Source organism: Thermobia domestica, chromosome 8 (assembly GCF_964235325.1).
Source record: "Thermobia domestica chromosome 8, izTheDome1.hap1.1, whole genome shotgun sequence".
Classification (NCBI taxonomy): Eukaryota; Metazoa; Arthropoda; class Insecta; order Zygentoma; family Lepismatidae; genus Thermobia; species Thermobia domestica.
This window is the reverse complement of record NC_137461.1, coordinates 198,613,916-198,686,004: the sequence shown is the minus strand read 5'-3', so window position 1 is coordinate 198,686,004 and position 72,089 is coordinate 198,613,916. Positions and strand designations below refer to the sequence as shown.

Genomic DNA, 72,089 nt, shown 5'->3' with positions numbered 1-72,089 from the left:
TGACATCAAGCTAGAACCCCCATTCGGTTGCAATGGTCGGATTGAAAATATTGAAACTCCAGATGTATGTGCTGTTTATGGGCAAATTAGTTGCTCTAATCCCAATTTTCGGGGTCCTTATGTTTAGCGGGATATCGGAATCAAAATGGGCGTGTCTAGCTTGACATCAAGCTAGAACCCCCATACGGTTACAATGGTCCAACAGCAGAAAGTTCAAACGCCAGAATTATGGGCTATTGATGGGCTAATTAGCTGCTCTATTCCCATTTTTGGCTCCTACTGTTTAGCGGGAAATCGGAATCAAAACGGACAAGTCTAACTTGTTATCAAACTAGAACATCCCATATGATTGCAATGGTCCGAACGAAAAAATCAAGCGCCCGAATTATGGACCATTATGGGCTAATTAACTGCTGTAATCTTAATTATTGGGCCCTACTGGTTAGTGGGGAATATGGTTCAAAGTGAGCGAGTCTAGCTTACGATAAAGTTAAAAATAACGTACGGTTACAATGCTCCGATCCTAAAAATTCAAACGCCAGAGTTATGGGCTAATCAGTTGCTCTAATCCTGATTTTTGGGGTCCTACCTTTTAGCGGAAAATCGGAATCAAAGTGGGCGAGGCTAGCTTGAGATCGTGCTAGAACCTCCTTTAAGGTTAGAAATCTCGAATCAAAGAAAATCAAACGTCAGAAATATGGCTATTTATGGGCTAATTGATGCTGTAATTCCGAGCATGGGGCTGCTACCTTTTAGCAGAAATTATATATCAAATTGTGAGATTTGGCTTAACTTTTAGCTATAAACCTAGGGCTATAATACTACGCTCGAAAGAATTCAAACGTCGGAAGTATGGGTTATTTGTGTGTTAATTTGTTGCTCTAATGTCGAGTTTTTTCTATTGTTAGCAAGAAATCTCACGCAAGACTGGTATTGATTTTTAGATAAGGTGGGATGATAATTTAAAAGTTGCAGTGCGAAAACATCGATGTTTATTAACTGAAAATTGATTTATTTGCACTCTCCGCAAATGTAAATATATTTTTCTACTTGTAAATTCACGAATTCTTTTATCACGTGTTTATGTTCATTAGATTTGGAAGTAAGTAGTGTATATATAAAATGTATATAGTGAAATTTCACTTAATTTTTAAATAAATTTTTTGTGGATGACAAATACCTTGTACTTGGGTTTTATCCTAGTTCTCTCATTTCCTCCCACTTTATTCATTCCACCATTTCATTCATTTCTCATTATCTGCCTTAGCTTATAGATCACTCAACACACAAAAATAGGAGGCATTACAATCCGAATGAGCCTCGTAATATAACTTAAATTTTGTATAACAATGGACAAATAATGATCAGAAATAATATCTTTCAAATGGTCTTGGTTTTCTCTGCACCATTTCTACAGCAAAAGGATTTCTCACTTTATTTTTCCACTTTTAATCAGCGGCGGCCGTGGATTGTGCTTTCGCGTGTTGCAGTACGAATGATCAAAAGACAGAAATTATAAAGTGGACTCATTGACTAATCAGCACAACTTTAGATGCAAATGCTACGTAACATGTGAAATTAAATAACATGCTGTTTAAAAATAATAATAATGCGGAACATTTTATCCGATTAGTCACCTTATTTAATTAGTAAGTTTATTCTCATCTCTTTGATTGGTGCAAATCTGCCTAATACATGTTGATTGAGCTCTGGTATTCTTATTGTCAGGTCTTTTTCGACGGAAAGCATAACCAATGAGGATAACCTTTCCTGGGACATTCATTTTCTTGAAAGTGTCAATTCTTTTCCATGTGGAAAAAACTTTCTTCTTTTGCTGACGTCATAGGTACAGTTATTATTCATTTCGGAGGCTTGTAGATTCACTGAATAAATTTTCTAGATTATTACGAACAGTTCATTCTAGCAAACCCAGTCCCTGATTGTGAACCGAATTACTCTGCAGCGTAGACTGAAGAAAGTTCGTGGCAGATTAGTGTTATTTTTTAAAAAAAGTGTAAATTGAACACACTTTATTCACAGTTTATCTAGAAAAATTAAAAATAAATTGTTGTAATATATCTAGTGCAAAGAAAATTACCGCCATAATATGTCCTGTGAATTTAAACCGGATTTGTTTTCGAACATTCTCCTGAATTGCCCTTTGCTTCTTTTGTCTAAGCCTTAATTGCATATTTTTCCTGAGTTGAAAGCTGGGCAAATTCTTGTCCTTTTTCTTCTTCTTCTTCTTCTTCTTCTTATTATTATTATTATTATTATTATTATTCTTATTATTATTATTATTATTATTATTATTATTATTATTATTATGAAAGTTATTTACAGAAGTCATGGTATAGAATTCGTTCAGAACTTGCAGGTTATTTACAGAATTAGAGTATACACAATATAATTAAATCTAATAACTAAAAACCAAAACAGCTGATTAAAAAAAGACTGATACAAAAGAGGTGAGGGTATATGAATTGCGGATGTTACATATACATACATTAACACACATACACACACGTACGTGAAAGAAATGCTATAATCCAAATCATCCGTGTTGGTTGTTAAGCAATGTAGGATAAACACAATATGCTTCCACATGAGGTGAAACAACGCTTATCAATGTCATACATTCTGGAAAGTAAACTTTAAACCCGCCAGATGTAGGATCAGCATGAACAGAAGCAAAAGTCAAAGAACATAAAAACAAACGCATTCCCAGTTTTACACCCTGAAGTGTTTGCTGGGAGGGATCCAAAGAATTTGAGGGGGTCCAATATCGAACCGGTCTTATTCTACACCCGAAAAGACGATAAGTAAGAAATTCTTAATTACTGTAACCTATATTTTTTTTTTAAATGATAGAACGATTGTTTTTATAAGAAAAGAAAGAGTAGATGATGAGGCGTTAATTAAATTTTTATTCTATATCAATAATTTCTCTGTTAAGGAAGTATAGTTTGATAGGAAAATCTACAAATGTTAGTCGAGTTTCGAAATTTTGGGGTGGTTCAGACCCTGGAAATCCCCCTCGTGGCTGCGAACCTGAGCATTGCTAACTAGTGCCAAATTCCATTTGGCCGTTTCCAATCAAACAGTTTTATGTGGAAATATTTAAGAATATAAAATACACTTATTTTATAAAAGAAATAAGTATATACTAAAATACTATCCACAAAGAGGGGATTCAATATATTGACTTACTAATATTTGTTTCACATATTACTGTACAAGAAGCCTTCATTATGTATATGAGGTAAGAATTAACATGTAAATGTGTTTACTTTAATTTGTTTTCTGCTCTACTACATATTTTCATTCTTATTTTGTAATTCTGCAATCACTCATTCTTTTTTCTTTCTTTCCTTGCTTTTTTAGTATTCATTATATTTTTTTCCTTTAGTATAGTACCGTAATTTTAAAATATGAATGCATAAAAGCAAATTCCATTTGTTAATTGGTAGTGAAATAAAAATAACAAATATTAATTAGCGCGAAAAACCTTCTCGTTCACTGGAAACCGTGCTGTGTTGCAGAAGCTCTGCAACGACCAGACTCTTTAACTTCTGAGATAGGGGAAAGGAAACATAACATTCGCTCCAATTCACGCGCTGAAGGAATCTGGTCGTTGTACGCTCGCTGCAACACAATATAAATTAGAGACTTTGTGACGGATTGTTTTTCGCTTTTTAAAATGGATTAACGGAGCGGACAGTTACAGAAGTAAAAATTATGTTATTTGAAGTATATATAGGAGTATTAGAAAGTATTTTTTTATGTTTTTTACTATTACTGCTTATAATTTCTTGAAGTATTTTCGTCGTTGCCCAACGCTGCAACAGTAACATTAGCCGCCACTGCTTTTAATTAATTTAATAAAAATTTTCCCAACATGCTTGTGGGGCACAATCTTTACGATACTCTTCGAGAACTACTACAAATAGAATTACGGTTTATGAGCTATCTTTATCATAGGTGAGATTATCTGTATATTTCTTGAAAAAGTAATGCTTCCACAAATGTTTAAAAAAATGGAGGTACGGGGAGGAAATGAAATATCTAGTTTAATGACCCACAATTATTAACCGAGGCTAAGGGAGACGGTGATAATAAGAAATGAATCAAATGGTGGAATGAATAAAGTGGGAGGAAACGGAGGAACCTCGATAAAACTCAAGCACATGGTGTTTGAAAACACGAAGACCACTTGGCGCAATTTGGGAACGAACTAGGGATCACACGTGTAAGAGGTAAAACACTGTGCCACTGCGGCCCCCAGCAACGGCAAAGAGGCATTTCCTTTAAACAAAAAAGATATTTAAAAAATAATGATATTTCACCTTATAAATTCTATATATATACTACTTACTTCCAAACACAATGAACATAAGCACGTAAAAAAAGAATTCATAGATTTACTAGTAGTGATATATATTTGCATTCGCAGAGAATGCAAAAGAACCAATTGTCAGTTAATAGACATCGACGTTTCTCACTGCAACTTCAAAATTATCATCGAACATTATCAAGAAATCTATACCAATCTTGCATGAGATTTCTTCCTAACAATAGAAGAACCAAATCGACATTAAAGCAACTAATTAGCACACAATTAACCCATAATTCCGGCACCTTAATTATTTGATCCGAGTATTATAACACTAGGTTTATAGCTAGAAGTTAAGCCGAATCCCACAATTTGATGAAGAATTCCTGCTAAACGGTAGCAGCTCCAAACTCGGAATTAGAGCAGTTAGTAGGCCATAAATAGCCCATAATTCCGGCCCTTGAAGTTTTCTTTTTCGATCGGAGCATTATTACCGCAAGAAGGGGGGGGGGGGTTCCAGATAACTGTGCAGCTAGATTCGACCGTTTTCTTTCGGATTTCCCGCTAAGCAGTAGGAGCACAAAAACTGGAATTACAGCAACTAATTAGCCCATAAATAACCCATAATTCTGGCGTTTGAAATTTTCCAATCGGACCATTCCAACCGTAACCGTATGGGGGGGATCTTGCTTCATGTCAAGCTAGACTCGCCCATTTTGATTCCAATTTCCCGCTAAACAGTGGGAACCCAAAAATTGGGAGTAGAGCCATAATTAGCACATAAATAGCCCATAACTCTGGCTTTTGAATTTTTTCGATCGGACCATGGTAACCGAATGGAGGGTAATAGCTTGATGTCGAGCTGGACTCGCCCAATTTAATTCCGATTTCTCGTTAAACAGTGGGAGCTCAAAAATTGGGACTAGAGCAACTAATTAGTCCATAAATAGCCCATAATTCTGGTTTTTAAATTTTTTCGATCGGACCAATTTAACGGAATTGGGGGTTTTGGCATTATATCAAGCGTAACTCGTCAATTTTGAATCATATTTCCCTCTAAGAAGTAGCAGCCCAAAAACTGTGATTAGAGCAACTAATTAGCCTATAAATAGCCCACAATTGTGAATTTGAGTTTTTTCCAACGGATCATTATAACCGAATGAGGGGTTGTAGTTTGATGTCAAGCTAGACTTGCAAATTTTGATTCTGACTTCCCGCTAAACAGTAGGAGCCGAAAAATTGGGATTAGAACAACTAATTAGCCCATAAATAGCCCATAACTCTGGCGTTTGATTTTTTCGATCGGACAATTGTAACCGAGTGGGAGGTTTAGGCTTTATATCAAGCTGGACTCGCCCATTTTGATCCTGATTTCGCGCTAAACAATAGGAGCCCAATAATTGGGATTGGCGCAACTAATTAGCCCATAAATAGCCCGTCGTTTGATTTTTTTTTTCGATATGACCATTGTAACCATATTCGGGGTTCTAGCTTGTTGTCAAGCTAGACTCGCCCATTTTGATTCCGATTTCTCGCTAAACGTTAGGAATCCAAAAATTGGGATTAGAGGAACTACAGGGTGCCCCAGAGAAAACAGGAAATTTATTGTAGATTCTGTAATATGATGTGGACACAACATATTTTCATTTATATTGTACTGACACTGTCACTTGAATGTTCATAATCGATGCAAGTGCTCAAAATGATTTCCTTTGGCTTCTACACAGCGGCGTAAACATTGTAACGAATTTCCGGTGGTATTCCGAGTAGTTTGAAGTGTAACGATGTTCCAAGCGTCTGTCAGTATAGCTTTCAGGCCATCAATGTTTGTGATGTTTCTCCTGTTTTCTTGAACCTTCTGTAGCAGTATACCCCCAAATGCAATAACCCATCATTGAGGTCTGGACTTTTAGACGGCCAGTCGTTAGGTTCGATGAAGTCAGGAGTATTAATTCTTATCCATGTCACAGTTTCGATTGCTGTATGGGCCTTCCCACCGTCTTGTTGTCATGTCCATTCGTGATCACCCATAACTGTGTTAATGTCTTGGAACATCTGGGTGCACATACGTAATATACACAATGGAACAGCACAAAACTATACAACTGTACATAACACACATTATTGGACATACAATCGCTCTTCTTGTAGAAAATCCAAATTTCCTGCTTTTTTGTGGGACATGCTGTAATTAGCTTATAAATAGCTCATGATTCTGAGATATGTTCTGGTCGTTTTAGTGTTGGTAGTTGGTCTAACTTGACACTTGTAACCATAACACCACTTTGAGAAAACTTATACTTTTAATATTAGCATTATAATTGTTCTTCTAATAGTACCCTATTGTTTATGTGCTTATGTGTTGCTACTGTAGTACACATATGAATATTAAAACAAAACCCTAAGCTTTATACATTAAGTGACCTTACTATCGACAAATTCAATGCAATGCATATCAGGATTGTTAACTGTGGCGCTAATTCTTTTGCGCTTGACTGTATATACAGACGTAGACAAATTATTAGCAATTTTTAGATTTTCCCGTGGAAACCGAATAAAATCACAAATTAAAGAAAGAATACGTGTGTAAAGGCCTTAATATCTCAATAATTTTGTATCCTATACATTCTACGTACTGTTACAATATTTCAGTACTTTGTATTTAAACCCTTAACTTGACAGTGAGTGGATTCGTTTTAGCATCTAGTTTGTTAACGTACAGCAAAAGTTCTTTATTTCTAGATCACCGTGCCATACATTATTCACTACTTTTATCAGCTGGTTTCTTGAAATTGGATGCTGCTCCGTAAGATGTTTCTTCTGGAAGGCCCACAGAGACTCTATGTGGTTCACGTCCGTGTTGCTTCGAGGCTACAAGAGGACACTGACGCCTTCCTTCTTGGTAACAACCTTAACCTCGTGAACGGCACACCATCATGCTTAAAATCGGGTCCAGATGGAAACTATTCACGCAACTGTGGCAAAAGATGTTTTGTGATGACCTTTTGATATTGCCCTGCGTTCATGTTTTCTTCTACTACATAGAGACGTCCCGTTCCTTTCACACTAATGCTGGTCCATAAAATCATTCGTGTTGGACATTTCACACTTTGTCTTACACACTCTGCCTTAAAGGTTTCGCCTCACATATTTTGAGTTCTCTTCTTTTACGGAAATTACGGTCATATCACTGAATACAATATGTGGCCAAATAGCCATGTTTAATGAGTTTAAAATTACTGAAGTCCAAATGAATCACATAAAAATTCATCCAATAACCAACAATACAGGCAAACTCTACATTTGCAATCTATCAACTACAATTAAATGATAAACTAAACGATGTATTATTACACTCAAATCTACCTTTCCCCAATCAGCTGCAGTCCAATCCTGGTGATCTCTGGCCCATTGATACCGTTTCTTCACCATTGGCGGAGTCAGTGTTTGTTTCTTACGGGGTGCCTAGCTTTTAGCCCTCTCTCAAACAATCAGCGACGAACAGTTCTCGATGAAACATGGACACCAGCACTTGCGAGTATTCCGTGTAGTAGTGTAGAATTTGTTCGACCAGTAGACTGCCTGCATAGGCTGATAGGGATGATTTTCACCCGCAATCACCTTTACGTTTTAGTGGTAGTGCATTCCCAGGGGTTAAGTTTTGCGTAAATTTTGTAACATATGATGCACTGACTCCTACGTTTATGCTAATCTCCAAATTGGATATGCTTTTCACGTTCAACACAGTCCAAATTATTTCTCGTTTCTTTGGCGAAACATTCTTTATGTTACTCATTGCTCCAAAACCATAGTTCAAAACATTCAAAGAATCCTGTTCAAGCATAAAAACGAAATCGCACTTGAACCACCTTATATGCATACAATATACTCGTAAATGAAAAAATAACTGCTCCAGCAAATCATTTTCCTATCAAAAGCATTATCAGCGATTTTTAACTCCAAAGGCGAATTTACTTACCCCTGCGCTTTTCCTCCATTAAAATATTCCACGTTTGGAAACCACGTATCTTCATGTTGCGCCAGATTACTGGATGAATCATCACTGATTTATCATGTAAGAATTCTTAAACAAGTTATAAATTTCGCTCAGTAATAACATTGCCAGGTGTTATCTCACAAATGACTAACTCTCTTCAACAAAACTTAGGAAAAACAACAAATCAACAAATCTGCATGGATTAAAAAAAATGCTAATAATTTGTCCACGTCTCTATGTGTAAGTGTGTGTGTGTCTATGTGAAGTATACATATACTAAACGGATCCAACTTAGCTTAGTAGTAGAACCTAAATATCGAATTAAGGATATTCATCAGGAGCTGCGATTTATTTACTAATGTACCAAAATTATAAAGGGTCCTCAAGCTGCTATTATTTTATATGTAAATAGAAGAAGCTCTATCTCAGAAATGTCGGAAGAAAATTTAAATATTTCGACATTTGGAAACTTATTTCGCATGAAAATTCCTTAAGTTCTATAAAAAGAAGTCGTAATTTTAGAAAAGTCCATAAACAAAAATAAAATGTTTTAAGTTTTATATGTGCAACATGATAAAATACAAAACAATAACAAAAATATCCCGTCCAAGCAAATACAGTAAAAATATAAATAAAATTTTGATTCGCTCACCAAAAGTTATTAAAATTCAAAATCCACTCTCCGACGTTGCAGAGCAAATGTATTAATAGCTTCTTGTGGTGTAATTTTCACCTTCCTATACACGTTAAGAAAAGCCAGTCCATTTAGTCTGGCTTCACTGTAGGAGTTCCGCAAATAAACTTTACTCTCCAGAGAGTGGAGAAGCTGTTTTCCGAAGTAGCGGGCAGAGTACACAGAATGCTGGAAATATTGTTGGGGAAGAAAATCTAATGACATGCATTCGGACTGTCGATAGCAGTAGAAAAGAGCCTTCCCGGTGCTGCGGATTCCCAGTTTGCTTCCCAAAATTTATATTCAGATTTCATTGTAGAAATTGGGCTTGGCAAATCACTTTTGAAGAATAACATTGTTTCTGAAATTTTTTCCATGACCCCCTCGCACAAAATTTTGGCACCAACCTTTGCAGCATGTAAATCATGTTTCTGTGTGATTTACATCTGTTAGTCAGTTAATTTAACATGAAATCTAATAAAGAAACAAACATTGGTTTCTACTATATCTGCCTAAGGGGGTATCCAATCTAATAACGTGCCTTTATGTATGTGTTTTATATTCTGCTGCTATGACGGGAGGAAGTATTGCTTATTAATAAATTATCTAACTAGTGGTACAGTTCCTTCCTTGACTTCCGGTGGGGCTGTATGATACTTTACATATAAATTGGTTTGAAGTCAATCTCACCAGTTTGAGGCTTTTTACATATTGAATTATTTTAATGCCTTAGCTGTTCGTATTATATATGAAACATGGCCGAAGGTGTAGATAAGATAAGGTAGCCTCATATACTATATCCGGATTTGATGATGGTGTAGAAACGCCACCTCTGAATATAGATAAAATTGATAGTTTGTTTTTTTGGAATTAAAAGATTAGGAGAAATGTTAGAAGACATAGCTGGAAAGGTGGGTCCGATGTCTTCTAGGGCACAGACAAAGGATATACAGACCGCAAACTTCCAATATGTGCAATTGAAATTAGTTTTTATCGTCTGCACAGCGAAAGAGCCAATCAGCGCTCGGGTGGGTGAAACGATGTGTCGTCCCGGGTGAGATGGCGCTGCCATCGGTCTGTGAACGTAACGTCATGGGTTGTCATAGTAACCAGGGGATTGTTTTCGTCTGCTTTGAATCACAAGTGTTAGATGCAGTGCAGAATGATTAGCTAGCTTGTATTCAGCTTTTCTTGTACTGCCTCTGGATTTGACATTCCTTTCCAGCTTTATATTATATATATATATATATATATATATATATATATATATATATATATATATATATATATATATATATATATATATATATAAGTCAGATTTTTCTTTTTTCCCTTTTTTTTCGAGTTCACTGAAACTGCCCAAGTTCTGCAAAATACGTCAACATAAAAAGCTGTTCCCCAAATGCAAGTAAAGGAGCCAAAGAGTAATAGTTTTAAATAAAAATATAGAAATTCCTCCTGTGGCTGCGAGTGTGTTCACACACAAAGGATATCCTTTGTCTGTGCTCGCAGCCACTCTTCCACCACGTACTAGTATCCTAACCCGCGCCCAGTAAGACAAAGCCTGGAAGGTGGCGTCAGATCGACTGATTAGTTCCGTCGTCGTTGGTGCGGAGGCGCTACTGTTCCCGAAATTTCCAGTTTGCCGCGGAGTTTGCGGTCTGTATATCCTTTGTCTGTGTTCTAGGGTGCCTGTTAATAAGGATAATACGGTATTTGATAGGCCAACGGTTGCTATTCTTAAGTGTACTACTAAAGTGTCTGGTAATAGATGCCATAGTGATTATACAAAGGACATAGATGATGACGCTCATCTCCGTACCAATTCTTCTCGTTTGGAGGATAATACTGCTTTGACAGTGTTAAATATATTTGTAGAAAATCTTCCAATTTGTGATGGTAATAATCCTGACAGGTTGTTCAATTTTATATGTAAAATTGACGATTTTTTAAGTGGTAATGAATTTCCAATTCGTTGTGTGGTATACGCTTTACAAACAAAAACTAGAAATCCAACGGTGTCTAGTGGTTGTAGACCGGATGTGAGATCGCATGTATTTTATAGTGAGCATCCTCAAACGCGTGATGAACTTATGAACTCTTTAAAGGCTTACTCACAGCTAGAACTTTTTACGAAGCAGCATCAAAGTCCAGTTAGTGGATCATCATTCGATATAAATCGTAAAAGCATTGACATTAGATCGCGTAGTGTAGTTCATCCTCATGTACGAAACAGATCGGGTAATTTCCACAAAGGACAGGTTTCTAATTTTCAGAAGATTTCTGATACTCAGCAGAGTCGAACCTCGGACTGTGGTGTACGAACCTTACCTCCATTATTTGGGAAATGTGGAATATTTATTGAAGTCGATTTGTATGATAAAAAATACTTTGCATGTTTGGACAGTGCTTCAGGTGTTAATTTTATAAGTAACGAAGTGTTACAGTATTTACTACAACGGGATTCGAACCTAAAAATATGTGTTAAGAACTTTGTGAGACGTACTGCTACAAACTATCGTTTAGTGTTACACAAATATTGTTTGCTCCCGTTGAGAATTAATAAGCAAGAGTTAACTATTTGTGCGTATATAAACGAACATTGTCCCAGTAGCCAACATATTACTTTAGGAATGTCTTTTATTGAGCAGACTGCCATTAAATTGGATGTTAAAGAACGAAGTATGTACTTTCCTGATCACAATTTCAACATTACGTATGTTTCCAAACCTCCTTTTTGTGGACAATATTCTGGTCCTTTTTCTTTTGATTACAGAAAGTCGGGTCCTTATTCTACATCATATTTGATGGGTTTTCTTACAAGGAACCTCACATCCTGCGACAAACCAAATGTTCAAAACCAGCTGGGCAATGAAGATAAGAGCCTTTTCCATGGTCAAGGTCATAACACCTGTTGTATTCCTGATACAACGAGAGAGTTCTCACTAGACCACATGCCACGTAATACAGGCCTTCCACCCGGTCAACAACCTGTTGGAGATAAGGAAGCAGTACTCAGCAAGGTAAAGAGTGTGTTACTAAATATAAACAAAACTTTGCTTTGTCTAAAGAATCTGTTATTTTTAAAAACGTTTGTTATGCTTTAAGTCGATTTAATGAATATAATTCTTTTTAAATTCTTGGTCTTTAACGTCACAGGCTACAAATAAAGAATTTTTTCAAAATAAAAAAAGTAATAGAATATAAAAATGAGTTAAAAGTTAAATCACGTGTTGAATGTAATGTTGTACATGGTGTTTCAGAAGTACCTTCGAACAGCAATGAAGTATTAGCGATTGACAATAGAGTTATGCATAATTTAAATAATAAATCATCTGTTAATCAACTAGATGATACAAATAGAAAATTAATTGCGGGAAACATTGATAATGAACTTATTAATGAAGATAGTACCTTACCTTTATTTGTACAAGATATTATAAATGATTATACTGATGTGATTACATCAAATATCGGCAGAATTAAATATTTTAAGTACAAGTTATTGTTAAGGAGGATAATGTGTTTCGTGAAAAACAATACCCTATGTCTAGTAAACAAAATCAATAAATGTGTGTAATTTTAAAAGAACTTTTGGATAACGAAGTTATCATGGAGAGTACTAGTGAGTATATCTCCCCTTGCTTTATTCTTAAAAATAGTGCAGGTAGAGGACGGCTAGTTCTAAACTTTGGTAAATTATCTAAGCTTGTGGAAGCCGATAATATAGTCACCCCTAACATGGAATAATCTATTGCTACACAAGTTAATGCTCGTATTATGTCCAGATTTGATTGTAAAAGGGGATTTTTTCAGATAGTTTGGATGAATCCTGTCGGAAATATACGGGCTTTTCTTTTGACAATAAAAGTTAACATTTTCAGGTATATCCTATGGGAAACTGTACTGGGACGGCGGCTTTAGCCCTTTCGGCATCAGGGGTTTTTGGGGTATTTTTTAGACTTTCAGTGAAGCAGCTACTGCGTCGTCACTGTTGATCCTAGGATCATGGCTCATACCTCATTCTATTTAGAATAGAGCTGGCTTTCAAATAGTACCACTTGCATGCTCATACCATAAACCAGAAGAGGGAAAAATTATGTCAAAAAGAAAATTTCGGTGGAAATTATTTTTTTCACACTTTGGGCCACCCTGGAGCGGCCCTGTGTAAACGTAGATACCTTCAAAAAATCTGGTAAATAGTACTTGGTATACTGAATGTGTTTCCCAAAATTCAAGTTTTTATCTTGAATACTAAGGGCGGGAGAATTTTTTATCAAGAATTCCCACAATGCCCCAAATTACCGCAAAACACCATGATCTAAGGTAAAAAAATTCCTGAGACATCTGTATTTACCCTAGGACTATAATCCGCCAATCATTATCTTCAGAATAGAACTGCCTTTCATGTCCCCATCATGTATCTAAGGCGGGAAAATCCCAAAGAACGGGATTTTTGGTCTAAATATCCCTTTTTTAACTTTTAGCCCTTCTGGGCCCCCTGTTTTAACGCAGAGATATGAAAAATCCGTTAAATACTACTCGGTGGACTGAATGTTTGTGCAAACTTTCAATTTTCTACGTTCAAAAATGAGCCCGCCAAAAAATAATGAGCATAGCCTTAATAAAAGAAAATATATTTTAGAATTATGACGTCATCACCTATGTCTCGACGCAGAAGGTGTGAAACCATACGTAAGGTCTTCTGCAATGCCTCTGGGCTTGGAAAACAAAAAGAAACCGGACAAAAAAGCTCAAATAGGATAGTTATAGCGCACTGTACCATGAAACAACCGTATGGTACAAATTGTACCATCGGATCCCCAAAGGGTTAGCGCGCGCTATTGATACTGTATTAGGTGATTTGAAGGAACAAGGTGTCGAAGTATAAGCTGACGATATTGTACTCTATTCTGATACAATTGAACAACATAAAACATTACTTAAGACTGTGCTTGATTGACTTCGCTCACGAGGTCTTACAATTTCACCAGAAAAATCCTTCTTTCAAACGGAGAGAGATTATTTGGGATTTCGCGTAGGTGGAGGAACTATGCAAATAATTCCGGATCGACTTGAAGCTATACGAAATTTACCTGCTCCTCGTAATGGGATGGGTGTCAAATATTTCTATAGTCGCTTTATTAGTAATTTTGCTGAGATTATGCGTCCCATAACAGACTTAGGATCACCTAAAATTCAATTTGTTTGGGGAAATGAACAATCTGAGTCATTAGCTCGTATTAAGGACGCTTTTGAAGAGGAGGTTATCTTAAAGATTCCGGAAATGAGTAATAGGTTTTTCATAGAAGCAGATTCTAGTTTGCTTGCGTTCGAGAGTGTGATCCTACAGAAGGATTCCAGCGGTTTCTATCAACCTATTGCGTTCTATAGCAGAAAACTGAAACCTTCGGACCATAATCGTCCTATCTTTGATTTGGAATTGGCTAGCTTGTACAATACTATTACTCGTTTTCAGCACTATCTTGTTTCAAGAATTGGTGGACAAACACCGTGTGCGTGGGTTTTCTCGGGGTTCTCCCGTTTCCTCCCACTTTCTTCATTCCACCATTTCATTCATTACTCATTATCACCGTCTCCTTTAGCCTAACCGGCATAACCGTGGGACGTAAAACTCAAAATTTCATTTTTTTCATTTCAAGATTTACAATATTAACTGATAACTATGCTTTAGCTTGCGTATTGCGTACCCTAGAAAGTTCACACGATATAGTACTATGATTCATAGATTCAACGCTTGCGTATTGCGTTAGAATTTAAATTCGATATCTTGCATGTACCGAGCAACAAGATGATTAACGCAGATTTTTTAAATCGAATATATGATTGAAGTATGTATGACCTTATAGATGAACCTATAGATGAGGATGTATACCAACATGAATTCTTGGCTACAAGCCTGTTGAATACTCCTTTGGCATTTTATAATGTAAAAGAAGAGCAAATAAAGGATCCGGATATCTCCGATATTTATAAGAAAACTGAAGCTGCAGGAAATGTCTGGAGAGAATATCGTTTGTCACATGGTTTATTATATAAAAGAACAAAATCACGGTATAATCCGTACAAGGTTCTATTGCCTAAGTCTTTACGACCTTTGGTATTGGAATATTATCATTCTGGATCTTTGGTGGAGACACATACGGGTAATTTTAAAACACTTACGAGGAAGGTCCATAAACCGTGAGAGTTGAATTTTGATGCAAATTTGTGACAAGATTCAGTTCGAGCTGCTAAGTAACGTAGTAATAGTCACTCGATGCGCAAATGCTTCTTTGAGCTGCTACACTGACGCCATCTTGAAATTCTGTAGGCAATGTCGGCGAATACCCTTTTAGCAGAAAAATGAAAAAGCTTTTGATATATCTGACTTCAGTATTGTGAACCAAGGTAAATCATCTATATGTGAGAGTACTTCCAGTGCATGACCGCCATCTTGAAAGGCGCCATATTGAATCGTCGTCAAATATGATAAATGGCAAGGAGGTCATGTGGGGTATCAAATAGAACTGGAATTTACTCCTGAATTCATTTCCGTAATCAAAGTTTAGATATCTGTTTTCACTTCAGAGTTAAGAGCTCTCTCGCTCACAGCAAAATACAAAAACTGAACAAGTAAAATTTGTGATATGAAATGCGGTCGTGCAAACACTTGCATGATTTTAACTAATGCAATAGTAGTTATTTGATCTACAATAGCCACTATACCGATCAGATCTTGAGACTAGTGAGAGATATCGTTAATTAAATTGAAATGCCTGTAGTGAAAAATGGAATAGCAGTATTGTAACAAATTATACCTATTTCAAAATCACTATATATATGAGTCTGTGTGTGTTGCGATTATGCATAGCATTTAAATGCTGTAATATAAGTTAGGTGGAACGGCACATACGGTTTTAAAGAATCTGTCTTGAAGTTATTAGAAAATTAACAGAAAAAATATTAGAAAAATAATATAAACTATTGCACATAAACAAATATTAACCTACTAACCTTTTGCTCTTCAATTGTGATGATAGAGATCCAAAATGTAGTGATTAGCACACAGCATGATGGAGGAGTGCAAACACTTAACAAATGTACTTTTGTCACAATCTTCATGACCACACACTATTTTCTACTAGTCTTCAGAACATTTGTAAATGAACCAACTATTGCTCCTGTTACGTACTCACATTTCTGTCATGCATATGCAAGCATGTCCTTTAGGATTGGCGCACAAAATTGATGTTACACAACAGAATGCATTTTCTTTATGAAAATTCTGCCATATAACTTGTACACTGAACAAGTGAATACCTGCTACAATCAGTTATTTATCACAGTTTTGATATGAAAACTAGTCTTGCCCTTATTAAAAGCAAATGTTTTATCGTTAAAGGTGGAAAGATGCAGATATTTAATTATTTTATATTGGAGGGAAAAGGAAGAAAGGGGCTTGTTTCATGGATTGCAACTTGGAATTGAATCTTGTAATAATCTTTACTGCCACATATTCTTAGCAGTTGTGCATGCATTCTCTTATCACTAATAGCAGAACAGACACAAGAAAAGTGAATTCTAAGTTTCCAGGTGTATCTTCTAAGAATTGGCTGTGAACTGATAATTTAAATCTCCTTAATTGTTCAATGTGGCAGCAATAAATCGATTGTATTTAGAGAAACTGTCAATAAATACATTAAAGTATTTTAACTTCGTAATATGTACGATAAATTATAGGTCGTCAAATATAAGTATTGGAAAGGAACGCAATATTCTGCAACAATGATGGTCTTTGCAGAAGGTTTCTAGATTGGAGAATAAAACTTAACACACTATAACGGACCACGTAAAATTGCCTAAAAGAGATTTTTGGTTTGATACAATTCAACGTCCCACACGCCTGCTACGCTAAAGGAGACGTGGACCTACTGATTATAGTGGAACCCGAACCATTTTGGTCGTTCAACTAATGTGTACCAGTTTATATAATTTTTCTAATATATATATCCGAACAATCCCTTTGATATTCTCTACTTGTCAGTACTATTAGGCATGTGTTTCATCGACCAACAGTCTATTCCATCGCACTTTGAAATAGGTATAACTTGTAGCATGCTGATATTCCATTTTTCACTACAGAAATTTCAATTTAAATAACGATTTTTCTTGCTAGTCTCAAGATCTGATTGGTATAGTTGCTATTGTACTGCATTAACTACTGCATTAGTTAAAATCATGCAAGTGCTCGCACGACCGTGTTTCATGACAAGTTTAACTCGCACAGTTTTTATGTGTTCCTGTGGGTAAGAGGGCTCTTAACTCTGAAGTGAAAACAAATATCTAAATTTTGGTTACGGAAATGAATTCGGGAGTAAATTCCAGTTCTATTTGATACCCCACATGACCTCCTTGCCATTTATCATATTTGACGACGATTCAATATGGCGCCTTTCAAGATGGCGGTCATGCACTGGAAGTACTCTCATATATAGATGATTTACCTTGGTTTACAATACTTAAGTCAGATATATCAAAAGCTTTTTCATTTTTGTGCTAAAAGGGTATTCTTGGACATTGCCTACAGGATTTCAAGATGGCGTCAGTGTAGCAGCTCAACGAAGCATTTGCGCATCGAGTGACTATTACTACGTTACTTAGCAGCTCGAACTGAATCTTGTCACAAATTTTCATCAAAATTCAACTCTCACGGTTTATGGACCTTCCTCGTTAGTAAAATTAAATTTTATTTTACGTGGCCTTCTTTGATTCGTGATGTGCATCAGTACGTGCTCTCATGGCATGAATGTCAGATTTCGAAACCACGTTTCGAAAAGCCCCAAGGTCTTTTGTCTTCTAAATATGTAATACAACCCCAGGGACATTTATACTGTGATTTGGTCGGTCCCTAAATCCCAAGCAATGACTATAGATACATAATGTTACTCGTGGATAACGCCTCCCGTTTTTTGCACTTAGTTCCATTACGTAATGCGACCAGTAGAATTATTATTAAATCAATGAAGGAGATATTTTGTCGCTTTGGTCATAGTTTTGCTTTATCCGCGGATCGGGCTAATTATTTTTGTAGCGAAGTGTTTCGTCATTTTCTCTTTGGACTAGGGATCAAACATATACGTAGTTCAGCTTACTTTGCGTCCGGAAACGCAACTAAAAAATATGTTCAGACGGTAAAGCATGCCTTAAGATGTTATTGCTCTGAGAATCAGACGGTATGGAGCAATTTCCTATATCCGATCCAACGTTTATGAACATTGTGAATTAAAGACATCACCATTTATTTGGGACGTGAAGCCCTAGATCCTTTATTAGTTAAATGGTCTGTAAAGGATTCCGACCTGAACTTACATAATTCAGTATAGGTATGGTCCGACGCCTTAAAAAATATGCATAGAGCTTGGGAAGATAGAAGTAATCTTTTCCTGCAGCGTAACAATCCAGTTACTTTCCAGATAGGCCAATTAGTTCTTTGGAAATCTCACTTTAAGTCGTCCATAACAGATAAAGTTAGTAAACCCTTGTCGCCTCTGTGGATTGGTCCTTATCGCATAGACTCCTTTGCTGGTCCGAATACTGTAATTCTTTTAGACGAAAGTAAAAATCGAAAATTTTCTTCTCATGTTAGCCAATTAAAAAGTACGAAATGCGTGAAACTACTGAGCCCGAATTGTAAATTTTGTGTAATATTTGAGGTTCTTACACTTATTATTTTTCCGGTGTAAGGGAGCTGTTTGTTTTTATAAAAAAATCCATGTTTGTTCGAATTTGTAAAGACTGGACAGTCTACACCTCTATTTGAGATATATATATATATCATCCTGCGCCTTATGGATATGAATCTCATCCTCTATGGAAGTAGTAGTGGTCCGCGTATATGCAGCCGAGTCAGCAAAAATTTTCTCGATTCTGATTGGCTGAGAGAGGTCACGTGACGTTAGGCCCCGCCCACGCGGGAAATTCAAATTTTCAGGTCACGTGGTATGACGTCATGAGTCACCCTGCGGGGAAATCCCTCATTCTCTTTTATGACCGGGATTTTTGAAATTTGTTCCCTTTTACGGGTAAGATGAGTGTTTATGATTGGTTGACAAATGTCACGTGATTTTAGACCCTGCGATATTTGAAATTCGTTCCCTTTTACGGTAAGATGAATGGTTTGGTACCACGATGCTGATTGGCTGATAGAGGTCACGTGACCTTAGGCTCAGGGATTTTTTTAAAAAATTCGTTCCCTTTTATGGGTAAGATGAGTGGTTTGGTACCTTGAATTTGCTTGGTTGATAGTGGTCACATGATCTTAGACCCTGGGATTTTGAAATTTGGGTATCCTCTTTGATGAGTACTTTGGTACTACGATACTGATTGGCTGATAGAGGTTACATGATCTTAGACCCGCTACACGGTGAACAGGTTACACGGTATGACGTCATGTTTTACCCTTGCGGGGAAATCCATTACTAATTCGTTTCCTTTTACGGGTAAGATAAGTGCTTTGGTACCTTGATTCTGATTGGATGATAGAGATCACGTGATTTTAGGTCCTAGTATTTTTGAAATTAGGGTGTCCTTTCTGATGTATACTTTGGTATCTCGATTCTGATTGGTTGATAGAGGTCACATGATTTTAGACCCGCCACACAGTGAACAGATTACATGGGAATACCCCTCACTCACTTGTTTTATTTTATGTGTAAGATGAGTGTTTTGGTACATCAATTTTGATTCGTTGATAGAAGTCACATGATCTTAGCCCCCCCTCCAGTCCATGAGGGAAATACAGAGCGATATGTCGGTGATCACCCTAGACCTGGATTTTAGAATTTTGTCCCCTTTTTATGGTTATCCTTAAAGTTCCCATGAAGGGTTCAACCTCCTCCTTAAATAACCCTTTTTTTGGTATCATGATATTGTACTGAAGTTTACCTTAAATATTATCGTTCTCTTTGACAGATAAGATGATTACCAGTTTTCTTACCTTGATGGAGAGACAGCTTGCCTTATACGTTTACGTATGGAGATCATGTCCATTAATTAGTTGCCTATGCCTCTGAAATTATACATTTAACAATGGTGAAAAGAGGGGTCCATCCTTGTCGCTTGTAGATTTCTTATAACACATTGTTGTGAGTTTAAGAGATTTTTTAAACGCTCAGTAAGCGCTTCATTAATGGAAACAGTGTTGCCAGATTTTTTCTTACCTAAACTGCTCCGATTCTTTTCGAAACGGTTCCGCAGAGTGCAAGAATTTTCAAACTAAAAATTTTCGAACTAAAAAAAATTTCAAAACTAAAAATTTTCGAACCAAAAAAAATTTCAAACAAAAAGTTTCAAACAAAATTTTCGAACTAAAAATTTTGAAACAAAAATTACAAAAAATTTTCGAACTAAAAATTTAAACAATTTTTTTTGAACAAAAAATTTTAAACTAAAAACTTTCGAACTAAATTTTCAGATCAAAAATTTTTCGAACAAAAAAATTTTCGAACAAAAAAAAATTTCAAAAAATTTCGAACCAATTTTTAAAAACAAGTTTCGAACTAAAGTTGTAAACCACATCTAAAAATTTTCAAATCCAAATTTTTCGAACTAAATTAAAAATCAAATTTTGGCACTAAAAAATTCTTTAATTATTTTTTCGAACAAAATCATGTAAACCAAATCTTGAATATATTTTCCACCTTAAATTTTCAAGATTACCATAATCTGAAAACAAGTGTTCAGGGTTTCAAGAAATAATAAAACATATTTTTTTTCAACTTGTTGTATTTTAACGAAAAGTATGTGCTCTTCCTATACATGTTTATTAACAATAAATACAGGATCTAGTTAATGAATATGTTGGACGTGTCATCATCTTCGAATGTTGTAGACGTATCCTGTAAAGAAAAAGAAGAAACGACGGATTACTTTATGAATTCCTTTTTTTTCTGAAACAATAAAAACGAGTCAATATTGATAAGAGAGAAATAAAACTTACTCGTAAAAGATGGATCTGTTTAGGCTCATCTTCCTCCTCGGGTACGAGATGACACCATTTCTTCCACTGATGGATGTTTATGAACTCTTCTGGGTACTGCATTTTTCTTGGTGTTGCTCCTTTATGGTCAAGATTTCCCCGTTGAATATGAGATTCTGCATTTCTTCCACTGATAGTGTTGGTGATGGTTTATGAACTCTTCTGGGTACTTCATTTTTTTCTTCTTGGTGTTGCTGCTTTATGGTCAAGGAGTGGAAAAAAGGAAAAGGAAAAAAGAAATTATGGCCTTATTGGGTGTTTACAGTTTTTTCTTCTTCATCTTCTTTTTCCAGTTCCATCTTCTGTTTTTTAACGTACCCGTACGGAACCGTATCATAAGAATTGAGTTCTTTAAATCGACGTTTTGTGTATCGGATGCTATACATTTTTTCTTCTTTGTGTGTGACGATGGTATGGTCTTTGGTCCTGCATATTTTATGTGGGATAGTGATGGTGACTTGTCCACGGCATTGATTTGTAATCATTTCTTTTAGCGTGTTGAAATTTAATTGTTGTCCTGCACCATAGTTTAATGTAAATCCTCTAATTTTACATATGTAGCTGGTGACGTTGGTATCTGGATTGTATATTTCTAGGCTGTAATTTTTCGGTCCTCCACTGACAAATGTCTTGATGTATGCTCGTGGTCCGTAAGACTCCATCTCATCCGATAAGCATCCCAAGTACGTTGAAGGTTCAATGGTTGGCTCCCCGGGCTTCTCCGTAAATATCACAGAATCCGTGTCGAAATATAAAACACGTTCCTGCAACATTTCCAGGTACTTGTACAGTTCCAGACGTGCCTGACATGTTGTAAATGCACCTAACACGACATTGGTGTTTCGGTTTTGAACAGGCACATGTTCATTGTTCTCCCAGAACGCATACAACATCGTATCATTGATGGGTACAATTTGATGGAGTTTAATGTCGGGGGAAGTGAGTTTTTCATAAAATTCTTCCGGCCGATCAATAATTGTGGTCTGGCTAATGTTTGATCTTTGCGAAAGTTTTCCCCAAAGAGCGTTAACACAAAGCTTAGATAAACTTCTTCGTGCAGGATTATTTTCAATTTTGGACGGATCCAATGCAATACCTTCACGCTCCAGGACGGTTTGTATGAATTTTGTTTTGTCTTCTTCGGTGACACAGGAACTGGGCCAGCCAGAAGCTTCCATTTTCGATTTCAAAAATGTATTGATATATTCCGTGAACAAGCCACCTGTTTTCGTGATGGGATCATATTGTTCAATGTCATAATCCCAAATTTCAAAGATTTCCACTGGTTGATATCCTAATTCTATTGCTTTCTGTATTTCATATGATACCCATGTTCCAGTGAGGCATCGCTCCTGATCGTTGTGCGTACACTTTGCTGTAGGGTCTGGGTTCATTTCTTCGGCACACGCAGCACACAGTGGAAAGAGTAGTTTCTTGTTACATCGGTAAGGCAGGAGACCATGATAAAGATGTTGACTTGGTAATATCGTCATTTTGATCAGACCATTGACTTTATTTATTGGTGGTATATTTTCATCACCCTGTAGATAAATTCTAGGATGTCCTACAGGGTATTTAGCACACTTATTTATGTAAGGATAAAGCGAGACAATATCGAAATATTTTATTACTTCTCCTGCTTTTTCGTCGACTTGGTGGTACAATTTCACGCAATTGGTCCTTCCTCCAAAAAGCTATCTCTTGGATTTAATGGTCTGCGGTTCATGTACGGGTGATTCTTCAGATACGTCGCCATTGCAGGATTTTGCTTTAAGAACTGATTAAATTCGCACTCCCACATTTCATGTACAATGTACCCCAATTCACGCAGTCTTGCATTTTTGCGTTGCGTTCGTTCATAACGGAATTCCATGGTGTCTTCTGGATTGCTGTAGATGGGCTGATTACGGCCTGTAGTAAAACATACTTTACACCCGTGATAAAAACAGCCGGCATGCTCGTAGACGTGCTCCTCTAACGTCTCAGGATCTTGGTAGTAGCCATCAACATGGAATCCCGCAATAAACACTTCTTTTTGTCGGGCCGCATGTAAGATTTGTTTTTCTTCGGTTTTTTCAATGTAGGCCAGCCATTGCATTGCAGCGATCGATTGGGTACTTCTCCATCGATAGCCATGTGCCGGTAGAATTCCAATGGTGTTGGGTTTAAGGAAATTCCGGCGGAATACTAAATTGGAAGCACTGGCAATCGTGATCGTCTCCAAGAAGGGATTCACTTTGGTTTCTGTTTCAAATGACGTCATAAACGAAACGCATGCTTGTCGCAGTACATTGACATCTTGAATACAATACTTGAGAATTTCTTTCTGAAAATCAAACGTGTCATTACGATGATCGTTGTACCAATGCATGAACTTGTTTCTGTCTTCGACGGCCACTTCATTTGCACCATAATACTTCGTTTCTGGAAGTGGTCCAATATACGATTGATTCTCCTTGGTGTTGAAGAAATGCGGGAAGTAGCCTTTGGTTGCGGGTAAATTGAACGCTTTTGACAATTTACTTAATGCCATAGGTACGAAGTTCAAAGAGTCAATGAACGTCAGATTATTCAACGTTAAACTCAGTATCTTGGTTCCATTTAATATGACGTCAGGTCTCCATTGGCATTGTTCTACCATGGTCTTTAGGATAAAATGTCCATCGTATCCCTTCGCGTTGTGCGCGACACAGAAAATCCTATTTATATTGGGACGACGTTCCCGCAAGTACTGGAGAAAATTATAAACTGGATCCTCTCCTTGGAAAATATGCTGGCGCTGACCACACGTACTGCAAGACTGCTGGATATTATTGTTTTCAACACATGCATAACATACTTGTTGTGCAACCAATAAATTTGGAATGTGTACATACGTATTATCGCCAATATTCGTGTCTTGCATAGATTCTATATCGTAAAAAATCAATAAGGCTTTCTTTGCGTGCATGAGTGAAGGAACACCAGGTTTCAAACATTGTCGATCAGGAAGCATAAAACATTGATGCGATCCCGGAACAATCTTCTTACAAACATTGCAAAAGATCTCATTACAATCATGAAGGCGTTGTCCAGTATGCACAAAGGAATATACTCTGTAGCATCTAGTACATTGCTTCACCATTTTGCATACAGGTTCCCCATGATGATATACAATATTACGATGATTGTTAAAACATTTTTCCCCATAAAATTGACGATTGCAGTCTTTGCATAATATCGGCGTTTGGTTCTTGTCGCATAGTGGTCTCTGTAAACATTTGGAGCATGTTACAGGACAATTTTTCACATGTCTGTTACGTTCACTATACTTTTTATGGCACGCCTCACAGTAGAACTTGGTTGCAAAACAAGCAGTTAAAGATTGGATGATGTCAAAGTGACCAGCCAAATAAATCAAATTTATGGGAGTGCGATTTTCATCGTTGGGCCCCTCGTACATGATGTCACGGCCTGTGAAACTAGTATACACAGTAATTTTATATTCTTTGAGGTATGCCTGGAATTGTCGAATTTCATTTACACTGGCACCATGATCCAAATTGACTCCTGCATTTGAACATAACGCATCAACTTCTTGGTCCACAATACATTTCGATTGATGTTGATACTGTGTATGTCGTTTTACATCTACATTCTTGTATTTTTTCAGGCCAATAGCAATAACAAGGGCGTACGCCAGGCACCTTGAATCTTGATTTTTTACTCGTACAATCCCTTTTTTGCAACGTCACAATTCTTCATTTTGAAGTACTCCTTGCCGCAAACCACTGCCATAGCCACGTGGAATATCCACACGATGAAAATGAACGGTAAATGGTTCGTGCAGGAGAAATGCATTGTTACTTTGTAAAACTCTTTCGAACGAGGCCCACATCGTTTCCAGTGTCAGGTTTCGGGCTTGGCGAAAACTCACCCAAAATGGTTTATTCGTGTTGTGTGGTGATATTACTGATAAACCAACCATCGGCTCATCATCGACATTGGCTAACAAATGGTCCAGCATCGCTTGGAAACTGTTATGTACATACTGTATGATATCGGTTCCTACGGGCGGTGCGTTGAATTGAATTTCGAGCATTCTACCCTCAATGTTAAATAGTCTATAATGACGAGTGATTTCATTGCGAACAGTAAAACCCGATTCGGCCATGGTTAATAAAAGGAGATAACAAACAAACAGGTACAATTGCGATAAATGTGTAAGGGAAAAAGGAATTGAGCAGCGTGAATTTACTACAAAAGAAAAGAAGAAAGAAAAATCTTAATCACCTGATAAACAGGAAATCATAACATTCATGATAAATAATTAACTAAGTAATTCATGTAAAGGTCCTGAGTTTGATTCCCTAGCGGTGGCGTTCAGAATCTCATTATTAAAGCACGTGTACTAGAAATCAAAGTTTTTTTTAAAAATAATTATGTTACTGAAGTGAGTGTTTTATTGTCGTCAAACTCGAGACCTTTACATCAGCATGTAACTGACCTATCATTCTATAGTGATAAAAAGAATGCATGAAATGAATGAATGTTTTAACAGTGCTGAGATGTGACAAAGTACGCGTAAGCATTTTTTTCCACTCACAACGACCTTTAAAATGATGCGTTTGCAAGTTGAAGAGATTCACCAAGCATTAACGTTACGCATACGTAATTGTCGAAACAAAATCTGTATAGTGTATTTTTTTTTATTATTGTGACTAAGCGGTTAGCGTACATGGTTCGGACGTGGAAGTCCCTGGTTCAATCCTCGGTGGGTTTGCTTTCCACGTCGGGGCATGTCAAGCCTTTTCTGTAATTTAATATTCTCACGCGTTATCATACATTCTTTTCAAAACTAAGCTAAATGGCTGACGTACACGCCTCATAATACATAAACGTACATAAATCGTCTATAATGACGAGTGATTTCATTGCGAACAGTAAAACCCGATTCGGCCATGGTTAAAAATGAAAACAAACAAACAGGTACAATTACGGTAAAACAAATATGTAATGGGAAAAAAGGAATTGTGCAGCGTGAATTTACTACAAAAGAAAAGAAGAAAGAAAAATCTTAACCACCTGATAAACAGGAAATCATAACATTCATGATAAATTCTTAACTAAGCAATTCATGTAAAGGTCCTGAGTTTGATTCCTGGCGGTGTCGTTCAGAATCTCCTTATGAAAGCACGTGTACTAGAAATCAAAGTTTTTTAAAAAAATATGTTACTGAAATGAGTGTTTTATTGCTGTCAAACTCGAGACCATTACATCAGCATGTAACTGACCTACCATTCTATAGTGATAAAAAGAATGCATGAATGAATGAATGTTTCAACAGTACTGAGATGTGACAAAGTACGCGTAAGCATTTTTTCTACTCACAACGACCTTTAAATGATGCGTTTGCAAGTTGAAGAGATTCACCGACCATTAACGTAACACATACGTAATTGTCGAAACAAAATCTGTATAGCGTAAATCTTTTAACCACATATTCATGCACTCTTTTTTATTTAAGCGGTTAGCGTACATGCTTCGGATGTGGAAGGCCCTGGTTCAATCCTCGGTGGGGTTTGCTTTCACACATCGGATCACTGTCAAGCCTTTTCTGAAATTTAATATTCTCACGCGTTATCATACATTCTTTTCAAAACTAAGTTAAATGATTGACGTACACACCTCTGGCCTTGGTTCAATCTCGGGCGGTTGCTCGAATATCACGTTAAGCTGAAGGGGACGCTAATGCTTTCAAAGGGAATCGAACCATATTATTCTCAGGCATCGTTTCTGAAATTTTGTAATGTATTCTTTTCAAAACTAAGCGTACACATTTTTTCTGGCCATGGTTCAATTCCCGACGGGTGCTCGCTAAAGGGACGCTAAACCATATCATTTATCGTGCTTACTTCTAATGTGTGGGGGTCCTGATTCGTACTCCCACTTTCCCATTCCACTAATTTCTTCATAGTCTAAATATTTCGTACTAAAAGTAAATCAGTGTATTCGTGATCCGCCCACAAATATAAAATAAAAATGATTTTCGAATCTTGTGTGAAAAATAAAATCTCACTGAACTTACCTCAAATTCAATGAACAAAAAGTCGGTGCAGTAAAGCTTCTTAAATGAAGACACTTTTAAAAAACAAACCTTCTCACTCGATAGTTGAGAGCGGTGTAGGATTTGAAAATGAAATTTAGATTTTTATTTAGGTCGCTGCGAAAACGATGTCATCATCAACCAATCAGAAACGAGGAAATTTATAAAATGACATCACAACGAACCAATCAAAACGCTCGCTGCTTTTGTCATGAATCACGAACCAAAACGATGTGTAACAATCGATCGTGACGTCATTCACGTTTCTCAATAGTTACAACATCTAGTATCGCAATTCCGATGCCAATTCCCTTCTGCCAGGATCATGTCACTACTTGCCGTAACTGTGACGACATTTCATTTTCCTCATATTCCATACGAGAATGTCAATGTTTGCTTTTTTCATGAATCATGCTGACACGTTCGTAGTAAAACAAAAGTAATGCGATCCGCTGACGTTTGCATTTTCAATCATATGTGCTTCTATGTCAACACAAAAAAAAAGTCTATCAGCATTTTATTTTAATCCACGAACGGATGCGTTACACTGTCAGATTTATTTTCTTAAAGTATATGTGTATCCTTTTCAAGAACCATGGTTCGAAACCCACCAAGTGCGATTAAAACCGAATTCATTCATAGCTAAGCGGTTAGCATACACATCTTTGGTTTGAAAGACCTGAGTTCGATTCCTGGAGAAACATTTCTTGGGATTTTTCTAAAACTTGGTTTAAATTTCTAGTTCGAAAATTTTAAAAGTTTAGTTCGATAAAAAGTTTGATTTGAAAATTTTTAGATGTGATTTACATCTTTAGTTCGAAACTTTTGTTTTTAAAAAATGTTTTAGTTCGACAAAATTTTGTTTCAATTTTTTTAGTTCGAAATTTTTTTGTTTAATTTTTTTAGTTTGAAATTTTTTGTAATTTTTGTTTCGAAATTTTTAGTTCGAAACTTTTGTTTGAAATTTTTGTTTCAAAATTTTTAGTAACAAACTTTTTTGGTTCGAAAATTTTTAGTTTTGAATTTTTTTTAGTTCGAAAAAATTTTAGTTTAAAATTTCTTGCACTCTGCGGAACCGTTTCGAAAAGAATCGGAGCAGTTTAGGTAAGAAAAAATCTGGCAACACTGTTTCCATTAATGAAGCGCTTACTGAGCGATAAATCGCTGAAACTCACAACAATGTGTTATAAGAAATCTACAAGCGACACCCCTCTTTCACCATTGTTACTTCCAGAGACATAGGCTACTAATTCAAGGACAGGATCTCCATCAAGGTAAGAAAGCTGGTAATCATCTTATCTGTCAAAGAGAATGATAATATTTAATGTAAACTTCAGTACAATATCATGATACCAAAAAAGGGTTATTTAAGGATGGGGTTGAACCCTCCATGGGAACTTTAAGGATAACCATAAAAAGGAACAAAATTCTAAAATCCAGGTCTAGGGTGGATCGTCGTCATAGCACTCTGAATGTCTAGCATTGGGGTGGGGGTGTAAAATTATGCGACTTCTATCAACCAATCAACATCGCGGTACCAAAGCAATCATCTTACCCGTAAAATGGAAACAAATGAATGAGGGGTTTTCCCACGTATTCTGTTCACCGTGTGACGGGTCTAAGATCATGTGACCTCTATCAACCAATCAGAATCGAGATACCAAAGTATACATCAGAAAGGACACCCTAATTTCAAAAATACTAGGACCTAAAATCACGTGATCTCTATCATCCAATCAGAATCAAGGTACCAAAGCACTTATCTTACCCGTAAAAGGAAACGAATTAGTAATGGATTTCCCCGCAAGGGTAAAACATGACGTCATACCATGTAACCTGTTCACCGTGTAGCGGGTCTAAGATCATGTAACCTCTATCAGCCAATCAGTATCGTAGTACCAAAGTACTCATCAAAGAGGATACCCAAATTTCAAAATCCCAGGGTCTAAGATCATGTGACCACTATCAACCAAGCAAATTCAAGGTACCAAACGACTCATCTTACCCATAAAAGGGAACGAATTTTTTAAAAAAAATCCCTGAGCCTAAGATCACGTGACCTCTATCAGCCAATCAGCATCGTGGTACCAAACCATTCATCTTACCGTAAAAGGGAACGAATTTCAAATATCGCAGGGTCTAAAATCACGTGACATTTGTCAACCAATCATAAACACTCATCTTACCCGTAAAAGGAACAAATTTCAAAAATCCCGGTCATAAAAGAGAATGAGGGATTTCCCCGCAGGGTGACTCATGACGTCATACCACGTGACCTGAAAATTTGAATTTCCCGCGTGGGCGGGGCCTAACGTCACGTGACCTCTCTCAGCCAATCAAAATCGAGAAAATTTTTGCTGACTCGGCTGCATATACGCGGACCACTACTACTATGGATATTTAATGTTTATTCAAGATTGTTATGTTTACATTCTATAACATGGTATAACTCTACTCTGGTTTTTGTATTTAGTAATGTTTTACTAAAACTACAATATATTTAATGATATGCTTAAATATATTTTGTCAATCTGGCTTTATATTATTTGGTGGCCCTTTCGTCATTTATTTATGGTTTGTTGTTTTGTCTTTTCATGCTTCATATTCATCTATCACCCTTACTAACAAAATCGTTTTCATTTCCATAAGTGTTTCATATTTCTGGTAGTTCAAAAAATGTTTCTTACATTTTTTTGAATTCCGGGGGGACCCACCATGTAGTGTATTCTACTTTAATATCTCTAAAAAGAAAAGTTTTTTTCATTCTGGTGTTCTATTGTTTTCGTGGCTGGATTGTACATTCTTTCCTTTTTATTTTTTAGTATTTTTTCTTTTATTTTTTTCTTTTATTATTTTCTCTTTCCATGTTTTATTTTTCTTCTTTGTAAAGTCATGTAACCATCAATTATGTAAGTCAAGAAGGTATGTTGTGGGTGTATGCCTGTGTACTTTCATATAAATAAATAAATAAATAAATAAATAAATCTATTGGTTAATTGTTCTGGTACTATTGTATAGAACATTACATGTCTGGCTCCGTGATTTGAATTCCTTCTGCCGTTTGTCAGATTGACTTCAAATCGGGTGCGTATTGGTTGGATTTTTTTAAGTGTAAAATTTGCCTTGCAATTCAATGGACAACGAGGGAATGGATCGAGGACAGAAGTGTTCAGTTATTTAGTTCTGTTGTATTTTTTTTAATTATAGTTTTTCACCTCAAGTGTTTTCTTTCTTTTTTTTAATATATGATATTTTGTGCTTGTGAAACTTCCTGCCAGAGTTCGCTCCCGAGTTGACCATTCGAAGTTGCTCTTTTCATATACAGGTAAAAGTAGTTTTGATTTAATGTGTAATTAAATTCAATTATTTTTGCTAATTTGATATTAACCTACTTTTACTAACGTGTTATATATATATATATATATATATATATATATATATATATATAGTGAGAGGTTAATTGAAATTGAAATTTGAGGATATATACTATATATTTACATGTTGTTCTATATGAGCTTCACTTATATATATATATTTTTGTTGTTTACTTGTTCTCTATTATCTCGTTAATAAATTGTTCAATGGTATACCTTTTAATTGAGGATAATGTTTCGATTTTGAAAAGCCTCTGATTTCTACTATATCTTCCTAAGGGGGGGTATACAATCTAATAACGTGCCTTTATGTATATGTTGTATATGCTCCTGCCATGGCGAGAGGAAGTATTGCATATTAATAAATTATCTAACTAGTGGTACAGTTCCTTCCTTCACTTCCAGTGGGGCATGTATGATACACTACATTCTGTAGTGAAGATATTTCAGACGGAATCAGGATTTTCTTTCAGTGTGGACTAGGTTATTTTATTTTCCTTTCTTCCTTCTTTTGTACTTCTTCTTATTATTCTTTTTTTAGGCTTCAGCTGGTTGACTCCCCTTGCTACGCTCCTGTCTCTTATTGATATAGTTAGAATACTATCCAAAACGAAACTTTAAAATAAAAGAAGAAAATTGTCGAAGAATACTATAGAAGGATATAAACATATACTGTATATCTGATTCTTAAAAATATACGAAGAGCATTCAAAAAGTTTTACACATCGGGACAAAACATTTTAATAGTTGTAATAATATCATGCAGCTTTGTATGCGTTTTTGTGTTCTTTAAGTATATATAAGCATTTTACTTAATGAATCCTCCATCAGCTCTGACACAATTAGCTTACTTTTCTTTGCATTATGTGAATGCATTTTGGTAAAACCCCGGGCGCTATTACATCAGTAATTCATACACACAATGAGTTCTTAGTCACTGACAAACTGCCAGTAATGAAGATAGGCTTTCAGACGACCAAACACGAAGAATTTGGATGGAGCCAGGTACATACTATAACGGGTTGATGAACCATTTCTCATCCCATATTTCTGATTTTCTGCTGTGTGTAATTAGCCGAGTAAATTTGTTTCTCGGCAGGTGTGGCACCCAACAGACGTAAAGTTTTCTGTAACCTAAAAAATTAATTAATGTTCGAGTATTACCGACAGATAATCCATTCGCTTCAACATGATGTCGTTCGGTTATACATTTATTAATATGGTCTTCCTTAAAATGGTTCAATCCAGTTTCTGATCTGCTGTACTGTGTTGAGCCACCAATGTGAATTCACAACTGCAGAACCTTTGTACCCATTACAAGATATTGCCGCTCCAATGTCCCATCCCTATATACACGATGACATTTGTGTCGAATAGATGTGCCTGAGTAATTGCCAATCTTGTATAGGGAAGCAATTGCCTATCGTTGGCAGATGCGGCTGTCTAGTTTGGGGAGCGGTGGCTCAATGGTAGAGCGTTCATCTATAATGCTAGCGGTCCCTGGTTCGATCCCAGCCTGCGATGTGAGGACTTCCTGGTGGACAAACACCGTGCTCATGGGCTTTCTCGGGGTTCTCCAGTTTCCTCTCACTTTCTTCATTCCATCATCTCATTCATTTCTCACCGTCTTCTCAACCTACCCGGCATAATCATGAGACGTAAAACTTAAAGATTTAATTTTTCTGGGGCTATCTACTTTATTTTCCATTGTAGACGTATTTATAAATAGAGGAAGAAAATTTGCTACACATCCTCCATTATGCAAACTTTTTCAACGCCGATTATATTTAAATGTGCCATTGCTGACGCAGAACAATATGAAAATATTGTTTTCTTTTTTCTGCGAGAATGTCTTACTTATTTGTTTACAAGAATTGAAACACAAAATATTTTCAAAAATTTAATTAAGATGTCACTTCTTAAGCCCAGTACATAATGTGAAACAGAAGGAATTAACTCCAGTCACTATTGTCTCAGTATTAATTTCCTTGATTAGCAAGAATTTCGTTGATGTCTCTCTTCAAACGTCTTTCTAGAACGTTGTTTATAACTGGTTTTAATAATCTAGAAATTTGACGAAAGGCAAATTGTACGATCCTTTGAAGCACCCTATCGCCAGAATTCAGTTTGTACTGAAGGTCCCTGCAAAAAGAGACGTAAAATATGAAATAAGTTGTTATGAAATTGAAAATTGTTTTATATAGGTTAAAAATAGTGAGTATTAAAGTATAAACATATATAATTTCTTTCCTCACGAGGTAGCAATTTCCAGCTTTAAATACACAATATTTGTTTTTGTATTTGATAGATAATCTTAGCATTTAAAACACATGTTATATTAAAGATATATTTGCTTCATGTTTGTCTCAAGAACAGTTAACTGTTTCATGACACATAACACATTTTTTTTAATAATGAACCATTTCTTTTACACTCGGAAACTAGGAGAAAATAACGCACGTAACAACAGTTTAATATAGGATATAGGCTCTGTTGATATAATACAGTACAGTGATCTATTTTGATTAATCGTCCTTTTATTTAGAGAGTACTACATCAGCCATTAAAACAAATCGGGCCTAGCTATAGGAATTACACTTTACAAGCCGAGAATGTGTGATCATGAATCAAAGTTGAGCGTTTTACAAAAAAAAGAAAGAAAAAAAGAAAAAAGAAAGAAAAAGAAAAAGAAAAAGAAAAAACATTAATCAATATTATTGATGCATTAGTGTGTAATCTAATGTTTCCAAGCGTAGTGTTCCTGTTTATGTATTGAATATTCATCAAATGTTAATAGTAAAACAAATGCGAACCTACAAAGAAATTCTGAAGAGTGTAATATTGAGACTTTTCACACAGAACAGTGGCATACTTCTAATGCACGTGCTTCTTGTGCTAGAGGTTCCTAGCTCTATGTGTTGCCAAATAACTTTGTGGTAGACACCAGTGTGTCAGCACCGGTGCCTTTTATCGATTTTTCCAGTTTCCTCCAAAATTCTCAATCCACCACCTCTATAACAAACATTCACTTACGTTTACGTTCTATCTCTTTTGGTTACAATAAAATAACATAACCGCAAAACGTTTTAGTGAAACTTAACTTCATTTAGCTTCAAATTTTAATTAAAACAAAAGAAAAAATATGAAATAAACAACTACATTATTTTCTTCTATACTCATGTTTCACCTTTTAATCATTTCATAACCATCATTAAACATTAAATGAAACTTCAAGTTGAACGTTGAACGCTTATACGTAATAGAGCAAAGAACACGGACGATGATAGAAAATGTATATTTTAAAACTTGTGTAATGGAAAGTCGGGAGAAAAATGAAAACACTTGGGAAACTCACAGTCGTCATGTTGTATGCAATAAATTTGCGTTGACATTAATAGAGCAGAGAACTTATCGCAACATAGTGGAGTAGTGTACCACAAGACTATTTCCTTTTATTTCGTTGATGTGTATGCAGTTACAAGAACATGAAATAAATGAAATTACTTTATATCATATATCCATTATATAACAACTGTAATAGTGACCAATGTACTTGAATTTCAACAGAGTAGAAAATCATTTAATTTTTTAAGAAACACAAAATCATATTTATTCTCAAACTGACAAGTGTTCATTATAATGAAAAAATACCCACAAAGTAAACATATGATAATACTCCTTGCGTTTTTTTATCGTGGTCAAACGTGAGTAATAGTTGTCAAACCTAGGTGCATTTAAGCTAAAATTTACACATAACAGATAACAGAACGTTGTGCACGCAACACCAATCTCTGCTCGACAAACACCGTGTGCGTGGGTTTTCTCGGGGTTCCCTCGTTTCCTCCCACTTTCTTCATTCCACCATTTCATTCATCTCTCATCATCACCGTCTCCTTTAGCCTAACCGGCATAACCGTGGGACGTAAAACTCAAAAATTTCATTTCATTTTCATTTCACCAATCTCTGCTCAATCGCACATCTTTCAGATTACAATATTGAGAAATACCTGCAGTACATTACAACTTCGTAACTTAATGTTAATAGGAACGATCTCAAGAATAGTTCTATGGAAGACAGTCTTCACCTGTGTAGACCGTGTTACATTATGAAGACCGTAACTTTGTAATAGTACGACCAATGCTTAAAATTTGTGTTGGCTACATTCGTTCAATATGCGAAACAACGTTGCTGCTCATAGGTCATGTAAATATGTGTACAAAAAAAATCACGTTGGAAGAATTATTATGATCAGAGATAGGTACATCTGGATTTATGATCCATGATATATACGTTGCTTAATTTACATTTATAATGTATATGTACTTTTAGTACGCCAATTTTTCTCAAGACACGTGCCAGAAAGTAAAATATCCATCACGAAATCAGTTGATTGGTAAATCGGACCGTACATTAAAGTCTCTGATAATTATTTGTTTAGATTAATCCACTACATTTCGTGCGGATCGAGATATCTTTCAACTCCCAGGTGTCGGCGATAGAGTAATGTGTCACAAGTGAGAGGAAATAATGTCCTGTCCTGGTAAAACAGCGAACAATTGAACATATTTCACCTATATATATTTCAGTTATCGGATATATGTGAACGTAGTATCATCATCTTGCAATCTAATGCCAATCATTACTTGCCAATAGCTGGTTTCATAAAATACGTTAGAATTCTGATTTTTTCCGGGTTTCTTATAGTCGGAATAAGCAGAAAGTACTCGTAATGTGACTTAACTGTTTTCGTAATGTATACGGTTCCTATTAGAAAATGCAAGAATTAATATTTTAACTTCATGAACCACATAGTTAGCGAAGATTGGTATTAGAATGCCATATATTAATCATGTCGTAGAATTTCTTATCATCATCATAAAATTGCAACACGTTAGTTTACAACAATTTATACATTTGGTAAAACTCGCTAAATTCTTTTAATTGGTCAATAATATATTGACGTTGTTGCATCTAATGTCATAAGAATAGATCATGGTTGAACTAGGTTATGTAGTGGGCCATTTAAGGTCGGTCATTCGCAAACACAGCTAATTAATATAAAGGAAATTCAGAAGCAAGATCAACAATAAACATGTACATGAGACAAAGTTGTCATTTTCACGATAGATTGGAATGGGAGAAGTAAGAAAGTTCTTTTTGTGTAATTACAGTGTAGCGTTACTCGAAAGTTAGGAAGGAAGGAAGTTGTTTTGTGTTATTACAATGTAACCCTACCCGAACGTTAAATGAAAAAATTAAGTTTACTTGTGGATGGGATCATTTGCCGGGACGGAAATCTTCCGGGGAAGGAGTAATGTTAGGAGGTCTAGCGAATGGTTAAGTCGAATCGCGAAATGTTGTCCTCGTTTTTTGTGAAGTCCCAAGGAGTTAATTTAAAACAAACTTGAGGACAATAGAATTGATTCTCTTCCTAATTTTCTTTCTATTTGACGCTTTAATTTTTAGAAGCTACGAGGATTAATCAACCTCTTTTAAGAAGGTCTAACTAGGAACATTGGTTAGTGAACATTGTTAAATTTTCAACCAATTTTCAATCAATTTTCAATTTCTTTATGGAATTGATTTATGTCCTCTAAAATGTTAAAAAGTACAATGTGTGTTTTTACTTGCTGAAACAATAGGATCATGTGAGAGTTTTAAAATTGATGACTTCTAACAAATTCACAATTTATTTAAAGATAATAATTTCTTCAATTTTGATAGATTAAAGTAAACTAATTATATCAGGTATTGCATAATTGCCTCGAGTTAATTATACGAGTTGTATTGTCGAGTAATTAAGTTATTCACGTTGAACAAGTCTTAGGAGGTACGAGACGAGTTCGTGATATGTCATTTTAGAAATATAATCTTGCTTACGATTACAAAATATGTTCCATTTACTTTATAATTTAATATTTCGTGTTGATGAAGATATATTAAATTAAATATTGCGGTGGGAATTTTTCAGTCTTTTCTACCTAATTATTCAAATGAAGTTTATACTTCACATTTAGCGAAGAGAAATATAGCTTTTGCTGCTATAAGCATATTCAGGGGTTTACCACTTGCACGCAAGTATACCCATGTGCATGTCTTTTAATTATTTTTTTACGAATATTAACACTGCAACTGTTCTATACCTAAGGTTTGGTAAATTAAAATCGTTATTATTATATGTAATCTCCTTGCCAATACAAGAAGTATTACATCGCTATGATATGTACGTCTGTTGACATACAGAAATGAAGTATATATATATATATGTATACGGAAGACGAATGAAAGATATCCAGTTTCACAGTTCTATTGTGTATTAACTACGGGTTGTATTGACCGTGTGTCTTCTTTGCTCATTTACAGGTATTGCGTTGTTCGAATATAGCATAGACACATTTTTTGATATCTTAGGAAGCGAATCTGTTAATGCTTATGGCTTTAAGATAAAGATCTGATAAGATCTGATGACATTTGGGGACTTCTTCAACAGTACGTCTCTTTAAAATATTTTAATACAAGTTATTTTTTAAAATTTTTAAATGTGTTTCCATCAATTATGGCCCCATTATTTATAATCAGTAAGTTTTAATAGAATGACGTACTTAATTTATTTCCACAAAAATATTATATTTCCAAATAATGGAACAATCATTTTAAGTATGACAAGCTATATGCAGTTTCAAAGAACTGTCTTTAGAGTTTTTAGAAATATCTTTAAAATTAAAAAAAATAGTAAACGAATTTTTTATGGATAATTTTATATCATAATGTATAGTTATATATATATACACTTAACATTAATATTATTATTAACATTAACATATTTTATACCATATATACATCTGTAACACCAATATTCTTCGTCTGCTTTCAAAATCCGGCATTTTTAAACTTTCTGCAAAGGTTTAATACGACAATAAGATTACTTATTACAAACACTATACCTTCATGAATGCTCTAAAATCACACTAATGTTATTTTAAAATTATAAATTATAAGTTACAGTCAATAATTAAGATGAAGAAATGGAAAACATTTACCTGAAACTACGTGTTATGAGACTTTACGAACAAGGAATAAGAGGGATGTACAGTTATACTGAATACACAGGAAAATACGGAAAAAGAAGACTTAATAGTTTTGTAACTATTAAAAGCAATATCTAATATCAATATGTTCTGAGACGTGAAAATAGTGAAATATATATATTAAAGGTTAATACAACTTTTTTTCAATTTCTACATAAATGAACAAAAAATTCATTTCATTAACTGAAAATTACTTACCCAAGGTGCAAATCGAGAGATTTAACTTTTCCAGTCTTTGCCTTCATATCAACCTCAGCTTTTATATTTACCGTTGTTTTTGGTGCTTTTATGACAAATGATGCGTTATATCCATAACTGATCACCACTATTTCAAGACGATAGTCGGCCTACAAAGTGGAAAAATGTATAAAATTTGTTATCGGAAGATTAGTGATAATCTATTCTAACTATTATGCTGGGTTCCGAATAAAAAATTATCTTGGAACGATAATTCAAATTGAATTGCATTATCACAGATAAAAGGATGGTTGTAGGTGATTGTAACCGGATGAAACTTTGAACTCTATACCATTAGGCGAAGTGACATTTATAAAATAGGAGTGTAAATATGTAGTAAATCACTGTCCAATAAATTAATTTAAATTATATAGTTACACTGAACTTACTTATTAAATATAAAATTGATATTACGAAAGTTTACTTCAAGAATGTGAAGATGTGTAAACTAAAGCCGATTGCGGGTATCCAGGAATACGAATCTATTAACTCGCTAAGATTTGCCATGGTATCACGATTGTTGAAGCATGTATTTTGCTCTCGGCGTAAACATATTGAAGTGGATGTGAGTGTAGGTGTATCTGTAAGTGTGTATGAATTGCTTTATTTCTCGGAAGCTATTAGCTAGATCTAAACCAAATTTGGAGGCAAGTAATTCATTGTGTACAGAATAAAGAGAACAGCCTATAATCGGCAATAGAAGCAGTGATAAACAGAATGCACACCGAGGGTCTCGAAGGTCGATTGACTTTCCTTGATTACTTTTTAACTTTGTTAGAAAAATGTGCTCAAATCTGAACAGGTATTCTTAATACGGTGTGTGCAATATATGAAATCCTTTATAGATTTAATAGGAAAATATTACAGAAAAGAAAGATATCAAAGAACAGAGTCAGTGTTGGTGTATTTTCATCTAATTACACTGGTCGGCAAAATGAAACTTTTTTCGCTCCCACGAACGAAGGTAGGTGATTCCTATAGATTTTGAGCTCCTGAGTTCGAATCCGTAACCCGTTTTACCAGGACGTACCAGTTTTCAGGAAGGAGGGAGAGTCTTTCAATATCCGCCCAAAGATGCTATTCTCCATCCATAATAATTTGCACGTTATAATTTAAATATCAATATAAATTATGCAGATAAAATTGCATAAAAAGTTAAAGTTTAACACTTATGTGTCACTTGGTTTTCCTACTCCTCTTGTAATTATTACAGGGTGTCTCCTGTGTCACATTCCAACAGAAGGCTTCCAACATATTCACACTACATTTACTACTGTAGCGCCTCTCCAAGGTAGCTATTTGCTGGTGAAACCTTTCCCCCTGTTTGTCCGAGACCTTCCCTAAGCTGTACATTTCAGGAGAGAAGTCTAGGTGGCAATGCAGGAAGTGAAACTTTAGAGATATATTACATCCCATGTTACGAAATGAAGTAATTAACCTTCCCACAATGTCTTTATAATCAGGTGACTTACGATTCCCTAGAAAGTTACTGCTCACTTCTCGAAAGGCCTCCGAAGCCTTACTTTCCACTTCATTAAGCGTAGAAGAAATTGTAGTATCGTTGAAAACGTCTCGATTTGAGGTCCCGTAGAAACACCTTCTTTCACCTTGGCCTCGCTGAGTCTTGGAAATAGTTTTCTGAGATAATTAAATGCTTCCCCATCCCGGTTCAGGGCCTTGACGAAGACCTTCATGAGCCCTAATTTGATATGAAGGGATGGTAAGAATATTTTCTCCTGATCCACAAGACGTTCATTAGCCACGTTCATCTCCCCTGGGACCAGTTGTTTGTTTGGCGGCCATTTTGTGATGGTGTACTGATCTTTGCTTGACTATTCCAATGATACAAGAAGCAGCAGTGCTTTGTTTAACCTCCTTACAAACCGGTGAGGATGGCAATAACCTTAAGGTCAGCGCATACAGACCACTGGAACTGTTCGTACTTTATTTTCTGCAATAGGTTTCGAATGTTCTCGTATGTTTCTTTCACATGTACAGCACGAGCAATAGGGATGGCTGGGTTTCCATTGGCATTGTGTAGTAGCACTGCCTTGAGTCTTATCCTAGAGGAATCTACGAATAGCCTTTAATCTTCAGTGTTGTACTCCCTTAAGTTGTCCCTTAAGCGATGGAATGTCACTGCAATACACCAAATCAGCATCCTTTGTAAAATTATGAACTAGGCTCACCTCTCTTTTCCTACACATCCATATATTCACATCTTGGTTTAGTATATTCCATTGTTGAAGTCGTGATCCAAGCAACAAGGTCTTAGACTTGGGAAGGTTTAAGTCTCTGATCAGATAATTAGCTCTTCCTGACTTATCACATGTGATTCATTAGTGTCAGGCACTGGAGCGTAATTGGGATCTGACTGTGTACGCGAAGATTATGCAACATCCTCACAAGCAGCAGGTTCTTCATCGGATGAAACACTGCACAGGGTGTATGAGTCTGGTGGTACGGGTACAGGCAGACAAACATCATGTTTCACAGGTCTCCTCGCGGAATCCAAGTTATATACTGTATTTTATGCTTCATGTTTTTGAGAAACCTTTTATATTTGTCAGGAAGAAGTAACAGTCTGAAACATGATCACAGCGCTCACGCCAAACAATGGGTACGGCAAACGGAATCGATTTATGTGTACCTTTCAACCATCCTGAGGGAGTATGCGCATACGAGTTACACCTTTGTTTCGGAGCCCAAACACGATCCTGGTCGCCGATTTTACACCCGAAATACAGATGGTAGGCTGTCTTCAGGAACTGTGACAATGGCCTACTTTGTCCTTTAAAAATCACTTCCTCATATATGTAGCAGAATGAATCTGTCGAATTGTTGCAAGTTCTCTGCATGATCGTTTAACACAAAAGTCAGTATTTCACGCAAAATTATTTTTCACCTACGGTATACACAGACACAGCGTAACACCACCTTCTAATACGAAGATCAACTCTAAACTGAAATATTTGTTTCACGCGACAACGTGCTGTATGTCGTGGCGCCTTTTTCAACAATCTGTCTGTCCTCTAGACAAAATGGAGACGACGAATGGTCGCAAGTTGATTATGAAACCTTTCTCCGTCAATAACAATTAGATTTTATTGTATGCAGTGTGGAATAGATCTTTGTTACCCACGGGGAGAGGGTACGTTTCCGGGGGGTCGTGAGCTAGACAAAAGAATGTTATTAAGATATAGCCTAGTAACAGTTCTTGGATTAAGATAAAAATTCAGAATTATGTATTCCAAACAAGGAAAACACATATTAAATACGAAAAAGACGGTTTTTCTGTCAATTATGGAAACAGCACCCCGCCAGAAAAAAAAACATACGTGCTGGAACTTTCTCGATGAGATATTCCTAATCAGCTTCTTGAAATCTAACCGGTACACCCTTCCAGCCTCGTAAAAATTCAGAAATACGCATTCCAAACACGAAAAATACATATTAAATACGAAATTACGATTTTTCTGTCAATTAGGGAAACAGCACCCCGCCCGAAATCCTTACGTGCTGGAACGTTCTCGATGAGATATTCCTAATCAGCGTCTCGAAATCAATCCGGTACACCCTTTCACCTCGTGGGGAGATTTTGATGCCTACGAGTGTTATAATAGATTTCATATGTAGTTACTATTAAGAAATAAATACAAATTATATGTTTCTCTCCTTGTATTTAGCAGATATTTTAAGTATTCAGATCAATCATGTACATGCTTTTAATTTTTCAAGCATTTGATATGTACATCAACAACTCATTCAAAGTAAGTTGCAAGAAATGTATCCAGACTAGTTCACTAGAGAGGACAAAACTCCAACTTCTGTTTGACAGGAATCGCAAGAAAACGCATGTGTAAATTATTTCAATAACGATTCGTTGATATCGAGTGTGACACGTTGGATTGGGACTTAAAGACGACATCCTAGAGCCATCATTCAGAGGGCAGCATGACACGTTATTGACAAATTATTAACAAAGACCTTAATAGTCAATAACCGAAATTTAAAATAGGATTGACATTTTATTATCATCAAACTAATATTAATACAAGTAACAATACAAAGGAAAACAAGTTAAAATAGTCGAGGATTTCTGATGTAATTCTCTGCTACAAACGTCTTCTGTAGATATCTTCTAAGGCGAGTCTTATTTTGTACACAATTTCCATAGTTGTTATTTAATTTATGAATACTACTAGTAGAAAAGTAAACAGTAGATGATGTGAGGTAACTTGCTTTACAAAAGGTTTTCCTAAAATGATACGTTACAACAGTAGTAGCAGCGGTTGAAGTAGGATGGTAGATATTATTAGTAACAGAAGTGCGATGATGAATGATGTGAAGTTTATTATTGTTGATCCAAATGGGCTGTTAAAATCAATAGCGAAGGAAAGTACGATCCTAGAACAGTAAGGTACACAACGTAAGTGAACCAGCTCCTATTCTCCCCAAGTTGATAAGCATATCTATCTCCACGAAAACATAAGTAAGTATCTACCATTCACATATGATGCGATATGCCTTTGCTTTCATATCCAAGTAATTCATTTGTATTTCATATTTACTTTATACTATTAAGTTTTACTTCCTATATTCATTTTAATATATATATTTCAGATTCGAAGAAGACACATTTGCATTTCTTTAGACAGCCTTACAGAATGTCGAGAAAAATCTGAATACCTGTATACCTGTACGTAATTCCTTTCTATATATACACATACTCGCTTCGATACAAATGAATCTTCGTGGTTTTCGTTTTAACGTATACCTCACCACAATACATCCGTTACCGGTACTTCCTGACCTGACCTACACTTTAAGAGATCTATTTCAAGGATAGACTTATTCAGTGATAATTAGAAACGTACCATCAAGTCAAAATGCATACTACAATACTTATCGAAATACGGAAGTCTATCACCTCTTATTGCATGCTTAATACTGACAATTTTGATAAAATTATGTGTATGGAGATTAAGTCATGTACGAAAGCTTCGGTGGTGTTGAGGGAATGGAACCCTCAAGGGCATTTATTCCGAAGTTGGTCGTCCGCCTAGTTTTTGGCTAAAAGCAAAATAGTTTGTTCCTTTCTGTACCAAAGTTTAATATTTAATTCACGCAGTATTGCCGAGTAAGTGTTAGGGAATGAAGGCGTGTTAGAACCCTGCAGGGCATGCTGTTTTCTGTTTTTTTGTTACAGCTGAATGGAAGTGGAACCTGTGTTCTAGAACCTTGCTGTCATGTTTTTGTGTCACTTACCGTTAAACTGAAAATTGTAACTTTGTCCATGTTTTTATTTACAGTTATTTACTTACCACATTTTCTACAATTTATTTTTAGATTTATTAAGAGATGATGTTTTACTTTTAATAGATTTTCCTTATTATCACCTTACTGTTTCACAAACTGTAATAATGTTACCTCATATCCAGTTCTGCGTGTCTGTATACCTGCAGCCATGTTTACCAAACATATTCTCATTACATTTCCACAATTCTACCATGCAGTAACCTTGCGCCAAGTAGTTACCTCCGCTTGCCGAATAGTTCCAAGTTCAGAACCGCTTATATTGAATATAAGCAAAACCTTTTCTACTCTTCCCGGTATAGTTTCAAACTTTTGCTAGAAACGGACGAACAACTTTGAAGCTTAACCCCACTCAAGCCTAATAAATTAAACTATAATTGTGTTTGGCATATGTTTCTATTCGAAAAAAAAACTCAATTCTTACTGAGGCAATGTTATCTGGTTCACTCCACACCGAAGACAGAATTTTAGAATAATTTTGTTTCGTTGCGATCCTTTTATCTGCAGAATTTCTATAAATTTCGATAATTTCAAAACGTAATACGTTTTTAGTTCTTTTACAGAATATATAAGTTCTCTTTTTTATTTTTAAATAATTTTTCGAGAATAAGTTTCTTAAAGTGTGTACATGGTCTGTTTATAATAATGTTTTAAGATGAACTTATGTACAGACACAACTGATAAAATTAATTGAACTTTCTTAACTATTTCCAACAAACTTTTATAACATTAAAATGAACTAGGGATTCTGATTGAAGCCATAGACTTAGCTGTTGTAACACGCTACAAGCCGTCAATGACGTTGTTCTTAATTCCTTTGCTCTGGCGAATCAGGATGTCTCCACACGACGCCTTGATGTTTTTAATCGGGATATAATATAGTATCCCCGTTTTATCGCTAGACACAATGACGAGGTCCCGCAAACTGTAACCCACTTCAACGCGACGCTAGCAAATTGTTCAGTGACATGACGATCTGCTTGCTCTTGTTCATATTATTAAAAAGTAAAGAATTCCTCTGATATAACATATTAACTGTATATTATGTCAAAGAATCTTGGACAATGCCATAACCAGTAACATAGAAAAGGTCAACCTTCCTGGCAAAGTAATTGAGATGAGTATGTCAATCTGCGTTCACTATTTCGTAACAAACATAAAGATGTCCAGTGTCAACGAGGAAAGAGCACAGCCAAGTAGATAATTGTCCTGTATATTTTCTCGTCCAGTTTGAAGTTTTTAATACCACAACTGCACACTTCATACCATTAAACAGTTGTCCTTATACACAATCTTCTTTTTCTTGCAAATATTTGGGGATTTGAATACGTTTGAATCTCGTTGAATGAATTGTACTCAGTTGACTAGAACGCATTGAAACAGCTACGATAAGAGCCAGGAGTCAACTCAACTTGCTTAAGTTCAGTAACTAGTTCAAAATACAGTCCAAGACTACGTTATGTCTCGTTATTATTTTTTTTTATATTCTTCTCTGCATTTCTAATCTTCTACGGTGCTTTAAATGGTTAAGGGACGCAAGCACATAATTTGACGCAATTGCTTGTCTGTGTGAAGTGAAACAGAGGAGCCATTGGAAAACATTACAAAGTGTGCTAATAGTATTTTATTAATTGCAATGGCAATTAATCTAATTACTTGGGTTCCGGTAAGGATTGCTGAAGATGTCTATACGGATTTTGCTGACAATACATGCTGCTTATCGAAATGCATATTTGTTATCGCATTCCTTCATATGACATTTGAACTATGGAAGACCCATGCCTTCACGTATGCTTATATTGCCAATCTAAGGTAATCAAATTTTCACAACTGTTATTACACTCTATTTTGTAAATGATTAAGTAAATATATACCATTCCAAAACGATGTCAGTTTACCAAATATATCTCCAGCTCATGTCTGCCGCTTCGATATAGATAATATGGACTTGGGTGAAGCATTTAACACACCTTCTTTCATTGTATGCTCGTAAGCAAGTGAAAAATCGTGGTCCTTAAATGTTAGTCAATACTCTGAATTTAAATAGAACATTTCTAGTTGCGTACATTAATAGAACATACTTTATTACTGTGAACGAAAATGAGAAGAAAGAACATATTGTGTTACTAACTTACCTCTAAATTGTCTATTTCACCTGTCATTTTGACGACCATTGGAGTTTGAGTTCCGTCAACTGTTGCATCTCCTTTACGGTGAATAGAAGCAAGACCATGTAACTTTCCATGCTTGAAGCCAAATGCTGTCTCTTTTCCCTAAAATAGACACTTCATGTACTATTCACAATTATTCTTCGTGTATCCAAATAACACACATTTTGCTTTATTTTATATTTGCATTACCCGGAACGTCCATTTATCGCACGAGAAGACAAGGTTTTTGAAAATATTTGAGTACCCTATTACGATACACATTCCAATGAAAGTTTAATGAAAAAAATACGTTATATCACACCTCATGGCACCCTCTTATTCTTTCTCACATCCGTGACGATGAAGCGGAACATGGACTTTCATCAGGAGTGCCACTATTTACGTCATACATCCTGTAAGCCATGGATTGGGCAATAATATGATTTTTTTAAAATTATTTTGTCAACTTCTTCTTTTCCCTACCACTCACCCTTTACGGTGATCCACGATAATTTTGTATTTAACTCTTTTCTGTGAAACTCTATTGTCTTAGCTTTGGCTGAGAAATTAGATTTTATTTTAAAGGAATTTATTTTAAATAAAACAGTAAAATACGAATGATTACGGAAGCCTTTATACATCTATTGAGAGTGTCTGAGAGTTTGACGCTAGCTAATTAAAGTAGAATTTTTTTTATTTGAATTAGCACCATGCTATTGTCCTAGTGTCATTATTGATCCCGTAACCCCTGGAAATATGAAATTTACACTGTTATGATTCATTATCTTTGTTTGCACATCACCTCTTCCACAGTGACCCAGAAAACTATGAATGATATACCAATATCAATCGCTTTTGATTATTTTACATGAAACTCTTTCAAATCCCTACCTCAACCCTTCTTAGACTGTGACGATAATATAATAATACTGTAAATTATACCATGGTCCATCCATGTACCAAAAATCATCAAGTTTGTAGCATCGCTCTGGGTGAAATTAGCCACCAAATATCTCACATTACTTTAATTTACCTTGAAAACGTTGAACAAAAATACAAATTTTCATAAAATCTTTGAAATGTGTCACTCTATTTTCAGGGATAGTTATGTATCACTTTAGTTTTTCTGACTTCATGAGCGTATGAAATTACTTAAATATTGGCATAATTTCTGCATCCTTATGTTTCCACTAGGATGTTTTTTGAGAATAGTAATGTGACAAAATCCTAAGTTAGACCAAAGTCCACTAATGTATTAAAAGTCGTTATGATTGGTCTAATTCAGTAGGAGATTTAACCTTAAAACACTTAAATTCCATTCGAAATTTTTGATTTAATATTTGTATTTCAAATGTATAAAGTAGTAAATTTATAATTTTCGTTTGAAAATTTATGCACTCACTGAAATATTAGTTTGGAAATTCTGGTAGAGAATTTTTCGCTTGAAACTTTACTTCTAAACTCCATTGAACGTTTTTTAATTTGTATTTATTTAATTTAATTTTAATTAATGTTTGTTAGTTTGGAAAGCACTTTGATCACTGAAAACTATCTAATTCGTTTACTTATAATATATTTCACAAGTCTTTGTTCCAAAATTTCTATTTATTTAGTTTTAACGTCCACAGTAACTGAACTTTTAGTTAACAAAATTTTGATATACACTTTTGTTCCTGAAATTTTAGTTACAATAATTTGTGTTGAAAACATTTAGTTTGAAAATTGTAAAGCTCCCAGACAAATCGTACCAACGTTTTTACCCATTAAACAAATATAAACTAATGTATAATTTCCGACTTAATTATTAGAAACATTATGTTTCAAGACTTGTTTGAAATTATTACTTTCAACTTTTCTCCTGTTCTAGATTTTTCGTTAGAAAATTTAAAATTATATTTAGCAATTGTACCTTTGAAACAATTCCACATTTGAATTCTAGGTTTACGAATACTTTCAGAATTATTTTAGTTGCAAGGTTTTCTTTTAGATCTTAAATCTTGTTCAAACAAATATGTTAATTTCTTCGATTTATTTTTCGATTACAAACTTTTTTATTTAACTTTTTATTTCAATTTTGAATACTTCTATTTTTTTATATTTCACGATTGGTTTTTATAATTATTTAATAGGTAATAATAGTTGTGATTAAAAAAAATGTTTATTTTTTATCTTACTGAATTTGTAGTTTGATTACTTTGACTATTTTTTGTTAAAAAGGTTTATATTCAGGGAACAACCAATATAAGTTTAAATTCGTTTTGCTAATAGAAATGTTTATATGAAGTCTGTGAAAACATAAGAATAAAAGTTTAACATTTATATGTAAAGCATTTTGTTTATGTTTTAGTTTAAACCAATTTGTTATAATTTTTAAGATTTATGTCAGTATATTTTACAGTTGATTCTATTTTATTTATTTGAAAATCATTGCATTCACTAGCTTTTAGTTTGAAAATTTTAAGATTAAAATTTTACATTTGGAACTATTTCCGTTAGCCGAAAGAATTGTGAAATTTTGTTGCTCTTATTCAACTTTCTAGATTGAATTTAAATGCACTTTAAAATTTGTATTAAAATTCGGCTTATAATTTTGATTTAATTTGCCTGAGATTTTAATTTTTAATTTTTGAAGTGTTTCACATTTTTTGAGTATGAAAATATTCTGAATTCGATTTTTGATTAGTATCTATAAATTCGTTGAAAAAATATAATTCTTAGAGAAAGGAACGTTTCTATATGGCGGGACAGTTTCTAATAAAGAAAACTTGCAACATCGTATAAAATTGTTTCATCATCATGACGAAATCATACATAAGCTAATACGTTTCTGAAGCGCCGGGACAATCTCATTACGATTAATTTAAAAAACATGATTGCCAGGCATGTAGAAGTATTGCTCGAAATGGTAGTCACCAGATCATTATCATAGTTACTTGTTTCGAGTTTCTTAATCCACATCATATGGCGAAATCATTTATTAAGGTTACTACTTCACAACTGAATAAACTGTATAAAATATTATCTATTCACATTATTGATGCAAAGGCTACATTTAGTTTACTTGTGATTCAGGAAAAGGACAAAACTGTTACTTTACCTACAAGACATCCACCAGTGGGAGCTACAATTCTGGCAGAATTCCTAAGGTTCTTGAACACAGATCTGTGTATTACCATTTGGGAGGACTATTTGGAATGCGTCGTTAGTTCCGATTTCATATATACAGCTTGGATTAATGTAGTGGCTATACTGCTCTAAGAACTGAGGATTCTGTTTTAGTACTACAATAGTATCGTAGCTGATAAATTACTGTGAAGATGATAAGTAGTAATGTATGCTACTCAGTCGAAAGTGGTGTCCCAGATTAGTGAAAGAGACTAGGGGAGGTATAACAATATATTTTGTAAAAATGAATGAAGTACTTGCATCAATATATAAGTTGTTCGTTGACACAGTGCAAAAAGATGTTTTCAGGAACCTCGTTGCGCTCTTTATGTCACAATAACAAACTCAACATGACACAAGAGAAGACATCAGCCGTCCCATATGGCGGTCCCAGCTGAATATCGAAGAGATTGGCATTCCAACCTTGTGCGACATCTTCCACACGAATGACAGAAGGTGGTAGGTTTGAAAATCGATTACATTGAAGAAATGTAGTAGGTGTTTTTTTTTTTTTTTTTGCGCATAAAGCGAGGTACAAATTATAAGAATGTTGCCATTACTCTTTAGATATTATTTGTATAATCCCATGAAATATCACTACATTTTCATTTCAAAAGATTGTTTAAGTTGATCTGTTTGAATGCTAAGCGAGTGCACATTGTTATATCTTATAACTTAGAATGAAATAATTAATTATTTACTTCGGTAACGAGGGTGATCTATTTTACCAGTATATTGTAACAATAACATCATCAACATCTCATTCTCCTATAAAGGAACATCAACATCGTACATAATGAAATCATCCTATTAGAGAATTATTGTGGGAAATATCCGTACTGGTAACGATAAAGTTTACAGAAAATTGATGTTTGTCAATCACTGTCCAGCAAATACATTGAAAATGATTGACCTGTTTGTACAAGGTCTATTCCCTTAACCTGCATTAAATCTGGGCAAAGACAAACTTTTAGTGTGCAGTTAGACAATGGATATTAGAAAATAGTGCTTAGTTTAGTCTACTAAATAAATGATTCTCGTTATTTTAATGGTGAACTAAAAGTGAAAATTACATAATCACTAAATGCAAACAGTGAAATAGATATGTATATGTTGCTGGATGAGAAAATTGTAGTTCTGTGATAGAAAAGTACAATTCACGTACTTCGTAACATTCTATTCCTGTTCCAAACACAGTGGTAAAGATAAACTACTCCAATGTAATGTTGATACCTTATTCATAGTTGAAGTTCATACTTTTTCAGGAATTTGTGTAAAAACTAGTCTATTTTATTGTTCCTAATCTCTCCATAGGAGTAATTATTTGAAACTGCATTATTTTGTTTCAAATATTTATAGTAGTATTTATTGAAATTGCATTATTCGATTTTTTTCCCTTTTTGCGAAACAGGGCATAGTAAAACAAAATTTACATTACGTCAATAATTCGTCTCTTAATGGCTTCTTTTTGAAAATCCTTTGCGTATATCGTTTGTTTGGATTTCTACGTGACCTCAAATTACAATTTTATGTTCAGCCTTCTCATATTATCAAAGTCAACCTAATATTATTCGATATTCTTAAAGAATATTTCCAATTATGATTTGTGATATTAAATTAATATCGGAACGTTCATTTAATCAATAGAGTATACTAGAAAAGAATATATAAATGATGATTTTCGAGCACAGAATATACGAAACTCATGCATAAAGATACTCTAATATTTTTCTCATACAACATTAGTAATGCTGCATCTTAAGATATATTTCGTTCTTATAATTTTGAAATACTATATTGATCAAAGAAACTAGGTAGGTAAACACATATTTGATATAAGTACTAAATAAAGTTTTAAAAATCCGAGTACAAAATTTGGATACGTTTCTATTACCAATACCTAGTGTTCCTTGCCAAGAAATTATTTTAATCTTTCTAATTGCATATGTAATATACAATCATAGCGTTTGATTCGCAATTGTGTATGTAAACACGCATAATTAAAACCTATTAAATTACAATAATAACACCATTTCTTTCAAAAGCAGATAAAATATGAAGATGAATAGTAAAGAAAATTTAGTATGATTTTAAAGAAAATGTTGTAGTAAATACTTGATGAAGTGACAAGATATTAGTAAACATGGAATGAAAATCTTACAAAAAGGTCGAGTGAAATAGCTTCGTCTTTTAACGGAATTTCGTCCCCAGAGTCATTTAGCTTCTTGGCAACTGATCTGAATACCATGTCAGCAATCAGATTCCCATTGTTTGCGGCTCTAGAAATACAAAAGAAATTGTTGCAAGTTAGCTTCATAACATGTTTTATGTTATATAAAAACATATTATTTTTGACTACATTATTATATAAGACTCAAAGACATCAATCTCAAAAATTAATGTATTGTTTTAGTAACATTTTTTTTAAATATGTGAAGTGTTTGAGGAATCGTTTATAGAGCTAAAAGGAAGTGTCTGAAATTAAACATACAAATCTGTTCTCTTAAGCGTGAATGATTAATGTGGAAATATTTGACACATCTAGAAACGAAATCTAAACACACATGCAAAATTATTCATATCAAAATCTTATAATCAAGCCTTACGATACTTTGAAATGGGGCTCTTGAAAAGATTTAAACGTCTGAGTCTTCCTGAATATTATGTGATCACTCAAGAATAGAATAAACAGATGGAAGACAACTATTCATTATTATGAAGCATTGTTTCCCTATATCTTTGCCGCCCTTTCATCTTAAGTTACTGGGTCAAAAAGTATTGTGTTAAGCGTACAAACACACTACGACTTTTGATTGGCAAGTTTCTAGATTTACAGGTAGGTGAGTACTGAAAGTAACATCATGGAAGGTTTTATGTAGAATGTGAAGTAAGGAAATACCTAATTAAATAACTGGCAGATCAAGACACTTGATCGACCCTTAATGAAGGGAGCTAACAGATCGTGTTACAATTTATTTTACCAGCCAAGGATCCCAAAGATTTTAAGTTTTCTTACCTAGTTACTAGCAAATGTGCGCTCGTGTTCCTCGTGCACAAATTACTTGTTCTTCTGCCTTAGATTTTTTTCTATTTTGTTTGAATGTTAACAAAATTGTGAGACGTTAAACTGAAAGATTTCATGTCACTATTAAGCGTTATAAGATTCGTTTTTGTTTTTCTAAATATATTTTCTTCATTTTATATTACAGTCATATCTGGCGGTAATAATTAATGTAGTAGCCAATTCTCTTTAACAAGTAGTATTCTTTCAACTTTCAGAAGTACATGTGATGTTATTAGGAGCATTATGTCACCTTTAAGAAAACTCAAGTAGCAATAGATAATGTTTGTTAGTGAACAGTGTGTTTCACATGTCCCGTAAATGAATAAATATATAAACTCATTCTTGAAAATAAAATCAGCTAATTATTATTATTGACGAGAACGGTATATATATTTTAATCCCACAAAAATATTAATCCTAATTCTATCAAAACCTACGTACGTACCTCTATCAAATCGTTTTGGATATTATCTTTTTAAACATAATTTTTGTCTAGGAATTAACAATAATTTGAAAAATTTCTCCTTAACAGTACAATCGTATCCTAATTATACCGAGTTTTTCCAGAAAGTAGTAGAATTGATTTTTCTTCGCCAAAATGTGGTGAAGGATGGGGATATTACTGCGCTGGATGAGTGCTGGGGGTCTTAGCTGCCAGCGCAATAGTTACAAGTCGTCTCAAGCCTTCACGGACTGTAGATCGAATTTAAATTGAGATCGAAAAGAGTAAATGTCTCATTAACCGTTACTGGATTTAACAAAACATGTGGTTAATATTCAACCATCACTTGGTTACAAATGTGACCCAATACTACACAGCACAAAATGATTACTACTTTAACGTGTTACTTGGAATTTTATTCGACACCAAGGATACATTGTGTTCCGAGCATATCAGAAATAATAACTTACTGGCTGTGAATATTTTTATTTCTCACTGCCAGTAAGTAGTTATTTCAAAGGTTTGCGCAATATATTTGGCATTTGTGCGAAGCAACAAATAATGTTGTATGTTTCCTCTAATTGGCCAAAATAATCGTTTTTCAAACTTATTAATAGTCTGACAACAGTTACATGAGTAACAGTTGCGTCAGCACTGCTATTCATGCAGTTTGGTTCCGATGCAAGGTTTTTTTCTTTTTGGCGCTATTTTATACCTCTGTAACCTTTCGCTTGGACCGGAGCTAACATTTCTAATGTAATCGTGCTCTGTCAACATATAACTATGTATAATTCCTAATGAATAGACAGTAAATAACAAACATGTGTTGTAATTTTTGTAGTACTTAATTGTCCATGTTAATCAGCTTCCTTTAGACTATGTGTTTCACGCATCATGACACTTTTCGTTAACCAGGTATGACCCAAGTTTTGGTTTGAAATACTCTCCAGTGACAAATAGTAATTTTGTTAATCCAACAGTTAATGCAACTGGGATGCAAGTGACCACCCATCGTTCCCAAAAACCCAATTCGGTTTAAATCTTTTTAACCACACCGCGTAGTCACGTTTCAACCCAATCATTTTTCTCAGTGTGCTTACATTTTTCAGTTGAATATCCACTTTGCCCATCACAATATTTCGATCAGATAAAATGTCACTTCGCATTCTTCAACTATTTCTGATACTGTCCTAAATCATAATTTAGTCTATTTGATATTCGACCCTCTATCGAAGATTTTCATGCATATCTTCTTCTCATATGTTGATTGAAACACGTGTTCCCAATTACTAGTGAATTCTGAGTAGAGAAATTGACCAGTCCCACTCCCCCTCCACTTCTTCCACCTAAACTATATTTCCCATTACACTTTCCTTCCTGTTCCTGTTCTCTTTCACATTGCATTGAATCACCCGTTACAAGTATACATGCACCACTCTTCTCCCTGTCTATAACTTCGTCTATTTTCTGATAATTTCTCTCTACTTCTTCAGTTGTATGCGACATCGTATGTGAGTATCACTAATAGATGCTTCTTTCTTTTTTGCTCTTAAAGTCTTAATTCAATCATCAACAAATTCTACTGTCACTACTTTGTCTTTTAAACGCTTAAAAGGAATTAATACTGCACCATTATAGCCACCCTTTTCATTACCTGAGTAAAACATTCTATATCCTTCACTGTTCAGCAAATCAGAACTTTCCATCTAACTTCCCAAAGTTCTACTATATAGAGATTATTTTGTTTCATTGCCTCATTAAGATTTACTAATTTTCATCCCTGTAACATAGCACGTACGGTAAAAGTCCCAATCCTAAGCATTTTTCTCTTCCATGTCTTTCTTTACCCATTTACGCTCCCCACATTGTTATTTTCTCGTCCAATAGTCCTTCTCAAGCTAACTCTCTGCGAGAGATCTGAATGGGGGGATATTTACCTATGGAACAATATTTTGACCTACGAAAAACCGTTGTACATATGTTCTCTTTCAGCAAACTAGGGAAACATAAACAAGTTGTTTCCCGTTGCCTTTCGCCCCGCATTACTCTAACTCTGTCCACGTCTGGAACTAATATTCAAGTTGCCGTAGGAATCACTATGATTTCCGCCAACTTTTCTACTGAAGAACAGCTGCTTTCTCTCAGAACATTATTCGTCTGGCTAATCAATTTAGACCAATCAGTAGTGAACTACGACAGAGATTGCTCTAAATTTCACTGTAGTGCACACTCCTCTACACCTAAAACATATGAGTTATTGAAAAAGTGATATTTATCGGTACACAGTGTGGAATCCTCCAATTCTCAAATAAACTGTGTTACTTCTTCCACGTGCAAATCTGGAATTTTTGGCACTGCATCATTTTCATTCTATGAAGGATCTTTCGACAAGATAAGAAGTACCTGCATGTTTGACTATGTATCTCGTGAAGACAATTTAGGTTTACTACCAATAGTCAAAGTGGGTCCAGTTTTATAGTAATTCGTATCGGAACGCTACACATTTTATTAACTCTTCTTCACTACATATATTTGTATGTTCCAGATCAGAATTACCAATTTAATTGGCTATATAACTTTCAATTTTAGAAGTTATGCCCTCAAAATTACATTTTATTGCTTTGTCATTTAGACGTCTATACAACACACCTGCGTAATAGAAGTTCTGCATCAGAACAAGCGATGATCACTCATACTAACCACTAACTTCGCATTAATAGAATTTTACACATGGAAACGGTGCACTTTTTCTTGCAGAATACAACTCACAATAGTCATGTAAAAGACATAAACTATAGAAAGCCACGCTACAAACAAGTTTTAAATGTGGAAATTAATATTTGCGCGGTCTGCAGGTAGTATATTGAAAATCATCACATACAGAGCGCGAGAGACAGCATGAGCTATGAGAAGCAGGAGGTAGCAAGAACACTGTCCGTTACGAACGTGACAGTGGAGAGAGGGAAGACTTTTCGGTAGTGTTTCTAACCCATGCCGATACTAACCTCGAACATAAGTAAAAACAATGGATAATAACTACTTACCGTAACATACATATTATGATAGCCTTACCTAGTTCGAAGTAGATATTTATAAAGGTTCAATGAAGTCCATACAATCTAGGTCACCATCTTCGTCTTCCGTCTCGTCGTCACTTTCTTTTGAGGATAACTACTCCTGTGACTGTCCTCGGCTAAGTTTATTGTAGTGTTTTAAGTAAGAACGTCTAACTGAGGTTCCATTTGCAAATAACCTTGTTCATACCTTCGTATCTCATCACAACTTGCCTTCCACTCTTCCGCTGTTATCATTGTAAACTTCTCTTCGGCGAGTTTCATCGTATTGTTAATGGAGAAAAAAATGCTGCTTGCTGCTACATATTCTTTGACTGCATCCCAAATAAACTCTATTGGGTTTAGATCAGCATGAAACGGGGACAAACGAAGAACTTAATTCAGCAAGAAGCGAATCTACTTCAAATGCCCTAAAACGAGCTTTATTGGCTTTCATTAAATTATAAAGTTCTGGTTTGTACATTGACTTTGTAGTGAACAAACATCGTGCTCGTGGGTTTTCTCGGGGTTCTTCCGTTTCCTCCCACTTTCTTCATTCTACCATTTCACTAATCTATCATAATCACCATCTCCTTTAGTCTAACCGGCATAAGCTTGGGACATAAAACTTAAAGATTTCCTTTTCCTTGTGATAATCGCCAGATTTCGTTCCAAATTTGAACATGCCTTACACGTCTGGAATAAAACCACTTTCTCCGCCAGCATTCATGATTATTAAGCGTTATCCTTTAGAAATTGGTATGAGTCATCCTGTATTATTCTTATTGCACTACAGGATTGTTTTGTGTGCGATGTAAAGTATGTCTCATCCATGGGCGGCAATTAGGAAGGGTAAGAGGAGCAGTTGCCAGTTGCCCCGCCGCTTTGTTTGAAGTGGCCCCTTAATGTATATAGCTTCATTTGGAAATGTAAAGTTTTTGCATGTAGAAAAAAAAATGTGCCATGTGGTTATCGCCGTTGCGTGAGTACGTATTGGTTATTTGTCTTCCCGTGGAGTTAAGAGAGCTACAGGAACTGTATTCGACAACATGCTTGTAGTATTTATTATATTTTATGTTCTAAGAGTAATAATATACATTTAATAGCATGTGTGGAATTGAAAATATAAGTTGTTCATTAATCCCCAGTTTAAATATAACTTTTACAAAACAAGAATCATCATTCATTACTATGATTAATATTAATATTATTTATTTATTTATTTTGCAGCTTGTTATTAAATAATCTAATCATACAATTTTCCAGACAGAATTCTAAGATGTTCATAAGCAACGAATCTAATCTCTTCTTACATTTTCGTTGTTTAAGAGTACAAAGGGCCACTACATACTTGCATTGTTCTTGTCAATTTATTTAATATAATATGAAATACTGTATACGGTATTTTAACTGAAAAAGGTAGTAACTTATTCGTTACAACCTTCCGTCAAACAAGGTGTTAGAAACAACCAGGAAAACCAACATTGTTATACAAATATTCATATTATGTCTTGCCTCCCCACCCACTTTTAAATTCCAATCGCCGCCACTGGTATAGGGCAGTTCCGCCTTCTGTAATGGTATATAACTCGTAAATAAACCAATTTCTTCGACCGAAATTCATCTTTTTCAATAACTATTGTTTTCAGCCTTAATCCATATAAATCCTAAGGAACGGATTATTTTAGGTAAAGACCAAGTGCTTTCATTAAAATTAATATTTTCACGTAGCACTCGCAACAGTGATTTTATAGAAGGTCGTTGACCGTGAACAATATGAAATTCCTTAATTGTTCGACGAATAAAGCTTCAAATCTCCGAATTCTAGTTCACCGTTGTCGCAGCTAGCAACACTATTAGGGTTGCCTGTTCCTTCCAAGGATTTCAAGGTCATAGCTCATGCTATCCCTCTCGCTCTGGACTATCTCGTATTAATCATGTTGTTCTAATATAAAGTGACAATTAAGCTCCATGTTATTTCTCATAGTATATATTAAGAAACATGTAAGCTACATAAGTGTATTGCGTATCTAACTACCGGAAGCAAAACGTACGAGAGATATGAGAAACTGTGGTTAGTGTAAGTAACCACCGCCATTCTAATAGTAGAAGCTTGGAGAAATTCCAACAGTATAATTAATTCTTCAATAGAGAACAATGTATTTTTGGGATATGATATGTTATTTGGAATAAAAGGACAGAAAATCGGCTTTTTCCGTCATCTGATAAACTCTTTAATATATAGAACGCTACAATGATTGCTAAACTTACAATGCACGTTCTAGTTGAGTCTATTTTTCATGTACCGAAATTGCTTACCCTCAATGTCCTTGAAATTACAATCACTTTTACTCTGTTGCAAAGAGAGTATTATGGAGGTGGACTGAACAGGATATAACAGAATTTCAGTGACTATTAGCGACGTAAAGACATGGTAACTCTCGTAAGTATCATGTGATTTAGTTGAAGCCCCAAGGAAGAACTTGCACGTGTCGGGATGATGAATGTACAACAAGAAAATCAGGCAAAGAGGAGGAAGATTATGGTTTTCAAGAGAAGAAAAGTATAGGTTAAGAAATGAATTTCAAGGATAAGAGAGAGAGGTAACTGTGAAGAATATTATCACGTAATACATACCGATCGCTGATGTGTTCTATAGAGCACAAACCGCTTGATTGTTGGCAGTATTGCAGTTTAAGAAGGGGAAGTGTATTGAAAAAATATGTATAATTAAAGAGGATCTACTACAAAGAGATTTCAAAACACAAAATAAACTATATTGTACTCGATTGTTATGGTTTGCAGCAGTATCTAAAGATAAAAAAGAAATCTTTCAAAGAGATTTAAACACTAATATTAAATACAATTACAGAAAGTGCAATTAGAATATAAACAGGTGGAAAGAAAAGATCTCGATTTCTTCATATTTTAACTCTGTGAATTTCTTTGGTGTAGTTAATTAATTTTATTGTAGATATAATTTGCCTGCATCATAGAAATAAAACATGTATGCCTTTATTCCTTCCCCAATATCACTTGGAACAATTTTATTTATAAAGTGCATCCTTTTTAGTATGAAATGTCTCAAATACTTATAGAGATTGATTGTTGTAAAATAAGTAAATTGAATAAATAAATACATTAGTAAAATAAATTGATTAACTTGTTGCTGATATAATTTGACCAACTAATGAAAATAAAATCAGTGTTTTGTTTAACAAGTAAGTCAGTAAATCAACAAATTAATAAAATAATCTAACTAATTTATTGTCTTTATCAATAAAACTAAAATATATGCATTCTTTTCTTCCCAAATATCATTCGGTAGATAAAGTATCATTCCCTTCAGAATGCAATGCTTTAAATACTTATAATGATTTATGTGCAATTATCGTTGTAAAATTAGTAAATTTCAAAAATAAAAAATCATTAAAATAAATTTACAAATTTATTGGTGACATACTTTGTGCATATATCTTAAATGAAAGTCAATGCCTTCTTTAATTAATAAGTTGGTAAAATAATAAATTAATTAAACAATTCTAATTTAACGTTTATATAATTTGTCCCCATCAGTGAAATCAAAGTGTGTCGTCTCTTATTCCCAAATATCATTCGATTGACAATTTTGTTCATAAAGTACTAGCTTTCTACTATACAATGAATTCTGTTTTCCTCGTCACTATGTCTCTAACGAACCTAAATTTATATTTACAATAACGGTAAGGCTCAATTTCAATTTGGTTAGGGTAAATTATAATATACTTTTGCAGCATTTATCTTAAGTGACACGTATATTACACAAAACCAAACTAACTTCAAACAACTACTTTATGTATTATAAAGAGCACTAGATAATACTTATAAAGGTGATTAGCACACTAATCTTTGCTTCTCAGTTTCATACTTTAATTCCAACTTTTCCTTAATTGTACAATTTTACTCATATTTTAATATTGCTGATTATATCTTAATATTAGTATAATTTCAATAAAGTCTTTAATGCGTTAATACTGACAGTTACACCATAATGTACCAGGCACGTGTGAATCTGGTAATTATGTGGTACCTACGAGAACTGTGACGCTAATATAACAATGATGTGTTTTCTTTTCCTTGCTTCGTTTGATATGTTTATTGCTGTAATTTTGTTTCTTAAGAGAAGCTATGAGCACAGTACTTTGTTAAAGCTCATATCAACATTTATAACTAAAGTATTTTCAGTATACTATATACAATTACTTGAATTGTAAATATTCTAGAGTCGTGTAACCTCTCTGTAGCTATCATCTCTTATTTGAGATAAAATATTCAGGTCGCATAGATGTCCCTTGGTACAAAGTTCTATTATTCTACATTGTTAACAATCATTTATATATATATTCATTTTTAGAACTCAATATATCTGTTGAATTCACAGTGTGTTGACAATATAATTTCGAGCGTATACTACATAATGAAGAGATTAAAAATAAAGTTTTGTATAACTTACAATTCATCTGGCTGCTCTACGGAATCCTGGAAAAATGCATTATTAGATTAATTAGAGATAATCATTAAGCCATTTATTACCTGAAATAAAACTTATTTTCATACAATACCGTATAGTATAAAGCTCTGTAGTCAATGATATGTCTAAATTAGTCTAATTACCTAAACTCAAGGAAACACCCGTGGGTTAAACTGAGGTTATATCAGTTTCTTCAATTTACACTGACAATATCACAATTGAAAAACTAAGATCATACAATTTTATAGTTGACGATAAATATATACGAATGAAGGATAAACATAGTATTACTACACAAATTAAAAGTATCACACTTCTCATTTTATTGTGATGGAAAATTAAATATTTAAGCAATCATAGAACGCATATCAGACTTTTATTACGACTAGGTTATTTATAGTTTAGCTTCTCTTTCAGCAGCGAGCCTATGAGATGTAGACCTACAGCTTAAAATGGAATCGAAACTACATAATATATGATCATATAACGTATTAACTGTAACTGAACTTGTATCTCCTGTGCAGAATGTGTACTCTAACTATGTAGTAAGCATTTCATAGCACTCTATTTTATCTCCGTAAGAGGTAGAACAGAATAACAATCGTCGACTCAGGAAACAATATATGTGCGGTGTACTACCATTTTTTTATGTTCTCTATGAAATATTATATTTAAAATAAGAAAACACAATTATTACGGGAACGCAGGTAAAAAAGTAACATTCTGAACTTGAAGAACTAGCTTCCGGGCACAATATTTAATAAGTTCTAGGAAGTATCTCGCTACCGTTGAGACCTTGGTTTGTTTCCTTACCTATTTTAACATTTTTAAATGTGATTGACTATATACTCAGACTTTGTAATTCAATTTACAAGATCTAATTAAAAACTAATGTGTGGATCTTTGTAAAGGCCGTTTTTGTCTGTAAGTTGGTCTTTAACATATTTACCAAGGAAACAGACGGTAAGTTTAGTACTAACAAAAGCCACAAAGAAACCAGTGTAAAGTTATTTTCTGTAATTTTTATCTATAGCATGTCTTGTTGATTATTTCACAATATGTTTAATTTTATGACTGAATTTGTAGTCTTACCAGGAAAGGGGCTGAATGGGGTACTCTAGTTGCCAAACGACACGTATCAGATATGAAAGATCGTGTGAAACTAAGTACATATGCAAATTTATAGCGGCTGGGGGCAACATGGAGAAGCGTGAGAACCGGAAGAAATATGGCCGATGGTAGGGCTGAACAACACAGAAAACTAAGGAATTACTGAATGGCCAGGAATGAATGTCAAGTGTGTAGTAGTAGATGCATGATAAGATCTGCTTTATGATAGGGAATATGATTATCATGCCCGTCATATTGAAAACGTCCATATAACATTTGGATTCACATAGTAAAAGAGAAAGTGGATTATAGTCATTCAGGAGATGACCGACAGTTGGTGAATACTGACACTTCTAAGCTTAAAACGCTGTCAATTCTACCTGGAAGTTTAGAAGTTTGCGTAATCAGTACTAAGTGAAATGTGGGGTGTATGGAATATATATCTGTAAAATTTAAAAATAAATAGAATAATTTGACGACAAAGCTCCATGTTTATGAGGTAAGGTGTGAGAGATATGTAAGAAGTGAAGGGTCACTGTAAAATTTGAGTATGTTTTGTTAAGCTCTTGTTTAGGAGTAAAAGGTGTATTGTTCAGCACTCATGGTTGACAACATACAGCTAAAAGTTGTTCAATCACAGATAGTTGGTTCATCAGTGTGCAGTGCTTTTAACTTGAAAAAATATAGTTAAGTGCAACATATACATTCGGGGTATTTTCGACATTCAAATTTGGGGCACTTTCGACAGACTCTTTTTCCCACGTTTCGTTGGGATTTTTAAATATATATCAAAAATACTACATTAGTATTAACGCATAGAAAATAAAATAGCTGCATCATTTTTCCATTGCATGAAATGCTCCTGGCATTTGAACAAACTGTCAGTAGCCATAGAGGTGAGTAGCCATAGAGAGAAAATGCAATACTACTTCCTATTGCTTCAAGAGCTTTGCAAGTTCACCTGATATATTACGTGACAGGTTATTGAAAGTTAACCAAGAAAATGAGATGTGATGTGGTACTGTAAAGCGAAAGACAATAGTGCCAAACTTCTATCATCTGTGCAGAAAAATAGTAAGATAGAAAAATCAAAAAGTAGTGGCCGAATGTACATACATAAAAACGTTGCAAAGCACAGTAACAAAAATGAGAAAACTCAAAAAGAAAAATATTGTGCTACCTGCCGAGGATAGTTTACGGCAAAAACAATTCCGCTGATTGAGTTCCATGTACAAAATACTTTCATCGGTTTTTAAGGAGGACTGTGTTCTTCATGCAGACGATCCCTTCTGTGCATGTCAACAATGTGAAATCTAAGACAAATATGAGCACAATATTTGCTCTTTCCTGTATGTAAAGCTAACACTAATATTTTAATCTACAACTACACCTTTGGTAACATATTATTAACATAAATTAACAAATAGTTTATTATGAAATACAGAATTGGTTTGCTCTCTGTACTAGCTCACATTTAGCATACTATTTTTAAAAGAAATTATTGTTCGTATATTTCTTGCAGCTGAACAAATTTTATGATTATTCTTTCCCATATTTATAACTCAGTGACATTTATAAGTATGTTCCGAAGTTGTAAATAAAGTTATTTTACATTCCTATAGTCTCCCCCATAGAGTTGTGGAAGACCGACACTTCTTCATTGTTCATTTCAATTGCCTCCACAGTGACACATTGCTTTTGTGTAACATCAAATAGCACTGAAATTTTACCAGGAGTTCATTGGTATTAACTATTCGGTAGTAACTCTGTTGTGAGTTGAGAAGTGACATGTAAAAAGCCGTGAGTATCACTAGAATCACGCAAAAACTAGTGCTTGTAGAATTCTCGCTTACATACATACCTAAGGAAAAGTGTGTTTATATGAAGGATATTTGAGAGTAAGGGAAAGATCGCCGAAGATAGTCAATTGCCTTCAAAGATGCCTGACATCCCTTCGAATATCAAGGCACTTGCTTGAAAATCAGCAAATATGTACAAGGATGATTTGAAGTTATTTCTTCAGGAAGTATTTTGGCCACATGTGCACAGAATCGCATCTTACTGCTGGTTGATTCGTTGTCTGTAACAAAGATGATAAACTGATACATTCCACTGCTCTGGGTAATATTGCGTTTCACAAGAAACTGATAACTCCAGGCCCGTATCCACGGAGGTCCGGGCCCAACCTAATTTTTTACTGACCCTCCTCAAATTTCCATGGTAGGATTACAAATGAACTATAATATGGTTGGATTGCCGCGGCCTACATTTTTGGGCTGGCTACGGGCCTGACCTTAAATGCAAGGACGTATGCAACCTCTCGACGTTGGATTCTTTACCACATACAAACAGTACGTGAGGTTTATCACGGATAGTGTGTTACATATTGATGGATTTTATGTATGGCGTCGTGACTTCATTTGTCTCCAAGTGTTTACATACTTCCTGTTTAGTGCTTCCCGCTCACCAGTTTCAAACATGCCGTATACGTGCCTGGACATCTTGAAAAGTATCAGGAGAATTCCAGACCTCAATCCCTTTTTGTTTTGGTTATGAAACATCATCGGATTGTCAGTAGCATCATGCAACAATCCCTGTTTTTTCAAGCGTGGACACCGTGAACAGCTAATGTGCTTTGATCACGCTCTTATAGATACTCTTCATATCAACTGTCCTTCATAGATTGGTATGTACCTTTATCAGTATATTTTCTTATGTGATGAAATATGAAGAACCACATCGTAATTGTACCTGTACTATCCAGCCCTAATTTGTTTTGGGTGTTTTAACGTGACGTCAACTATCCATCTTTAACATTGCAATATTAACAACACTTTGCATGTGCACATACCCTTTGTACTCTTTTTCTAGATGCACATCCTGTCCCAAAATGTCGCAGATGGTTTATAGAATATATGATTTTCATATGTTCATTAGAACATACTATTACTTGTTGCTTTTAGCACTCAGATATTGATAGTAATTTGTCTTCCATCTTGGCAATGCACCAAAGGACAAACAGGTTATTTTGACGTTTGTGCAAATATCCCCTCACAACTTTCTTTCATGTTACTTCTCAACTCACAATAGAGTTACTACAGAATAGCTAACACCAATGAACCCTGGTAAATTTTCAGTAGTATTTGATATGCCACATGACTTAATTTTTCTTTTACATAGTGAATCCAAATTTCAGATAGTGGTCATGATGTTCTTAGATATTATAGATATTATAGTGGGTCTACTAGTAAACATTTGACCTTCATTTCTGTTGCCATTCACGCGCGGATAAAGTAATTGCTTAGCTTTCCGTGTTGTTCGCCATTTTTCTTCGCTTAGCTTTCGGCCATTTTTCTTCCGGCCCTCATGCTTCTCCATGTTGTCCTCAGCCGCTATAAATGTGCATATGTATATAGTTTCACGTCCTTTTTCATGTCTGATACATGTCGTTTGGCAACTCGAGTACCACATTTGTTCCCTTTGATGGTTAGTCTTTAATTAGAACAATAATATACATAATTGCGATTGAAAGCACAATACTCAGTAACTTGTTTTATGGCAAGTAATTTACTTATGTATTTTTATAGAGTGATATTCAATTTGTTATAAGTTTTACAATTTTATACTATAACTAAACGAATAAAACTCACCGTAACTTGAATTTTTTCTTCATTGCCTAGAAGAGGAAGGTATACATAATTACTGTAAATTTGTTGCCTTCTGACACAATTCATTTCACTGTTTTAGTTGTACAACAGAAAGAAAACTTATTATTTTTTCTACAAGACTACAACTATAATTCAATTATAACAAATTATTTGCTAAATTTAAACATAAAAAAGTTTAAACATAAAAAAGTTCTTTTTCTTTCTCATCATAATAATAACATGATATTACTTTTTCACATTTCTTTAAAGACGATTAAATGTCTAAATTGCTACAGTTTCAGATCTTATGGAACAGACAAATAATCATAAAACTAGTGTCTGAAGTTAGGAGACTTCTTCAAAAAACTTGTATATATTAACAGAAAATTGTAAGGTATAAGTTTAATTAATTACCCTACTTAATTTTAAATTGTCGAAATATTGCTATTTGTATGTGTTGTATAAAGCACTGTGTTGGACAGATTTTTGTTTGTGGATAGCTTAGTATTACATTCATGTATTATTATATATATTTGGACTGTCTCTCTCTCTCTTTCCCTCTCTCTCTATGACATATGAAACCCGAAGATTCAATGTCGCGTTCACAATAACTCTCTATTGACTTCTGTCCTTAGTTCCAATTGAATCCAGTTTCCACTTTGTATTTCCATTTCTATGAGATTTATCTTAAAAGTTTCTTCCCATATGACCCTAGATCTTCCTAACGGATGTTTTTGGATTGGCTATCCAGTTAAAACTTTGAAAGGATTCTTGAATTCAATAATAACACGAATTTTCTTGTTTCAAACTTCACTTGAATTTCTTACAATATATGAATTTTAAAATTTATTATCGGTACTTGAAAATATCCACTTCATCGAAATGTGTACTTCCATGAATTTTGTTCCCTCTGCATTTACTTCTAAACCCATGTTCCTGCAAGCATTTAATAGAACCTCTGGATTTCTTTCTATCTTTCTGCTATCACCCACTTTACTACGTTTGTATCATCAACATATGCTATGACCTGGTGAATATTATTAAACTCTAGGCCAGGTTGCTGTCCTCGATTTTTCTTATAGCGTACTCCAGAACCAACTTGAATAAAATGGAGACAGCACATCTAATTGTTTCAGAAGAATCGGGACATGGAGACTCAAGGACAGGAAGTTACTTATTCGGATTCTACTTGCGATTCATTTAAACATACATAATTAATCTAACTAGATTTTTCGGTATTCCGTACTCTGTAAGAATGCTGTACAATGCTTTCCTCCTAACCGAGTAGTAGGTATTTCTGAAATCAATAAATAATTGATGTGGCGGGGTATGCATTTCTATTTCTTTCCGAGTATTTGTCAAATAATAAATAATTGGGCATTAGTTAATAAATTTGTCTAAATATGCACTCTTAATCTCCAATTATTACAGTAAGTTTTAAAGTTTAACTAATAGATAATTTCGTTTCAAGTGCTAACAATGTTCCTTCGGACATTCAATAACACAAAATTTACCTTGTTTTTGATAACTTTAGGATTATCTAATATCTCCTCGTATATTTCGTTCGTACCATTCCAACACAATCAGAACTTATTAGGCAGTCTGGTGATCTTGCAAGCCAAGGTGTGAATTCTTTTCGTCCAAACCACATCTCACAAAGAAAGAGCAAAATGTGGCGTGACGTGAGATGCTCAGATATTTATCTCTGTTTCCACAGCGTCCCTCAAAGACTAATGAACCACTAACGTAGTATATTAAAACCGAATAAGGTTGATTTTAATGCTATTCTGCGAATGTGTTTGGAATTCATATGAATGTTCAATCTTCCATATTCTGTAGTGGTGCCTGTTTACTTTTTCCGATCATGAAATTCAGCACAATTACGAACAATGTATGAGGGAGTGTCACTGTCACCTTGATCCACAAACTATTATGATGTTACAATCTTTGTCTATCAGATCGTATATGCCCGCTTCTTCATCTCCTTGCGTATAATCTTCTGTAACTTTGATCTCGATAATTACCGTGTCAAGTATCTCTATTGGAGTAATTTTGTTATACTCCGTCAAACACTATATCCCCTACCGCCTAAATCACATTATCATTCGTTCCTGGTTTTCCACTGAGTGTTAAATTTAAAACACATTTCATAGGTTTGAATTTTTCATTCATTTTGTTAATATTTTTTTAACTTGAGATTGTATCTCATATGTTGTTTGGAAACATTTACTATCTGAAATACAAGATTCTGGCATCGCAAGCCCAACACATATTCTTCCTTCTTTTATGCATGATATTTTAACTCACATGAAAACTACCGCAACATAATTGAGTAATGTGAATAATACTTTATAATGATCTTCTCGTCTTAAAGAACATCTTGTATTTATAAACATAAGAGTTACAGACATTATAGATTTTTTGCAGGACTATAAGTACGTGGTATTCCTGTATTATTACTTCCTAAACGATCAGATCATTTTATAGAGACTCAGATAAGTCTGATCGTGTTGGCATAAAATTCAGGAGAATTCTCGTAAAATTCTAATAATTGATAATAGCTAAACATAATTTATAATATTTTGTAAATGTTAAATTAAATCATGTATAAATTAATTTATATAAAAGCTTCTCATTAATATTAAATTAGAATACAATGTAGTACATTAACTGTGTAATTTGCATAATTCCTTTCGTTAGAGAATTCTATTGTTTGGGGAACGGGTTAACACTGATCCAAGCCAGTAGAAAGAGCGATATACCTAGTGCTCGGGGTCGCAATTAGTAAATGGCTTGAACTTTTTTGCTTTCTAAATAACAGTAAGATGATTCAATAAGAAATTACAGTATGAACCAATTTTTGTTATGCAGCATCTATGTTGAAAATTAATTATAGTATATTCGTTATTCATCTTTGTTAACAGCAAGCTAAAGTTCTAAAATGTCCAGAAAATTATCACATAACATAATTCATTAAATTTAATAATTCTACGTAGAAACTGCTTAATGACTCTTATAGGAGTAAAATTAATATAATTGCAAATTTGGTTATTTTATGATAGCCAACCCTCAAAAATAAGTTCACTCTCTTATATATGTATAACAATCAGTATATGGATTTTTTTCTATATAGCCATATATGAAAGCATCTCATACGTAATTCCCTATTTTAAATATTACCTCAGTACTTAATCTTGGAATATTTCATTGCAACTGCAGAAAAGATACTGCATTAGAACTGTTTTAATAAATCAAGTTTTCTACTGTATATGGAAACTAGAGGGAAAAAAAGAGAAGTAAGTTTCTTTTTTATAATTTTACACAATTGTTGTGTTTTCCACTCACTCACCTACTTCTTCCCCTGCAGATAAACTCTCTAGTATTAAATTTTAATGACTAACCTTCTTCTTATTGTAGGATTTAGTCCAAGCAAACTACACCTTTCAGGCTTCATTGTTCTGCTGTTAACTCATTTTTGACCATTTCTTGACTTACTTCTTTTCATCCTATGATCTTCATATGTTAAGTATTAAATAATGTTCACTATAATTTATACAACTTATTGGTAGTATCCATTCTATGAAATATGTGTTTAGAAAAAAACAAATACGAGGGTTGCCACAATAACCGTAGCAACTTTTTAGTAGATTGGTTACCTAACTTCTAGCGCATTTTCTCCTCCCACCCCCTCACTACCAAAAATTACATATCCGCCACTGACCATTGAACTTTAACACAGAAGGATAGCATAAAGCGAGATTGGGTAATTGCACTGCGCATATGCTTTTATGACATTTAAAATCATAAAAACTTACATCTAAAATCTTACATCTAAAATCTTACATCTAAAACTACATCTCTTCTAACTTATAATGTCCCCATGGTAGGGTATTGACCCCATCCTTTAAAACACATCTCTTATCATCCACACAACTTAAAGCTAACTTATTTACTTCTATACTGTACAAATCGTGCTTATAACTTCTAATCAAGTTCATCTTCTTATAATATTCTTTTTGACTAATCAAACAGTCCTTATACTCGTTAAATGAAAGTTCTTTATACACAACACTCTTCTTAACACCTTTAGCCTTCTTACAACACTTTTCTTTATCGAACTTACCTTTAAAGTCTTTATCTGTTAAATCTATTTGAGGTGCTTTTATACTGTACATCTTACTTCTCAAACCCACAAACTCTTCTATGATTGTGCCTTTAATCTCATCCTTCATCTTACCAAGTATTTTCTTATTGATTCGTGGTATCTTATATTTGTTATCTTTAGGGTAATCACTCGTGTCGAAGTAATCAATGTAGTATTTCATGTCCTCGTACACATCTTCTGTTTGAATATGGTATATATAGCTATCAGTATCTGTATAACATACTTCTATTTTGTCTTGGTATTTTGGTTTCATCACATTGTAATGGAAGTTGTACATTAAATATTTCGATAGATCTAGAATTGACATACCAACATAAATCGGTTTGTTAAATTGCACTTTAACCTTGTTCATGTGAACTGCTACTAAATTTTCCGTAAAAACTGTAGTACTCTTATAATTCGGTTTTGCTACAAGTTTCTCGTATTTTTTCTCTTCACTTACAAGTTTGATATTAACTCTCTTTCTAATATTCTCCATAGTCTTTCCAAAAACTGAATTGTTCATGAGCTTATAGAAGTCTTTCTCAAAGTCATTTGTTGCTCTAGTTCTCATCTGCGTGTTTAAATCTATATAGTTCTTTAACCAATCTGATTGTTCGAACTCTATTACTCGATGTATCTTGTTAAGTTTTAATCCAAGTGAAAGACATTGTTTCAGGTTTCGATAGTGAATCACATATTTTTCTTTGTCATATAGGGTTGTTAATAGCTTCGATTGTTTTGAACCAGGCGGACATATATTTTGAGGAGCTAATGGATAGTCTTTGTGATAGTCATGTAATTCTTTAGGATATTCAAGATCAACTTCTAATATGTAACCAGTATCAGAATCATCAGGTATATTTGCGAAATCTATTTCTTCAATCTCATCTCCACTTAACCATCTAAATTCCTTATACGGCAGATATTGACTCATTGCCCACCCATACAAGTTATTGGCATCTAGATACATTAAGTAAGAATCTTCTTTATCCTTATCGTAATCTTCCATATACTTATTGTTTGCTTTCACATATCTTTTTGAGCATTGACTAATCCCACCTCTTATACCTTTCTCTACCATTAATACCATATCATAATCCCACAACAGCTCTAATTTTATATTTGTCATCTTTAACATTGCATCCCAAGCTAAACCTGGTGCTGTCATATACCAAGCTGGATCAAGATCATAAGCTTTAAGACATGTTTCTCTAAAGTTCTCAAACACATCTGCTAACAATAATACATCTGTTTTCAAATATAAATCATGGTATTGTCCGAGATTCTTAATGTCAAATGTTTCCCACACTTTTTTTGCATGCTTATAATCCTCATCGCTTATATGTGTGTTGTTAAGCTTGTTGTAGAATGCTTCCTTTGGTGGTAATTTTCTTTTTCTAAATCTATCCCAATTGTTAACATAATCATATGGGTAAACACCTTTTCTTATCACAAGTTGAAACTGTTCTTGATTAGGATAAAAGTGTTGGGTATGTATCATTTGCTCAGGTTTCAAGTTCGATGACAATTTGTCTAAACTGCAAGCCATAAATCTAAATGAATCTACAAATTTCAATTTAATAGCTCCAACCTTTTTACTGAATGATATGTATCTTTCCTCGTTATTGGGTATTAGATCTATTTCTTCTTTATTACATCCAAGCTCTTTTATAAACAAGTGAGAGTCATATCCTGTCAAGTTATGTATGATCACGGGTACAAACTTTGGTACTTTAACTTTTAAATTGCAGTTATTACATAGAGGTGCTACAAACTCTCCTGTTATATGATCATGATGTTTATATATTTTCTGGTGTATATTTTACTTTACAGTAAGAACAGGATTCGGATTGGTTGAACTCTTTTCTCTGACTTTTTGTTAATGGTAATTCGTTATTTTGTTTGTATATGTTCGATATGTGTTTGGCTTCTTTTGTTAACAGTCTTATGAACTTCTTAGCTGCATCTTTACCTATATACACAACAGGATTGGTTTTACTTCCATCACTCTTTACTACATAATAACAAAATCCAGATGGTTTATGTTGTTGATATTTTTTGGTATATGGCTCGCTATCTGGATAACATTCTTCACAACCCATAACTTTATGTAACAAACATTCAAAATCAGCATAAATCACAAATGGCATTTTCATTATGTATTGGTAGTTTTTAAATTCAACGCATTTACCTTCTTCAGGCATTATTATTTTTACTGGCTCATTTAACGAACAATCTTGCTGATGTTTATTTAAAGCGTTTTGAGAGTAAAAGTATAACAAACATCTATCACATAAATATTTTCGAGCTCTCCACTTAGTTAACTGTGTACATACTAGTCTGCTTAAATCCTTAATCCAACAATAATGTGTTTTAACTTGGTCTTCATTTTGTTCTTTTACATATAATAAATTGACATGATTTTCTTGCTTGTTTTGTGTGTGATGTAGTATATAGATTGAATAGTCTTTATCATATGCATAAACATTTATAGAAATATTAAGTAATTTTTCAGCTCTTGGAATATCGCATAGTTTTACAGGAAAATGAATATTTTTTAATTTTTCTTGTAAGTATTTGACAGCTTGCTTGTACTTGGAAGGCCGTTGTGGATCTTTATTAACTGGGTATAGTGCAGAACAAATTGAATATAAGAAACATTTTTCATCTTCATTCTTTACATTAATTACTGCCTTTTTGTTTTGAATTTGTTTAGGTAATTCTATGTATGTTGATCCTCTATATGGTGTATATTTGACGATTGCTAGTTGTAAAAAGTTAATGTTTATAAGAGCCCAGCCAGAACCTCTAGCTTGGAACTCATCCATTCTTGTTCTTAATCTTTGTTTCATCTTAGTTATTTCTTCCTTTAGATTACTTGATCGATATATTTCCTGGTTTTCAGTGTTAAAATAGAAGTTTTCAGTTTCTTCACCTTTCTTATATGTACAACTTATATAAAGATTAGCTTTCAATGAACTATGTTTACTTAAGCTAATTTGTAATCTGTTTGATATAGCTTTAGATGTTGCAGTAATATATTGTTCAAGTGGATCTTGTGGTTTGTAATCTGTTGTAAATCTCCATGTTTCTAATCTTGATTTTAATGCAATGTTCTGCCGTTTTACATCGATTGGTTGTGATTCAACTTTGATTCTTGGTTCTTCAATTACTTCTTGTTTAAAGGAAAATATATCTCTAATCTGCCTTCTGCTTTGTTCATCGTCATATTGTTTAAGAAGGTCTATCAGTTCTGCTTTTCTTAATCGGGAATATCTTCTAATTCCCCTCTCTTTACATTGTCGTCTTAACTCTATTACAGTAAACTTATTATAATTATTCATCTTATTTGTTATATAGAAAATCTTCGTTAGTACTCTTCACCGGGTTATTTCAGTTCATTTTCATTTTTCTAACACATCGTTTAAACATCTGCACGCGTCTGCCATTGCCTACATATGTTTCATCGTTGTGTTAGTCTAGAACTTTCATGGGATTAACCCATCAAAGTCATATGTACACATTTAAAACTGAATCATTTTTGTAAGCTTACTCATCATCATCATCATCATCATCATAATCATCACTACCATATTTGTATTCATCATCACTACTCAAATCAGATGTTTTTTGTTGTATTACTAATAACTCTTTTTC

General features: G+C 34.3%; 1 protein-coding gene across 1 annotated transcript; it reads right to left on the bottom strand.

Annotated features, from left to right (window-relative positions):
* Window positions 1–32,391: 32,391 nt before the first annotated feature.
* Window positions 32,392–65,936, bottom strand: LOC145692423 (uncharacterized). The gene is made up of 6 exons (XM_081767730.1): window positions 65,856–65,936; window positions 59,511–59,536; window positions 50,621–50,738; window positions 45,280–45,417; window positions 37,790–37,938; window positions 32,392–32,644 (listed from the first exon to the last, which is right to left on the bottom strand). The coding sequence occupies exons 1-6, from the start codon at window positions 65,934–65,936 to the stop codon at window positions 32,482–32,484; spliced, it is 675 nt and encodes a 224-aa protein (XP_081623856.1). The 3' UTR covers window positions 32,392–32,481.
* Between the last annotated feature and the right edge of the window lie 6,153 nt (window positions 65,937–72,089).

Excerpts from the sequence above, each read along its gene's own strand:
- LOC145692423 (XM_081767730.1), bottom strand. The coding sequence starts at position 65,936 with ATGTGGTTTGGACGAAAAGAATTCACACCTTGGCTTGCAAGATCACCA. Across the intron at positions 59,537-65,855 it reads GTTCTGATTGTGTTGGAATG|GATTCCGTAGAGCAGCCAGA; the intron begins GTACGAACGAAA and ends GCATTTTTCCAG. Across the intron at positions 45,418-50,620 it reads CTATTTCACTCGACCTTTTT|GGAAAAGAGACAGCATTTGG; the intron begins GTAAGATTTTCA and ends TGTCTATTTTAG.